The following is a 72,089-nucleotide window of genomic DNA, read 5'->3' as shown; positions in this document are numbered from 1 at the left end:
GGGAGATAATCTTAAGTCCTAGGGGTAGTAACCCTAGGTTATGAAAAATCTTAGCTACGGTTAGACAACGAAGTCCTGGTCCGGGGGACTGGATAAAGTCTTGGCAGATCGAGCACTTTGGACGAAATCCTAGAGTCGAGGACTTTAGGTGATAAATCTAGTGGTCACGGACTAAGTAGAAGTCTGGACGGGTCGTGGAGCGAACGTTCAGCATGAAATCCTAGAACAAAAGTCCAAACGGTCTGGAGAGCCGGTCTGACAAAAGGTAATTTCTTTTGAGAGGAGTAGGTGAGGACGCGTTCCCCGAAGAAGGAACAGTAGGCGTCGGTTCGACCTAGGGTTTCTGGAAAATCTGAAAGTCAGAATCGGACAGTCCGGAGACTGTCAAAAGTTAAATTTCATATTATTTGTTATTATTTTAACTTTGTTTTGCAGGACGACTAACATTTTTGCATAATCAGAGTTTGCCTTGATTGGTCGATCGAGCGTCCGGATCGGTCAATCAAACCTCTAAGCAAACAGATTAGATTTTCAGCAAGTTGATCGGGTTCGACCAAGGGATCGGTCAACCGAACCGTGGGTTCAGTCGACCGAACAGTGGATAGGTTTCGACGTAGTCAGGTTGGGTTGATCGGACCAGATAAGTCAGCGAGGAAACCGAGATCGGTCGATCGAACGAAAGCTCTATCTGAAGCGGCAGAATCTGGACGGGAAGCTGGGCAGGTGCAGAAGGTTCGGTCGACCGAACACTTGGATTGGTTGACCGATCAGCGTCGAATCAAACCCTGATCCAAAGATCAATGGATTTAGATCAGGTCTAGCTCGACTGTAAAAGGGAGTCTCGACCAGCACTTCGACAATCAATCTTCTGACAAACTTTCTTACGCGTTGCTCCAAAGATGTTTCTGCGACTCCGTGACACGACTCCGACAACCAAAAGCGCAACTCTTCGGATTCTTACATTGTTGGTATATTTTACTTAATGCAAAGTTGCAATTCAGTATTCTTGTAAAGATTTTCCGAATTGATAGTGGATTGCCCAACGAAAGCGATCAACAATCGCGGACTTTAGAGTAAGAGTCGTGACATGATCTAAACTAAATAATCAAAAGTGTTAGCGCTTGCTTTATTTGTTTACTTATTTCCGCTGCGTTTATCTCCGATTGTTTTCCAAAAAGTGAAAAAGCCACGAGTAATATTTGTTGGGGCAATTTCCCTAGGTCATGTTTGACCAGTTTAACTAAACTTGAGTTGAGTCAAGCTTGAGTCGGGGTTTAAGTTTTGATGTTTGACAATATATGGAGATTGCTAGGGCAATCGTCCGGTTATGGAGATGGTCAAAGGGTTGACCTGGTTGATGAGAATACAAGTCAAGTAGGTCAGGGATGACAGGAGACTTGACTGTGGAAGTCCTAACTGGAGTTTAGGCAGTGGTGGAAGTCTTAACTGGAGGTTAGGCGTATGGAAGTCCTAACTGGAGGTTAGGCAAATTGGAAAGTCCAAGTGTGATTTTGGCAAAGGAGAAAGTCCTGGCAAGGAGCCAGACATTTGGGAAGTCCTAGTGAGGAGTCAGGCAACTTAAAGTCCAAGTGTGATCTTGGCAAAGGAGAAAGTCCTCGTGAGGAGCCAGACAATTGGGAAGTCCTGGTGAGAAGCCAGGTAGATGGAAAGTCCTAGTGAGTGAAGTTAGGCAGTCGAGAAAGTCCTAGTGAGTGAAGTTAGGCAGAAGTTAAAGTCCTGGTGAGTGAAGCCTGGCACGGAAAATCCAGATGGTTCAAGGATGACAGGACATCTGGTGAAAGTCCAAGTGGATCATGGAGGACCGGACACTTGGCATGAGACGGTAAATCTAAGTGGGTCACGGAGGACCATACTTGGTGATTAGAAATCCAACGAAAAGTTGGCAAAGAGAAAGTCCAGATGGATCAAAAGTTGACCGAACTCTTAGCGGTCGTAAGTCCAATAGAGAGTTGACATAGAACTAGGAAGTTCGAACGTAGTAAACTTCCGAAGGCCATAACTTTTGACTTGGATATCGGAATGAGGTGATCTTGGATGCGAAACGAAGCTAATTTCAAGCTCTACATAGTTTTCTAGGTTTCAATCGATTGGGGGGTTCAATCGATTGGTCAATTGATTGGTTAACGCGAGTTTGTGCAGAAAAGCTCTGGATCGATTGGGTAATCGATCAAAACTTCCCCAATCGATTGGATTGGGAGAGTTTCTGAGCGAACAATAAGCTTTTGAATCGATCAGTTGATCGATTGAAACTTCCAATCGATCGGCCGATCGATTGGAGCACTGGAAATCGCTCGAGAAGCCTTGAATCGATCAGGCAATCGATTCAAGGCGATTCCAGAGAGCATAGAGGCGTTGTGGATCGATCGGCCGATCGATCCAAAGCCTCCCCAATCGATTGGGAGCAATCCAATCGATTGAGATTCGACCGTTGGCGCAGATAAAGACGTTGGCAAGCGTTTTTCTCAGCACTTCTTCGATCCTCTTCGACGCACGACTGTAGCTACAGCTTAGGGCGATTTTCTCCACTCTCACCGCCAGATCTTGAAGGTTCTTGGAGGCGCGTCCAAGTCAAGAGGCGAGTTACAATAAGAAGAAGAAGCAGCTAGGGTTTCATTGTAATATTGTAAGATTCACTTGTATTTTGCTTCTTTCTTTCTTATTGTTGTATTGTGAGCTTGTAAGGATTCTCCGCCTTTGGTAGTTACCATAAAGGAGAGTTTTCATAGTGGAGGGTGTGTGAGTGTATGGATCCTTGGACTAGTCACCTCTTTTTGAGGTGGATACCAAGTAAACCCTATGTGTTAGCGTTTTGATTTTTTGTGTCTTTCTTTTCGCTGCATATCATCAAGACGAAGCAAACGACGCAAGCGCGACGAGACGCTATTCACCCCCTCTAGCGGGCACAAAGGTCCCAACAACTGATATCAGAGCGAGGTCGCTCTTCTACGGACTAACCGCCAAGAGAGCAAGAAACTAGAGGAAGAAGAAGATGGAGTCCGAAGGATTGCTCGGATGGGATATCCGAATTCCACCTCCGTAGGACAAAGAAGATTTCAATTATTGGAGGAAGCGGTTGGAGACATGGTTCCAAATGGATTGGAACCAATGTGTTGTCTTGAGTGACCCATTTGAAGCTCCTACGGACAAGAAGGGTAAACGCCTTCGACCTCGGCATTGGACCGAAGAGCAACGAGAGCAATCAGAGGCGGACAAGGAGGTAACGAGAATTTTGCATAATTTACTACCTTCTAATATTTTGTTGAGTGTAGGTGAAACCACAAATGCAAGTGATCTTTGGAAAAAGATCATTGCCTATCATGAAGACCCTACACAAATCCAAGGAGTGGAAGAGCCCAAGGAGAAGGGTGTTAGAACTTTCGAGCCACAAAAATCGCTTTTTGTATTGCGGAACCCCCGAAATTCTTAGCCACTGGATCCGTGCGAAGATAAAAATTTTTCGTGTACTTAGTTTTCTTCTCTAGATCTACTTTAGATCTACATGACAAGAGATATACCTTTGAAGCGAAGCCCTTCGCAAATCCCGCTCGTCCAAGGTTCGTCGGATCTCAAGTGTGTTCAAGTGTACACACCTCTAGAAGTGTCCACACGAACAAGAGATGGAGAGGAAACCTTAGAGTGTGCTAGCACTCCAAGGAGTCTCGGTAAGGATGAGAGGGAGAGCAAGAAAGAAGAGAGGAGGAAGAAGATGATGCCTTCAATGAAAATCAATTCATTTCATCACTAAAAGTGGTCGGTCACTTCAATGAGGTTTGTAACCTCCATGGAATCTCAAGAGTCAAAACTCTTGGTTTCCCTCATGAGGTGGCATACCATGTAGTTGCCTTGATGATGTGGCACATCATTATTGGCTGGCCCTATGCCAAGTCACAATGACATGACATTTGGTCAAGCCAAGGTCAAGTCAAACTTGACTCTTCATCTTCTCTCTCAAGTCAAGTCAAACTTAACTTAAATTCTCCCATGGTTGATCAAATCTAACCATTGATTCAAGCCAATTTGATTTAATGAATTTCTATTCATTAAACTAAATTGATTTAATGAGTGATAATCTAAATTAGACTCATTCAATACATGAATCAAATTGAGTCCAACTCAATTAGTCTAATTTAGATTACTCTTAATCCAATTTAGTTCATCATATGAACCTAATCCTCTTGGTTCATCATATGAACCTATTCTAGATCTAATTGCCCTTTGTGTGTGACCCTATAGGTTCTTGTAACGTTGGCAATGCTCCTAAACCCATTTAGAAGCATAAGTAATGAGCGATATCTAGCAACACATCATTACTACCCAAGTTATAAGAATGTTGAGATCCAACATCACCTTGTGACTATTAATTATGACCCTTCACAATATATGATAATGTCCTTCTATCCTTGACATGTAAATTGATTAAATTGAGGCATAGACCGTATTATCCTCTAATCAATCTATATCTTGAACTCTAAGTAGACTCACTCTAAACAAATGAACTTAATATCTCATATTGACTCATTTGGGCATGGTTATGCATTTAGTGGTCTCACTCTATCAAGAATGATGATGTCACTCCCGTCATATAGGAGGGATAGATCCCATCTACATCACTCACATCCCTCCGCATAATTTGTTACATACACAGTAATCGCTTTTATAGTCCACCCAGTTACGGGTGACGTTTGACGAAGTCAAAGTATGATGACTTCAGGTCCAAGGACTGATAGTCATACTAATAGTCACATGAGAAAGTATATGACACTCATATAACGATTCATGATACTTTCTCATGGCGGGTCATTCAGTATACATTCTCCAATGCATACCCATGTGTCAACTTGATATATCTATATCCAAGACTTGTGAGATCAAGTCATCGAGTTGACCTACATGCTAGTCTCGTCGCATTAACATTGTCCCTGAATGTTAATACTTGACTAGGAATAATTAAGAGTAGTGTTCTCTATATCATCTCACTATCGATTCAACCAATCGATTGATATAGATAAGAACCTTCTACTCAAGGACGCTATTATACTTAGTTATTTGACACCAATACAAGTAAGTATAATAACCATAAAAGAAATGCCTTTATAAACATATAGGAATATGATACATTGAGTCCATACAACAATCATCATATGATTGACTCTAGGGCTCTAATTAACAAAGGGCTCATTAGTCCAAGAAGAGAAGGACCAATCCGATGTTGACAAGAGGTCAACATTCGAGGAAGAAAAGGAAGAGGAGGAAGAGAAAGAGAAGGAAGAGGAGAGATCTTCCACATCCTCAAGAGATGAAGAAGTAGAAGAGTCCACATTCTCAAGTGAAGAGGAAGAAATAGAAGATGATGTTATCTCTATATTGCAAGAAAAATCAAATGGAGAATTAAGTATCATCCCTACAAGCAAAGGTATAGAAAATTCAATTGTAAATATAAAAATCATATCATTTGCTTTGAGTGTAGGGAGCATGGGCACTACAAGAGCAAGTGTCCCAAGTTGGCCAAAAAGAAGAGCCAAGTAGTACCCAAGGGCAAGGAGAAGCCCAAGGAGGCAATCCCCACAACAAAGAAGAGCAAGGAACACATTATGTGTTTCTTGTGTAATCAAAATGGACATTATCGAAGTTAATGTCCAAAGGGGAAGAGGTCGGTCAAGGTCAAAGGAGGAAGCACAAATCAAGGGGGAGCTTTTAAGAGCAAACCCAAGGTAACCTTTAATAGTGCAATTCCTCCTAGTTATGATAAAATACATGTTAGAAATAATCCTTATCATTTTAATGCAAATTATCATGAAAGTAGGAAGCATGATAGTGTTAAGGGAAAATACATTCCTCCTCATGCTAGAACTACCACACCTAAGGCTAGGAAGGTACATAATAATTTTGGAAATAACTCTAAGGATTATAGATATATGCCTAAATATAGAAATGCTCAGAAGGGTCAAGAAAAATCCAAGTTTATGGATTTAGTGACGGAAAACCAAGTCTTGAGGACAAGACTTGATAATTTAGAAAGGACTCTAGCAAGAATGGAAAACATGCTAAAGGGTCAAAATGAGCAAAATCTAGGGAGAACTAGATAAGAGCCATCCAATAACTATAGAGGTTTGGGATACAAACCTAAAGCCAAGAAGGATGTTACTTCCTTTCATAGAGTTTCATATAGCTATGGGACCAACCCTAGGTTTAGAGGTCAAGTCAAAGATACTAGGGAAAGAAACCCTAAAGGCTCTTTTGACAAGATCAATGTGAGTAAGACTTCTAAGAAGTTTAACAAAGTCACAAGGGAGACCATTCCTAGAGTAGACCTAGTAAAGGTGACTAAGGCCCCAAAAAGGCCAAATAAAGTCACAAAGAAGGTTACAAGGGAAGTTCTCCCTAGGAGTAACCTAGTAGAAGTGACCAAGACTTCTAAGAAGCCTAAAAAGGTCCTTAGGAAGATATCTAGGGAAGTCATCCCTAGTGAGTACCTAAAGTATCCAAGGAGCACCAATAGGTTTTGGGTTTCTAAGAGTATATTCTCTACACCCTAGATGGGTTTAAAGAGTGTCAATTCAAATTGGAAGGGTAGTTAACCCAACCTTGTTAAAGTTGACACTTAAGAGCATTTTCAAGGTTATTGTTAATCTTGAAAATGAAAAGGATTATGGGGGTTACTCTTTGAAAGAGTAATATATGTGCCAAAATTTGAAGAGTTGAACTGAATCTAAATTGGCACACTTAAGAAAAGTATAAGAAGAATCAAGTTAGAATTTTGATACTCTCTTAAGGAATTAAAAGAAAACTCATACTTTAATCAAATAGGATTAAGATTTGAAGAGCAAAAAGGTGTCAAGTTTTGAGGATTTGAAATTAGGTTAACATTGGCACACTTAAAGGAAAATCATAAGAGATACTAAGTTGAGATTTTGGTGTTCTCTAAATGGACTAAGGGACAATTTAAACCTTAGTAAAATTAATTACTCCTTGAAAGAGTAAGTTGTGCCAAACTTTAAGGAATCACATTTAATGTAAGTTGGTACACTTGGAAAAAGGATAAGAAATGTCTAGTTGAGATATTAACATGTTCTTAAGGGATTAAGAACAAAATTAAGTCTCAATCTAAATGTTTGATCCTTAAGAGGAGTAATATGTGTCAAGCTTTGAGTATTTGAACTTAATTTAAATTGACACATTTAGAAAAGGAAAAGAAATGTCAAGTTGGGGTTTTGACATTTTCTTAGAAGGTTAAAGGCGAATCTAAGCCTTAATTTAATTTCATTTACTCCTTGAAAGAGTAAAATGTGTCATACTTTGAGGAATTTGTTTAAATTTAAAATGACACAAATTTAGAAAGGGAGAAAGAAAGGTCAAAATTGGGTTTGACACTTTCTTGATGAAATTGGGCAATCTAGGACTTAATTGTAAGGTTTAGCTAAGAATTAAGGATACTTAGATAGATTATCTAGGTATATTTTATTTATGCTAAAATGTCATGATTGTTTGCCCATCATATATCATGACATCATATTTATTTTTGCATTCATGATTATTATGAAAAATACAAAAAATACCATGTCATGTCATACATACATCATGTAGCCATAGGAAATTTTCTTTTAAAAATTCTTTCTTTTTGATGTATGACATAACATATCATGCATTATGTTAATTTCCTTAATTAAGGACAAAAGACATTTATTAAGAATGGTAAATATCTCAACAAGTGAGATTATACCAAATGACATCCTAGGTGGATGATCATAAGTCTCATAATGCCTAGATAGATATGCATGCTCCTTTAGTTAGGGCAAAAACCAAATATACATCTCACAAAGAATCATAAGGTGACTTGTATGTGTTTTAGTACACATAAGATACAAGTGAGATGTTAGAATGGTGAACAAAACTCAAGATGTTGATTTAGTATATCTTGTTGAGTCTTAGGTTCATCAAAACACATAGTTATGTGTCTTCCAATCATTGGGAAAGCTAATGTACAAGTAATGTGCATTGAGCCCAAAGAACATGGTTGGATATTGATTTTGAAAATGATTTTAAAATGCTTTTGGAAAACCTTGGTGAAGACTATCTTTTGATAGTAATCATCATTGGAAAGTTAGTCACAAACTAGAAGAAAACATTTAAATTTTCAAGAGTTTTTAAGTTTGTGTCAATCTTTGAAAGTAAGGAGTATTTTCATAGAAAACTATTTTTCCTTGATAGTGTATACCCTAAGTAGTGTCTACATGAATTTTCGTGATTTTTCGAATTTTGTACAATTTTTTGGGAGTTTCTGAATTTCGCTGAAATTGGATTTTAGAGAAATCAGAAACCCATTCGATCAGTCGATCGATTGGATTGGATTCAATCGATTAGTCGATCGATTGGGAAGCCAATTCCTACGACCAGAAGGGTATTGAATCAATCAGTCGATCGATTGACCCAGTTTGGATTGATCAGTCGATCGATTCAGAGGGAATTTCTGCGAGCAGTAGCTTGCGGAATCGATCAATGGATCGATTGAAGTGATTTCAATCGATTGAGTCCCAACTTCAATCGATTGAGAAGTTTGATTTTGGCTGGAAAAGCCTGGTTTCAGCACTTCAAGTCACTTTGAGTCCCGTTAACAATTTCAAACCCCTTGAAATACATTTGTATATATTTAGGGGGAGTTTTCTTGATGAAAACAGGTATGGATTGGTTAAGATAAATCAAAATGAAGTTTAGGATAGGGTTAGTTTCAATTTCGAATTTTGGAACCTCAAAACTTCAAGTTTTGGTTTTCCAGGGTCATTAACCATTCCTAACCTTTTGGAATATATTTGTATACACTTAGGGGGAGTTTTCATGATGAAAACAAGCATGATTTGGTTAATGTCGACTTAGGTGAAGTTTAGGTTGAGGTTAGTTTCATTATTGAATTTTGAACCTCAAAACTTCGAATTTTGGTTTTCCTGATTATTTAGGAACCCCAAGTCATTATTGGTGTAATGATAGAAATTTGACCATTTTTTAGGGGGAGTTACTATTTGAAAATATAAAAATCTTTTCAAAGACCTTGGAAGGGGGTTAAACCTTCGTGATGAATTAATACTCATGGTCAAGTATTGGGGAGTAATGGAAGATTGGTTATCTTCATTGCTAGGATGTTAAATGCTCTCGGATGAGCATTGTGAAGAAGATTACTGCTCAAGGGGAAGTATTGGGTTAATGAAGAGGATCGAACCTTCATTGGTAAAGTGAAAAATGCTCTCGGATGAGCATTGTGAAGATAATTACTGCTCAAGGGAGAGCATTGAATACAATGAATGAGAGTTTCATTGGGAAGTTGATGCATGCTCTAGGATGAGCATTGTGAAGTGAAGTAGAGCTCAAGGGGGAGCTTTGGAGACAATGAAGAATATGAGATCTTCATTATGAGGTTGTTAACAACATATGAGGTCATAAACAATGGAGAGTTAACTCTTATGGAGAAGAGTTTATTTTCTTGGTTTGATGTGCGATAAAGGGGGAGAATGGAAGGTTAAGTTAGACCTTCATCCCAAGAAGGGGGAGTTTACCCTCAAGGAAAGGGTGAGAATGAAGGAAACCTTCATTAATGCCTTGTCATGAAAGGGTTAAGGCTATGAGATTTAGCCTTATGATAAAGAAGAGGTTAAGGCTATGAGATTTAGCCTTGGTGTAAAGAAGAGGTAAGGCTATGAGATTTAACCTTAGTGTAAAGAAGAAGTTAAGGCTATGGGATTTAGCCTAACTTAGTGGTATTGTCAAACATCAAAAAGGAGGAGATTGTTGGAGCAATTTCCCTAGGTCATGTTTGACCAGTTTAACTAAGCTTGAGTTGAGTCAAGTTTGAGTCAGGGTTTGAGTTTTGATGTTTGACAGTATATGGAGATTGCTAGGGCAATTGTCCGATTATGGAGATGGTCAAAGAGTTGACCAGGTTGATGATAATACAAGTCAAGTAGGTCAGGGATGACAGGAGACTTGATTATGGAAGTCCTAACTGGAGTTGAGGCAGTGGTCCTAACTGGAGGTTAGACGTATGGAAGTCCTAACTGGAGGTTAGGCAAACTGGAAAGTCCAAGTGTGATCTTGGCAAAGGAGAAAGTCCTGGTGAGGAGCTAGACATTTGGGAAGTCCTGGTGAGGAGCCAGACAACTGAAAGTCCAAGTGTGATCTTGGCAAAGGAGAAAGTCATGGTGAGGAGCCAGACAATTGGGAAGTCCTGGTGAGAAGTCAGGTAGATGGAAAGTCCTGGTGAGTGAAGTCAGACAGTCAGGAAAGTCCTAGTGAGTGAAGCTAGGTAGAAGTTAAAGTCCTGGTGAGTGAAACTAGGCACGAAAAATCCAGATGATTCAAGGAAGACAGGACATCTGGTAAAAGTCCAAGTGGGTCATGGAGGACCGGACACTTGGCATGAAACGGTAAATCTAAGTGGGTCACGGAGGACCATACTTGGTGATTAGAATGTTGAAGCAATCTAGGTGCCCTAGGTTTTGATGTTTGGGCAAAGGTTTAAGTTAGGTTTATTGTTGTATTTGATATGTATTGTGAGTGTGCAGGATACAGGTACAACAAGGAAAGTCCAAGTGTGATCTTGGCAAAGGAGGAAAGTCCAAGAATGAGTCTTGGCGGTGTAAGTCCAAGCATGTAGTCTTGGCAACGTAAGTCCAAGTGTGACTTGGCAATGGATGAAGTCCCAGAGGTGAGGAGCCTCTTGGCAAAGGAAGACCCGACAATATGGACAAGGCCGAAGGAAGCTCCAGAAGGCAAGACGTGAAGGATGGGGAGACATCCGAGGGACACGAGGCTGATGGAGGAGGCTAGAAGGCTAGGTCTAGGTTGGTCGGGCTAGGACGAGTGCATGAGAGATTGTACTCGGAGTAAAATCATAGTTTTAGGGTTTTATTGCAGCGTTACTGTAGCAGTTACTGTAGCGTTACTGTAGCAGTCGATTGGTGCATGGACCAGTCGACTGATGCACTATAGCAGAGAGCCGTTGAGATAGTCGTTGGGCTGGCACTAGTCGACTGGTAACGGGCAAATCAGGTTGCTGATTTGTTCCAAGCTCTATAAGAAGGAGCTTGGTATGGTCGGCCAAGGTGACGAAATTAGACTTGGTTAAAGCCTAATTAGTAGTCACCAAAGTGCTTAAGGATCTCTTGTGTCCAAGTGTTCTTGGTTGAAGTTGTGGTGAGGTTTCTCCACCCACAAGGAGCGGTTTGAGCTAGCCGGAGTTTCCGGGAACTAATCCACCGACGGATTGAGGGATCGTCCACCTTACGGACAGCCGTGGAGTAGGAGCATCATCTCCGAACCACGTTACATCGACGTGCATTGGTTTGTTTGTTCTTTTCTTTATCTTTAGCTTTCGTATTCGTAATTTGTATTGTATTATTCCGCTTGCGCACTAACGAATACGTAGGAAGCCATCGATTTGGGTGAGATGCTATTCACCCCCCCTCTAGCGGCCACCGATCCTCCAACAATTGGTATCAGAGCGAGGTCGCTCTTCTACGGACTAACCGCCAAGAGAGCAAGAAACTAGAGGAAGAAGAAGATGGAGTTCGAAGGACCGCTCGGATGGGATATCCGAATTCCACCTCCGTATGACAAAGAAGACTTCAATTATTGGAGGAAGCGGTTGGAGACATCGTTCCAAATGGATTGGAATCAATGGGTTGTCTTGAGTGACTCATTTGAAGCTCCTACGGACAAGAAGGGTAAACGCCTCCGACCTCGGCATTGGACCGAAGAGCAACGAGAGCAATCGGAGGTGGACAAGGAGGTAACGAGAATTTTGCATAATTTACTACCTTCTAGTATCATTGTGAGTGTAGGTGAATGCACAAGTGCATGTGATTTTTGGAAAAAGATCATTGCCTATCATGAAGATCCGTCACAATTCCAAGGAGTAGAGGAGTCCAAGGAGAAGGGCTCATTGGTCCAAGAAGAGAATGACCAATCCGATGTTGACATAAGGTCAACATCCGAGGAGGAGAAGGAAGATGAGGAGGTATCATCCACATCTTCAAGGGAGGAAGAAGTGGAATCATCGACATCTTCAAGTGAAGAGGAAGAAGAGCAATCCAAGGAAGAGGAGATCTTGGAAGCTCAACCCTCCACCTCAACTACTAAGAAGAGCACAAAGGACCACATCAAATGCTTTGAGTGTGGTAAGATGGGGCACTACAAGAGTAGGTGTCCTTCACTCAAGAAGGTAAAGGAGGTAAACCTTAAACTCACTAAAGTTAATTTAGAAACAAATGTGAGTTGTAGGAAGAAGACGAAGAAGGAGGAGAAGCACATTATGTGCTTTACATGTGGTGAGTGGGGTTACTACCACACAAAGTGTCCAAAGAGAGGAGAGATCAAGAAATTGGTGCACTTGAAGAAGTGGGAGAAGAAGAGAGCTTCAAGGGTAAGGGAGGTAAACCCTAACTTGAATGCTAGTTCAAATTTAAATCGTTATAATGCTATTTATCATGAAAATAGAATGCATGATAAATCTAAGGATAAATATATCCCTCCTCATGCTAGATTTATCACACCTAAGTGTAGGAAGGTAAATAACAATTTAGGCAATAACTCTAAGGATTATAGATATATGCCTAGATATAGAAATGCTCATAGGGGTCAAGAAAAATCCAAGTCTATGGATTCAATGACGGAAAACTAAGTCTTGAGGTCAAGACTTGATAATTTAGAAAGAACCCTAGCAAGAATGGAAAATATTCTTAGGGGTCAAAATGAGCATAACCTAGGAAAAGCTAGACAAGACCCATCCAATGGATATATAGGTTTGGGATACAAACCTAAAGCCAAGAAGGATGTGACTTCCTTTCATAGGGTTCTATATAGTTATGGGACCAACCCTAGGTTTAGTGATCAAGCTAAAAGTACAAGGGAAGTTGTCCCTAAGAGTACTTTTGCAAAGACCAATGTGACTAAGACTTCTAAGAAGTCTAATAATGTCATAAAGAAGGTCACAAGGGAGGTCATCCCTAGAGTTGACTTAGTAAAGGTGACTAAGGCTCCAAAAAGGCCAAACAAAGTCACAAATAAGGTTACAAGGGGAGTTAGCCCTAGAAGTGACCTAGTGGAAGTGACCAAGGCTTCCAATAAGCCTAGAAAGGTCCTTAGGAAGGTATCTAGGGAAGTCATCCCTAGTGAGTACCTAGAGCATCCAAGGAGCACCAATAGGTTTTGAATTCCTAGGAGTATATTCTCTACACCCTAGATGAGTTTAGAGAGTGTCAACTCAAATTGGAAGGGTAGTTAACCTAACCTTATTAAAGTTGACACTTGAGAGTATTTTCAAGGTTATTGTTAACATTTGAAAATGAAAAAGATGATAAGTATTTCTCTTTGAAAGAGTAAAATGTGTCAAAGTTTGAGGAGTTGAATCTAATTTAAATTGACACACTTGAGAGAAGCAAAAGTAATGCCAAATTTGGAATTCAGCATTTTATTATGGAATTAAGGGAAATGTAAACCTTAATCCAAATTATCACTCTTGGAGAGAGTAACATGTGCCAAATCTTAAGGAATTATCTTTGAATTAAATTGACACAATTTGGAGAATCATAAGAAATACCAAGTTGGGATTTTGGTATCTTCTTAATGATTTAAGAAAAATCTAGGTCCTAATGTAAAATGTTTACTCTTTGGAAGAGTAAAATGTGTCAAACGTTGAGGATTTGAACTTAATTTAAATTGACACATTTAGAAAAGGATAAGAAATGCCAAGTTGGGATTTTGGCATTTTCTTAAAAGGTTAAAGGCGAATCTAAGCTTTAATTTGATTTCATTTACTCTTTGAAAGAGTAAAATGTGTCATACTTTGAAATTTTTGTTTAAGTTAAAATGACACAAATTTAGAAAGGGAAAAGAAATGTCAAAATTGGGTTTTGACATTTTCATGAGAAATCATGGGCAATCTAGGGTTAAATTTTGAGTTAGCTAGGTTTAAGGACACTTAGATAGGTAATCTAGGTATCTTGTGTATACTAATTTGTCATGCTTTATTTGCCCATCATATGTCATGACATCATATTTATTTATTTTCATTCATCTTTATTATGAAAAACATAAAAATATCATGTCATACATACATGATGTAGTTATAACATGTTTTTCTTTTAAAAATTACTTATTTTGATGTATGCCATAAAACATCATGCATTATTTTAACTTCCTTGTAATTAAGGACAAAAGACATTTATTAAGAATGGTAAATATCCCAACAAGTGGGATTATAACAAATGACATCCTAGGTGGATGATCACAAGTTTCATAATGCCTAGATAGATATGTATGATCCCTTAGTTTAGGGCAAGACCAAATATGCATCTCACAAAGAGCTATAAGGTGACTTGTATGTGTTTTAATACATGTTAGATACAAGTGAGATGCTAAGATGGTGAACAAAATTCAAGATGTTGATCTAGTGCATCTTGTTGAGTTTTAGGTTCATCAAAACACATAGTTATGTGCCTTCCAATCATTGGGAAAGCTAATGTACAAGTCATGTGCATTGAGCCCAAAGAACGTGGTTGGATATTGGTTTTAAAAATGATTTTAAAATACTTTTGAAAAACCTTGGTGAAGACTATCTTTTGATAGTAATCATCATTGGAAAGTTAGACACAAACTAGGAGAAAACATTGAAATTCTTTAAGAGTTTTCAAATTTGTGTCAATCTTTGAAAATAGGAAATATTTTCATAGAAAACTATTTTTCCCTGATAAAGTATACCCTAAATAATGTCTACATGAGTTTTCATGATGAAAACAAGTATGTATTGGTTACAAAAAACCAAAGTGAAGTTTCGGTTGAGGTTTAGTTTTATTATTGAATTTTGAACCTCAAAACTTTGAGTTTTGGTTTTCCTAATTATTTAGAAACCCCAAGTCATTGTTGGTGCAATGATAGAAGTTTGACCATATTTTTAGGGGGGTTACTCTTTGAAAACATAAAAATCTTTTCCAAGACCAAAAGGAGGTCAAGTGTTAAGGTAGCACATGACATTGGTATGGGAGGTGTTACCAAGGATAAGGGAGAGTCATCCAAGGCCAATAAGAAGGAATATGCTAGGGTAGCATATAATTATAGCAAGGATAAGGTGTCCAAGATTAAGGACAAGAAGAAATTCCCAAAGACAAGGTATCTAAGGTTAAGAAGGTGAGTCTTGTAGGCCAAGTGTCACCTGAGGTGCACCAAAATGGCCTAGTTATAGTAAATGAGTCACCTAGGGAGGTGGATAAGATTAAGAGCTCAAGGGGGAGCTCAAAGAGTCTTTGGGACATATGGTAAATGATCTTAAGTGAACCATGATGTGCCAAAGGGATTAGAGATAGATTTGAGTCTCTACTATACTTGGTTGGCACAATTGGGTTAAGTTTTATGCATGGAAATATGAATTGGGTTCATATTGCATGAAAATTAGTTTTTGATGTATAGATGTCATATAAACCCATGCTAGGAAAGTATTGTGATTTAGTATGGGCAGATATATCAAGAGGAAGCCAAAATTAGGACTTTAGGTCAAGGTTCAATTGAACAATTTAGCTAGTTTTGAATTTTGTGTCAATCTTAGGATCTGTGATAAATATATTTTTTATATATATTTTTTCCAAGTAGACAAGGTTAAAATAGACCTCTCCACAAAATTTGAGATTTTTTTTAGGTATGTAGAATTTCTGGTGCATTTCTGAAGTTGGTTAGAAAAGGCTGATTTTTTCAGAAATAGGGTGCCAGTCGACTGGTGCAGATACCTGTCGACTGGTAACAGTGTTTTTGAGCACAGAATGTCTCTGTAAGCTCATTTTTATGAGGGCAGTCGACTGGTGTCAAGACCAGTCGACTGGTAACAGTAGATTTCGACTACAGAATGTTTCTGTAAGGTTCTGTCGAAGGGGGCAGTCGACTGACACTTAGGGCAGTCGACTGATACCAGCTTAAACGTGTTTTTCAACGTTGTTCTTGACCGTGTCAACTCGTTTAAATGTATGAGATCCATAGGAGATAAATACATGAGTTTAGGGTCAATTTGGATGACATGTTTTCAACAATTGAGATAGTGTTGGAACTCTTTTTTATGTATGGCAAAGGGGGAGAATTTTAGGTTTAAGTGGGAAACCTATACACCTTTGCAAGAAATCCTAGCTCGAGGGGGAGTATAGGTGAAGGGGGAGCGATTGTTTAGGCAAAGGAGGAGAAGTTTACCTTTGCGGGAAATCCTAGCTCAAGGGAGAGCTTAGGTGAAGGGGGAGCCTAGGGATTTAGGTTCCATTATTTATGCATGAGTTGATTTGCATATTTATTTGCATATGTATTATATTTATGTTTCCCTAACTTAAACAGGTTGCCAAACATCAAAAAGGGGGAGATTGTGGAAGCAATCTAGGTGCCATAGGTTTTGATGTTTGGGCAAAGGTTTAAGATATGTTTATTGTTGTATTTGATATGTATTGTGAGTGTGCAGGATACAGGTACAACAAGGAAAGTCCAAGTGTGATCTTGGCAAAGGAGGAAAGTCCAAGAATGAGTCTTGGCGGTGTAAGTCCAAGCATGTAGTCTTGGCAACGTAAGTCCAAGTGTGACTTGGCAATGGATGAAGTCCCAGAGGTGAGGAGCCTCTTGGCAAAGGAAGACCCGACAATATGGACAAGGCCGAAGGAAGCTCCAGAAGGCAAGACGTGAAGGATGGGGAGACATCCGAGGGACGCGAGGCTGATGGAGGAGGCTAGAAGGCTAGGTCTAGGTTGGTCGGGCGAGGACGAGTGCATGAGAGATTGTACTCGGAGTAAAATCATAGTTTTAGGGTTTTACTGCAGCGTTACTGTAGCGTTACTGTAGCAGTCGACTGGTGCATGGACCAGTCGACTGATGCACTGTAGCAGAGAGCCGTTGAGATAGCCGTTGGGCTGGCACCAGTCGACTGGTGCATGGACCAGTCGACTGGTAACGGGCAAATCAGGTTGCTGATTTGTTCCAAGCTCTATAAGAAGGAGCTTGGTATGGTCGGCCAAGGTGACGAAATTAGACTTGGTTAAAGCCTAATTAGTAGTCACCAAAGTGCTCAAGGATCTCTTGTGTCCAAGTGTTCTTGGTTGAAGTTGTGGTGAGGTTTCTCTACCCACAAGGAGCGGTTTGAGCTAGCCGGAGTTTCCGGGGACTAATCCACCGACGGATTGAGGGATCGTCCACCTTACGGACAGCCGTGGAGTAGGAGCATCATCTCCGAACCACGTTACATCGACGTGCATTGGTTTGCTTGTTCTTTTCTTTATCTTTAGCTTTCGTATTCGTAATTTGTATTGTATTATTCCGCTTGCGCACTAACGAATACGTAGGAAGCCATCGATTTGGGTGAGACGTTATTCACCCCCCCCTCTAGCGGCCACCGATCCTCCAACATAGAAGTCCAACGAAAAGTTGGCAAAGAGAAAGTCCAGATGGGTCAAAAGTTGACCGAATTCTTAGCGGTCGTAAGTCCAATAGGGAGTTGACATGGAACTAGGAAGTTCGGACGTAGTAAACTTCTGAAGGTCATAACTTTTGACTTGGATATCAGAATGAGGTGATCTCGGATGCGAAGCGAAGCTAATTTTAAGCTCTACACAGTTTTCTAGATTTCAATCGATTGGGGGGGTTCAATCGATTGGTTGACGCGAGTTTGTGCAGAAAAGCTCTGGATTGATTGGGTAATCGATCAAAACTTCCCCAATCGATTGGGAGAGTTTCTGAGCGAACAGTAAGCTTTTGAATCGATCAGTTGATCGATTGAAGCGCTGGAAATCGCTCGAGAAGTCTTGAATCGATCGGGCAATCGATTCAGAGTGATTCCAGAGAGCACAGAGGAGTTGTGGATCGATCGGTCGATCGATCCAAAGTCTCCCCAATCGATTGGGAGCAATCCAATCGATTGAGAGTTGACTGTTGGCGCAGATAAAGACGTTGGTGAGCGTTTTTCTCAGCACTTCTTCGATCCTCTTCGACACACGACTGTAGCTACAACTTAGGGCGATTTTCTCCACTCTCACCGCCAGATCTTAAAGGTTCTTGGAGGCACGTCCAAGTCAAGAGGCGAGTTACAATAAGAAGAAAAAGAAGCTAGGGTTTCATTGCAATCTTGTAAGATTCACTTGTATTTTGTTTCTTTCTTTCTTATTGTTGTATTGTGAGCTTGTAAGGCTTCTCCGCCTTTGGTAGTTACCATAAAGGAGGGTTTTCATAGTGGAGGGTGTGTGAGTGTGTGAATCCTTGGACTAGTCACCTCCTCTTGAGGTGGATACCAAGTAAACCCTAGGTGTTAGTGTTTTGGTTTGTTGTGTCTTTCTTTCCGCTGCATATCATCAAGACGAAGCAAACGACGCAAGCGTGACGAGACGCTATTCGCCCCCCTCTAGCGGGCACAAAGGTCCCAACAATATTTACCCACCCTCCCTATAACAGCATTGATCCTACAATTGGTATTAAAGCGGGGCCGCTTCGAATTGATGAAACCACCATTCAAGTAAATTTTTCGTGGTATTAGTTTTTAAATTTCTCGGAGTCGATCGGAATCGGTACAGTTGCCTCTTTCCGATCAATTTTCTCGCAATCGAATTTTCTTCTTTTTCGAAGCTGGTGCAATACCACTCGAGTTCTTTTATTTTTTAATATTTTATTTCGCATTACTAAGCCAAGACCTAGTCTTGGGATAAGTTTATATTTTTGTTGTGCAAGAGCTCTTTTCAATGGTCCACCAAGAAGGTTATAACACTGCACGCCCTCCACTATTCTCCGACGAAGACTCCGGCTACTAGAAGAGTTAATGGAGTACCACCTCAAGACTCAAGTAGAGATGTGGATGATCATCCAAACCGACCTTGCGCTTCCACTCGATAGGGCTGGAAAACCATTATTATGCGAGAACTGGGACACAAGTCTAATGAAAAAGATTGAGGTTGACGCCAAAGCAACATGTACTCTACAATCTGGACTAACCAAAGAAAAGCTGAACCGAGTCGGTCTATTTTCAAGCGCTAAAGACCTATGAGAAAAGCTAATCGAGCTGCACGAGAGCACTTCTGACACTAAAGTAAACAAACGAAACTTAATTCTTAATAAATTATATAATATAAAAATGCAGGAAGGTGAATCGACAAACCAACTTCACGCTCGAATTCAAGACCTACTCAATAACCTCGACGTAATCGGTCAGAAGGTGGAAAATCGCGATGTCATCAGGTATACATTAAATGTCTTTATGTGGAATACCTTATGGACATCCATGGTAGATGCTTACAAAGTTTTCAGGGATCTTTCCTTAATTAGACTAGATGAATTATTTTCAGAATTTGAACTTCATGAATAGACTAAAGGACTGCCAGTTGAGAAAGGTATTGCTTTGGCCGCAGGTACAGGAACCATAAGGCAAGCGCCGGATCGTACTCGAGTCCAGAGATGAATCAGACTCATAAGAAGATGAGATCACCACCGAACTAGTCAAACTAGTTCGGAAAGCACTTAAGAAGAAGAAGGTGTCTCAATTGAATATGAAGGTCAAGTCTAGAGTTATCTACTATAGCTGCAACCAGAAGGGACACTACAAGCCGGAGTGTCCAAACCAAACGTAAAGAAGAATGAGGCCTTGAAAGAAACGTGGTCCGAATCCTCGGAAGATTCCGACGAAGAACACGAGCAAACAAGCTTCCTTGCTCTACCAGTATAACCGTACGTTATTGAAATAGAGTCTGAATCTGAAGCCGGAGCCTAATTAGAAACAGAGTGCGAAAGAAGCCATGAATCCGTATTCATTTTCAAATAGCCAAATAATATTGTATGTTCTCTGATTGCTGGTATTCAAGTCGATGATTTACAAAATTTAATTTCATATCTATTAAGAAAGTTAGCTAAATCCAATATCTGGATCAAGTCACTCCAAAAAGAGGTAATAACCCTCAAGGAAATGACTAACCCAAGCTTCTTGACTGAATTTGTTCAGACTAGAATTTTAACGCAAGTCCAACAACTTGAGGAAGAAAACTCCCATATGAAAAGTCAAGTCAAGGAACTAAAGGATACATTGGAATGGTTCACCTTTGGTTTCAAGAATCTTGATATGATTCTTGGAAAATAAAGAGTCGTATACAATCGATCCGAATTTGGATATAAAGCTAAACACAAATTTAAATCGTATCTATCTTTTGTTAATCAAACAAATAGAAGAATAGTTCAAGCATGACTTTCCAAGTCTAACTTGATTAATCAGGTTGGACTTGGTCAATATTGGATCCCCAAGGATCAAATCCATTACCTTGATAGACCCTATCGAGTTTATGATCCAGTGAGAGCCAATAGAAAGATCATACCCGTTATTAGATAAATCTGCTCGATGCTTGCTTTACCGCTTTCTCTTATCCATGCTTAGATTAGGATAGATAAGGACTTAGACTTGATTCACACATGACTAGTTAGATCTAGGATTCTAAGAAAGAAAATTAAATATTCAATTTTTTTTAAAGATTTTATCTAGAAGTGGTTGATGATCTAATACCCAAGAATGTCTAGTGTCTCGTCACAGCCTAGAAGTTAATTAAATATTTAATTGACTACATGTTAAATCTTAATCTAACTCAAATGTAAATCAATTCTTAGATTTTGAATTTAAATTGAAGATAAAATTAACCATCTCATAAAACTAAAACTCATAAGGTTCCCTGATTGAAAATCTAAAAACATATGAGATGAATTTAGGTATAAATTGAGAATTAATCTAACTTAATTCGAACAAATCAAATTCAAATTTAATTAATTTTAAAATATTAATTAATTTCAAAACCTTAGTTAATTAAAAATTTTAATTAATTTCAAAATTTAATTAATTTTAAAATTTTAATTAAACTTTAAATTCAATTATTCTTTAAATTTAATTATTCAAACTTAATTATTTTCATATGTTAATTAATTTTTAAATAAGAAATTAATGTCAAATTATTTTACTTTCAAATATTAATTAATCTTAATTATTTTTAAATATTAATTAAATATTTTAAAATTTAAAATCAAATATTTTTGAAATCCAAACTTAAATATGTTAAAATTTTAAATTCAAGATTAATTAAATTTAAAATGTTAATTAATTTTAAAATCTTAATTAATTTGAAAATTTTAATTATTTTTAAAAATTTAATTAACCTTTAAATTTAATTATTCTTCAAATTTAATTATTTAAACCTAATTATTTTCATATGTTAATTAATTTTTACATTGCAAATTATTTTTACTTTCAAATATTAATTAATCTTAATTATTTTTAAATATTAATTAAATATTTTAAAATTTAAAATTAAATATTTTTTGAAATGCAAACTTAAATATTTTAAAATTTAAAATCTAAAACTTAAATATTTCTCAACTTAAATATCTTTCAAACAAAATCTAAAACTTAAATATTTTTTAAAATTCAATCTTAAATTCAAATCAAAATTCAAAAATTAAACTTAAATATTTTTAATTCTCAAACTTAAAATCAACATCAAAATTAAGAATAACTTCATCTCACACAAACTCATAAGGTTAACATATTTGATAATTTAGAAAGAGTGAGATAGAAAATCAGGAAAATAGATAATTATTTTTTTTAATGCTTGGACTCCAGGACCTTCAAATAATTTACTTTAAATTTTTTTTAAGGTATTAATAAGGTGGAGTGAAAGGAGTTAAGTTAAATATTTTTTATTAAAATTTTCTCAAAGTTAATTTTTTTTATTAATTACTAATCTTCAAAATATCAAAATTAAATATCTCTTTTAAGTTAAAGTATTTTTTTAAATTTCAAAGTTATTTGTTTAGCCAGAAAAGGGAAATTAAAGTATTTTTGAAAAAGGAAGTTAAGTTAAGGTTTAATTATTTTTGAAAAGAAAGTTTAAATAATTTTTAAAAAAATCAAGTTTAAATATTTTTTTTCAAAATCTTTTGAAGCTAAGCACTTAACTGCATGTTTCAAAATCTTTTTCAAAGCTAAGTAAATTTTTTTAAGCTAAAATTATTTAAAGTAATGAATTCAAGGGAGTTTAAATTCAAAATTTTGAAAGAGATTAAAAGTTAGATTTTTTTAAAATTATCTTTACAAATTAATTTTCTCTCTAACTTTGTATTTTTTTTTATGCATGTCAAAGGGGAAAGAAAGGTTAAAGTTAAGTTAAACATATAACTTCTTATTAAGGGAGAGCGTAAGGGAGAATTTTTTTAAATATGTCAAATTGTTTTACTTATGCTTATGCTCTAATTTCTTATATTACATTAATTTTTGTTATGTTTTACTTAACTTTGAACTAGGTTGTTATATTAAGTTGTCATAATCAAAAAGAGGGAGATTGTTGGTGCAGAGAGCACCAGACGATTGAATTTATATTTTGATTATGGAAAATTGTTCAAAGTTAAGGTTACTTGTTGTCTAACAAGTGTGATTGAGCTTGTAGGAAAGTCCTAAGTATTATTAGGCAAAAGTCCTAGTGGATTCTAGGTAGGTGGAAAACTTTAGGGGGGAGGTAACTCTAAGTTCTAGGGCTGGTAACCTTAGGTTATGGAAAGTCTTAGTTGCGGTTAGACAATGAAGTTCTGGTCCGGGAGACTAGGCGAAGTCTTGGCGGGTCGAGCACTTTGGGCAAAATCCTAGATCTAGGTGAAAATCCTGGTAGTCGTGGACTAGGTGGAAGTCTGGACGGGTCGTGGAGCGGACGTTCAGCATGAAGTCCTAGAGTTTTAGATGATGTGCAGAAGTTCAGATGGTCTAGAGGACCGGTTTGGCAAAAGGTAATTTCTCTTGAGAGGAGTAGGTGAGGACGCATTCCTCGAAGAGGGAACAGTAGGCGTTGGTTTGACCTAAGGATTTCGGGAAATCCGAAAGTCAGAACTGGACAGTCCGGAGATTGTCAAAAGTTAAATTTTATATTATCTGCTATTATTCTAACTTTGTTTTACAGGACGACTAACAGTTTTGCAGGGTCAGAGTTTGCCTTGATTGGTCGATTGAACATCTAGATCGGTCGACCGAACTTCTAAGCAAACAGATCAGATTTCCAGCAAGTTGATCGAGTTAGACCAAGGGATCAGTCGATCGAATCATGGGTTCAGTCAACCGAACAGTGGATAGGCGTCGACATGGTCAGACCGGGTTGATCAGACCAGATAAGCCAACGAGGAAAGCGTTATCGGTCAATCGAATGGTGGGATAGGTCGACTGAACGAATGCTCTATCCGAAGCGACAGAATCTGGACGGGAAGCTGGGCAGGTGCAGAAGGTTCAGTCGACCGAACACCTGGATCGGTGGATCAATTAGCGTCGAGTCAAACCCTGATCCCAAGATCAGTTTATCTGGATTAGGTCTAGCTCGACTATAAAAGGGAGTCTCGACCAACACTTCGACAATCAATCTTCTGACGAACTTTCTTACGCGTTGCTCCAAAGACGTTTCTGCGACTCCGTGACATGACTCCAACAACCGAACCGATAGTGGTACTTACGCGTTGTTGGTATATTTTACTTAATGCAAAGTTATAATTCAATATTCTTGTAAAGATTTTCCGAACCGATAGTGGATTATCCAATGAAAGCGATCAACGATCGCGAGCCTTGAAATATGACTAGTTATAAGCTCCGAATCAAGTAACTAAAAGTGTTAGCGTTTGCTTTATCTGTTTACTTAATTTCACTGTGTTTATCTCTGATTGTTTTTCGAAAAGTGAAAAATTCATGAGTACTATTTATCCCTCTAATACACATCACACATCGATCCTACCGTTTATATATGATGAGTTTCAATCATGACTAATCAAACTAAGCAATTTAGGCGTATCAAAATCATAAATAATGTAAAAAATATTAGGACAATACACTTTTCTTCTTCTTCACCTCTCTTATTTCAGGTAATAACTATATACTACATTTTTAATTGCTTAAATTGGCTATAAAATTTGATAGATCTTATATTTGGTTGCGTTAGATTTAATAAAATTTATATAAATGGTATTAGATTTGATAAAATTTGCAAATTGATAAATTTGGATCAAACTAAATCAATGCGGTATAATAAACCTAGTGTACAACTTGTTGGATTTGCCAAGTGATCAATTTAACAAAAATTAAATGGAGTATGGATTGATTGCTAGATTTTAATATGAAATCTATTTTTTTTAAAAAAAATGTTATATTTATATATTAACCGTAATAAAAATAAAAAATATTCTTACAAACAAATTTATATCCATGCTAAAAAATTAATTATTATTAACAATAAAGTTATCTATGGAATTGAACAATGTTATTTGTTCCTAGAATTTAAGCGAATACAATTATTGATTTGGTGAGATTTGGAAAGTATGTTGATAATTTATGATTAAGATGATATTTTCTAAGGTAGATAATCATTGATTTGGTGAGATTTGGAAAGTATGTTGATAATTTATGATTAAGATGATATTTTCTAAGGTAGATAATCATTAATTTGGTGAGATTTGGAAAGTATGTTGTTAATTTATGATCAAGATGATATTTTTTTAAGGTTACCCCTTACGTATGCCTTTTTAATTATTCACTACATTATGAAATAATAAAAAAAAAATACACAAAGTGGACAATATTTTGGCCAGGATAAAATTTGACATTACATGGAAAATATTTCTCTTGATCAATTTTATTTAAAATATATTAACAGGTGTAATATTTATCATATTGCTAAAACACATTTACCATATTGCCACAGATTAAAATGTCCCTTCTCTACTAATGCCCACTCACAAAAATAGTTATCTCGAGTTCGACTCATATCTTAACTTGAATTTTTACCAAACTTACATAGTTGAAAAACTTAATCTTTCGGCAATGTTTTGTAGATAAAATTTACAAGAATCTCGTCTTGAGAAAACTTTGAGGCTGTGAAAAAGCAACAAAAGTCTAGAAGTGTTAAAAGTGATGTCTAAAAAGAGGTTAAGAGAGAGAATGCAATTTTTAAAATTATTTTAAAAAAATTTGTTATATTTTGATACTTAAAAAACTTGTTGGTTTAAGAGGATTTAAATAGTCAACAGGAAAAAAAATGGTACAATAAGAAAAAGGGTATTACATTGGATATAAAATTGCCCTAAAGCAGACATCTTTGCTTGTAGCATTGTCTTTCAACTCTGTTACATAATCTTCCACCTCTTAGTGGAAAAACAAATCAGAAACTAAATCAAAATCAACAATGAGACAGAAGAGTATTTGAAATGAAATGATTTTCATATTTGGTGGATAATTCAGGAGGAATGTAACTAGATGAACTGGACAACTCAGGCATAAATTCTACTTTTATCATTACCATTCGCATTTCTTTCCCTTCTTCCAAAAATATCAACTAGAAATACAATGTTAAATAAAAAAAAAGCAAATAAGCAATAAACATCCAGTTAATGCATTTCAGCCAAAAATAAAATCTATGTAGTCATTGCACAAAACAAAGTAACCAAAATGGTGATGTTCCAAGCAGTGTACATCCTAATCTATGCATTTCAAATTATAGCATGCTAAACTGATTTTTCAGTTTGAAAGCTTTCTGCTGGATGCTTATAGACTCGGAGAGTATGAAGATAAATATCACTAGTGCATTTCATTGACTGAAAGCAGTTTGAAGAAACATACCACTAGTTGTGCATTACATTGTACTTGGAATCAGATGTTCTCAAGGACTTTAATGCCTCATGATAAATCTTTACTACAAAGAAAAGAACAAGAGCGAAACACAGCATAAGTAGCATAGCTACAGAAGTCTGGGTCCATATAATTCCATGCAATACAACAGAGTTAAACATGAAATGTCTAAATAAGATGTAACAAGCCACAAGGTTCAATAGCATTACAGAAGCACATAAGATAAAACTGTTCCAGTTCAAGGATTTCAATGGAAGTGGCTCGAGAACATTCAAATTTATAAGGGAGAAAGCAACCTAAGAAAAGCCTCAGCCAGCCATTTAAGAATTATAGTTGATATTGTGTCTCACCCTTGTTTCTGCTCCCTTTCTCGGTTCCATCGCTCAATTTTAGCTCTACGTTCCTCGCTTCCTTCCCTAACTGGACTCTTAGTGCGTCTTGGGCTTCCATGTCTCCGTCTACCTCCATCTTTTTCATGGCTTCCATGTCTGTCCCCACTCCTCCCACCATCATAATAATCACCACGATCACGATAATCACCACGAACACGATTGTCACCACGATCATAATCACGTGAACTCTTCTTATGATATGGGCTTGGACTATGACTCCGACTTCTACTTCTTCGCATGCCAGTTCTTCGGTACCGGCCAAACAACTTCCTCCGTAATTCCCTACCAATTTGTTTCACATGCATGAAATTGCAATATCCACCACGGTTGCAACTATTTTCTTCAAACTGACGGCACGTGGCTTCCCTAAAGTCTGTGACAGGAGAGAAATCGATAATTATAGGTCGTCCTGAGTAGAACCGTCCCTGTAAGGCCCTCATTGCAGCAGCTGCTTGATCCTCTTCCCTATACTGAACATAGACATTTCCAATCATATGGTCAGCAAGGTTGTCACATACGTTAAGGCTCTCGAGCTCACCGAACTTATTAAGCTCCTCAAAAATGTCCTCATAAAAATCCTCAAAGTGCTCTTGGATCTTTTCAGGATCAATTGGCTGCCCCTGAGCATCAACACCTGGAGTGATCATGTCAGGTCGGTGATACATATTGGAAAGCAGCAAGGTTGGGGATATAGTGGGGCGGTTGTGGAGCCGTGAGCACCTATCCCCATGCCGGCAAGCTCCAATCTTGAAGTAAAATGGGCAGTTCACCCTGTCCTTTTCTGTGCCAAAGATAGAAGCCAAGTGTTCCGCCATCAAATCTAAGATCCAGAAGAGCCTCTACAACTTCCAGAATACCTGCCACAACAAGATAAAAAATCTCCCTTTTTAGCACTCCCTGAAAAAAAAAACAAAATGATTCAATAGGGTGAAACTCAAGACATAAATCAATATCCGAGAAGAAGAAATTTTCTGCTGTAATAACATACCTTGGTTACTATCATCATCTAAAAGAACAGGAACTGATTTATATCTCTTACGGTATATACCCTAAAACTTCAAAATAGAAGGCCCTATACAGCTGAAACGGACATTTAAAAGAGTTAAAAACCCTAGCGTCAACATTTGCATTCACAGAAGTCTAAAATTTGACGAACGCCAACTAAAAACACATGTTTTTGCGAACAACGATCTCAATCGAAAACCCTAGCCATACAAAAGCCATCGAGCATTAAACTGCAAAGACCTAAAATCCGAAAAATCACACGCGATAAAAGATTTGAAGAAGGCGGCGAACCCGAGGAAGGCAGGCGAGCGAAGCGCAGCACAAGGGGGCGGCGGATCTCAACGCGAGCAAGCGCAAGGGTTTCCCAGCGTCGATGGTTCGAGAAGAGAGGCGATCCGTCTGCATTTGTGGTCCGCACCGCTATATATAGTAATCACGGTTCGTCATGACCCGAACCAAGTCTTGAGCCCCGTCGTGTATTAGTGATGTTGGGCCTTTTGTTTGGGCTCCTAATAATTGTGCCTGTTGTTAATTAAACCTAATCCGCAATTTTGAGGGGATTAATGCAATCTGTTCACTGACTGAGAATGTAAATTTTATTAAAGTCAATTAAAAATAAATGACAACTAATTTTTTTATCTCTTAAAATTTCCATTTTTCTCAAAATTAAAACCTCCACATCTATGGACACTTTATCATAGTTTTTATCATTTGCTTTTGGTAGAAAGATTTTTAGCAAAAAAAAAAAAATGTCCTTATTTTCATTCTAAAAAATATTAAAAGAGCATTTTATATTTCAAACTAACTTTGTCAGTCATTATTATAATAATTTTAGTCAAAATAACTCATCTAAAAATTCAAGAAAAATGACCAAAGTATAATTCATGATAATCAATCACTAATTTTAGAGATTGACTTACAGAGATAGTACACCACCGGTGGGAGACTACAATGCTAGGATCGATTTTGAGGCCAGGATCAGGATCAGATCAGATCAGATATTTAGGGTATGAGATCTTTGGGCGAAAAAAAAAATCTAGTTTAAACGTCAATAAAACAACCCAATAAAAAATATGTAGAATTGTTACAATATAAGATCATATCAATTCTACTGATCCTATTATAATTCCACAGATTCTGAACCCATGATCTTTTGATCATAAAACAATAACTTTATCATTGCACCAAAATTCCATTTCAATTTCTTAAAATACCTTAACAAGTAATTTGGCATTTCAATTTATGAAGATGCTTAAGACTTTCCATCTATATTGCTGTGGCTCGTGTTTCTACACCTTGGTTAGCATTTAACTATTTCACAATTTGCTCAAAATTTGATAAACCATTCCATGCGATAATTACCTTGATAGATACCAGTATACTACATAACATCTGGTACTCTATCCCAAGAGCACATTAATATGTCAAAATTGAAAACTATGATAATGTGGAGTTCAGGAGTTGTGATAATACATACACATAGAAACACTTTGGTTGATAGTTTTATATGCTCGTCTTATCTTGGTTTTGAACTAATTGTTTCTTGTTCTTTAGGTACGTACAACAATTACGTTTGACAGAGGTATCAGGTTCTGTCTCAGTTATATTGAAGCTGTTCCATGGACTGAGGCAGAGGAAGAGCAGTTGGAGAGGTTGTTCGCAAAGTGTAAAATTGATGAAGCAATGTAAGATGTATTATCTGGATTAGATCCACAAGATTGTAACTACTCAGATGATCTTGCACTGCGGATGATTCAGTCTGTCACAAATGCAACAAACAGTAATGCAAGAAAGGAGATGAATGTCCTCCTGTCTGAGAGCTTAATTTACCGAAACAACCCAGCTGCACTTAGCAAGGAGAGGTTATATGATATTTCCCTTTCTTGTTTAGATTCTCTGGTGAATCTCTTTAAAGACACCTACTCAAATCCTATTGCTCAACCTATAACCAGGAAAGAAACAAAGCCTATGATTGAAAGGGTCTCTAGGCAAGTTGAAAACCTTAATTGGTTGCTTGAAATTAAATTCTGATAGACAAGGAGATGGCAGAAGATTTTGTGGGTTAGATATGAGGAAGCTAGAGGAAAGTCTAGGCCAAGTTATTCTCACACTGACACTGAAGCAACAAGAAGTTTTATTCGCGGAATGGTTCGGCTGCTTTGCTAAGCATGGCACTGAATGCCCAAATTTGAGCAAGGCTTTTGCGGTATGGTGGCGAAGGTCATTTCAGGACGTCACTAGTGTTGTGGCCTGTGGGGTGTAAGTACGACTATACGATGCAGACAAACTACTGGTAGAATTGAATAATATACTCTTGTTTGAGATTGTGATATAGAAGAATTTGGAGGGAATAGATAAAGACTTAGTTGTTGTCGTATAGGATGGCTGATAATGTAGTATCTGCTTGAATTCCATCACTTGAGTTTCTAATATATATTATAACTTCAATAGAGATTGCTTATGTGATGAAATTTGACAACCTAACAAGATGAACTCATAACAAAGTGTCGTAGATTGATTTGCCTACTTAATTGGATAAGCACATGTATCAAGCACATTGTTGTAAATCAATATTTTTTTAGAAAATAAGATTGATACGGGGCATGATAGAGGGGTCGGGTAGCTGACATGGTTGGAAGTCAAGCTCATGTAGCGGTCAGAAGTCAAGACCACGGGACGGTCAAAAGTCAAGCCCACGGAGCGGTCAGAAGTCGAGCCCATGTGGAGGTCAGAAGTCAAGCCCACGTGGAGGTCAGAGGTCAAGCCCACGTGGAGGTCAGAAGTCAAGCCCACGTGGAGATCAGAAGTCAAGCGTACGTGGCAGTCAAAGGTCCAGCCTACGTGGTAGTCAAAAGTCAAGATTACAGGATGGTCAGAGTCGAGCCTATGGGACATTCAGGGGTTAGGCCTACATAGCAAGCAAGAACTCAGAAGGTAGGATGTATAGTTCAGGATAGGCGGACTAAGGCTTACAGGATAAGACATGCAGAACCGGATATACAGACCAGGACGTACAGTTCAGGATAGGCGGACTAAGGCTTACAGGTCAGGACTTACAGGATAAGATATGCAGAACAGGAGGATATGCAGACCAGGACGTACGGTTCAGGACTTACAAGATAAAATACAGAGCAAGGTCGTGCATACAGGCCGAGACTTAAGGAACAGCAAGCAAGGGTCTTGATTGGCAGGGCGGTAAGCGTAGATCTGGATTTATCGGGATTTACCGAATGACAAATGCAGGGCTGGACATACAGATCTGGATTTACGGGGCGACAAACACAGGCCAGGGAATACAGGTCTATGCCCACAGGTCAAGGTTTGTAGGTACGGGGACCTAGTCCAAGGTTAACGGACCTGGGTGGGCATGCATTATACGACAATCAAGCCAGAGAATCGTAACCACATGTCAGAGGGCCTGCCCCGGGGACTTTTTTCCTAATTCTTGGCCTTTAACGTGAGGGTGGCTTATCTGAGTGTGTGCAGAGCCTTCGCCTCATCGTCTCAGTCATCACCCCCCGTCATTCACCCATGGGAACCTTTCTTGTAGGTACCAGGTCAACAAGGCGTCTCCACGACTTTCCGTCAACATCGAGGACAACGCGGTCAACCTCTGTTCGACTCAGCTTTTGGACGGGATTAATTTGGTGTCGTCTGTGAAGATAGGAATGTAAAGGGTCATCCGAAGTAGGAGGGTCAAGCGGATTGTGAGGAGTTAGTGGTAGCTCCAATTCTTGAACACGAGCCTTCAGCGAATCGTTCTCCCACAACAGGTCTGTGGCAACTTGGGTCAACCTCAAGCCCATGGAACAAGCCTGCCTGGCATAAAAAGGAGGGCCAGAATTAAATTCAGGAAGTCATACCAAGAAAAGGAAGATTCATTGATAGTATATGATGAGAAACTAGGTTTATCCCTTCCAACGGGGAGTCTCCCCAGAATTACTCATTGGTCGACCACCAAGAGGTGGCTAGGGCTCCATGCAATTGAACTTGGCCGCGGATGGGAGAGGTATCACCAACATCTGCTGAATCTAATCCAACTACAGAGGGCAGGCTCCAGGAAATTGAAAAGTCATATTTATTCTGCCTGGGTTGTTCCCTGAGGCGAGAAACTGAGGGGGAGGTGGCGACAGGAGGAATAGAGGGAGTCGTAGAACTCCCGGGCTGGTATCCAACAGAGTGGCTGACCTGCTCGGGGACTAGGACCCGAACGGGAGTAGGCGCTGGGACTTCCGCTACAAGAGGAGACTCCCGGATGGGGGTTTTATCTGTTTTAATCCAAATCTTGAGGGTTTTGGAGGAAGTCCGCCCAAGGGGAGGAAGTGGAGAGGATGGAGCCGAAGGCGTGACCCTCTTCCGTTTGCGCTGCAGGCGCAAGCACTTATCTGGAGGAGGAGAAGGAGCTTGCTCCTCCTAGATTGGTTCCAGGGGTATAGAGCCAGTCTCAGGGATGGCTGCTTCCAGAAGAAGTTGGGTGGAGGACTTTGTCGGCTCCTCCGCTATTTCACTTGAGGGAGTTGTTGAGGGAACGACGAGGCCTTTCGTAACTTCTTCTCCCACAACCTTCAAAATATCGCTGGGCATCTTGGTCGAGTAGACCGAGTAGGCCCGAAACATAGAAGCCTCTGCAAAGCAAGAAGGAAATACCTCAGTTAGCGAAGACTAGCGGAAGGAAAAGCAAAGTCTTATCAAATGGAGCTCCTATAGCCGCAGAGATCGGGTCGAGTCCAAAAAGATGTAAAAGCCTTCTCGCAATATTACGGATAGGAGAAGGCAGACTTCATTTAGCTTCTCTGAAGCTGCATGACAGATGGGTTGGTGCCTATGATCAGGTAGTTCAAAAGGTGAAGGAAGGTTGGAGCGTCATTCGGTCGGCCAGGGCACCGACTCGGGCAGCCTAATGAAGAAGAAGCGGGATTTCCAACCCTTGTTGGAGGAGGGCATATAAGAGAAGAATTTACACTCGACCCGGGATTGTACCATGAACACGCGGGGCTCGGATCGTTTGGAAGAATAAAAGTGGTGGAAAAGCTGGACGGTTAAAGGAAGTTGGTAGACACGATAAAGGATGATCATTCCGCAGATAGCACGAAAGGCATTGGGAGCAAACTGAGGAAGTGGGATATCGAAATACTGGCTCAGTAATGAGAACAATGGGTGAATAGGAAAGCAAAGACCTCCCAAGAGTTGGTCTTTGAAAAAAGTTACAAAACCTTCGGGAGGAGAAGAAGGGTGTTCATCAGGCCTGGGAGGTCGTAGTTGGTAATGTTTGGTGAGATGTAGACTACTCTAGATCTAGAACAAGTTGCTACTGTCTAAGTCCGAAATGTAATACAAATACCAGGGTATCTCCTTACCTTCAGCCATAAAGAAACTAAGGAGGATGAAGACGAAAAGAAAAGGCACTCACAACAGGCAAGTAAGAGGGAAGACTTAACAAGGGAAAAATAAGAAGAAGGTGAAGAGTCGAAAGCACTCGAAGCGGTGAGAAGGTGACGACGGACAACCTTTAGGGTTTATAAGTCGGAATTCCTAGGAGGTATCGAAAAATGAGTCGGGTATCTTTCTAGGTAAGGTGCACGATCGTTGTCAGATCAGAAAAGGGTTACAGACATCGGGAGGGGTGCACAAAAAGGGCTTATCATGTGAAGTAAGCAATAAAGACAGGGGGTACGTGGCATTCCTCTAGGAAGTATATTAATGATGGGCATGACAAAGATATCATAAAGGGGGATATGTGTACGAAAGCGCCCCACTTCTGGAAGACCATACCTCGAAGACTGAGAAGGCCATGCGGGTATCTCGGGAAATGGCGAGAAGGACGGTGAGGAGTGCTAATTCGAATTCTACACAGCCATTTCTCATTGTCGTCTCAAAACCAGAGTGAGCTTTAAATATATCTTATTTTCTCTTATGTCTTATACGGGGCACTTTGTGATTGTAGCAAAGAGCTTCAAGATATGCATAGCAGCTCATTCCTAGGCAAGGTATCGGTGTGGATTTTTAAGAACCTTCTCGGTCAGTGTCTCAGACTCTCGACCCAGCGCGAGTTATAAGTGAGCATGCTCTCACGCCCAACGACCTTGCCGGTCGGTGTCCTAGACTCTCACTCCAGTGCGAGTTATAAGTTATTGGTGCGGGTAGCACTAACGGTCTAACCTAGGTTTTGATGAATGACAAATAGGTTAAGTTAGTTTTGTTATTATCTGACACTTTGATCGAGTGTGCAGGAGAAGTCCAGACAGGTCGACGGGCTGACCGGATGACGGGCTGACCGGATGTCTGGCACGAAGTCCAGCTAGGTCGACGGGCTGACCGGATAGCTGGCGAGAAGTCCAAGCGGGTCGACGGGCTGACCGGACGCTTGGCGAGAAGTGAGGTAAGTCACTGGAGGGGAGTGACTGCGAGGACGCGTTCCCGGGAAGGGAACATTAGGCGTCGATCCGGCTTAGATCCATTTCGGATGTCTTAGTAGAGATCGTGACTAGATTCCGGTCTCGGAAAGACGGAATCTAAGTCATACTAACTTGTGTTAATTCATACTATTATAAATGTGCTAATAATCTATGTTGCAGGGTATATATTGCCTCGGACTAACTTTGTTTTGCAGGAAAAGGGAGTTTTCTGGAACAAGGTGGTCCGGGCGCCCGGAGGTCCGGGCGCTCGGAAGGGATCCGGGCGCCCGGAAGGCAAATTATATCCAGCCGAGTCGTCGCCACGTGGAGCATCACGGTTTGTGCAGCTATGTCACATTCCAGGCGCCCGGAAGGGATCCAGGCGCCCGGAACAGCATATAAAAGAAGCCCCAGGCAGGAGCTTCAAAATAAGAAACCAATCAATCTGAGAACTCTTCTACTGCTGGTCTTGCTGCTCGACGTTCAGTGCGACACCAACAAAGTTCCGACAAAGTGCTCCTTCGGTTTCTTAATTTCCTTGTCGGTATTGCTTTATTTTCACCAGCAGTTCTTGTGTTCATTTTTGTAACTATATTCGAATTGTTAGTGATTGCCCAACGAAAGTGGTCAAGGACCACGGGCCTTCGAGTAGGAGTCAAGCTCGAGTAAAAACATTTGTGTCTATTTTACTTTTCCATTTATACTCTAAGTTTTCGAATCGATATTCACCCCTCTATTGAATCTAACGGTCCTACAAGTGGTATATCGCCTCGATTTGGTGCAACCACCAATCAGGGTGAAATTTTTTTTCGGTCTTCAGTTTTACACTCAAACTCTAAACTGGTTTATCATTTTTTATTATTTCTTTTAGAGCTAAATTGGTGCAACACCAATCTAGATTTTTCTACTATTTTCTCTTCCCACGACTACTAATCCAAGACCAAGTCTTGGGATATTTTCGGTTATTTACCTGTGTACAGAATGTCCCAACAAGAAGGATTCAGCAAATGCGACCTCCACTCTTCAACGGGACGACTTTCCGTCTTGGAAGAAGCGCATGGAGGTCTACCTCAAAGCAGACCAGTGGATGAGCATTACGAGACCCTACAAAATTCCAATGGACAACTCCGGGAAAGTGGATCTGAGACCGGACATGAAGAAAAAGCATCAACAGAAAATAAAGCGATCAACACTCTACGGTGCGGATTGAAACTGAACAGAGTCGGTCCACACAAAACGCTAAAGAGCTATGGGACAAGTTGATCGAATTGCACGAGCGGCGCTAAGGTAACAAAACGAGACCTTTTAAATAAAATTTTAATATAAAAATGCGGGAAGGAGAACAGTGAATCAACTCCACGCGAGGATCAAGGACATCCTCAACGCTTCATGCGATAGGCCACCGGATGGAGAACAGAGACTTAATAAGGTGCGCATTAAATGCCTTTCCACGTAATAGTTTGTGGGCATCAATAGTGGATGCCTATAAAATTTCTAAGAATCTTTCTAACTTAAAATTAGATGAGCTTTTACGTGAATTAGAATTACACGAACAAACTAATGTTGGAGCCGAGAAAGGTATAGCTCTATTTGCAGGTTCCTTCAAAGAAAAGAAAAGCAAGAATTTGAAGAAGAATTTGACCAAGACTCCGAAGACGAAGAACACCTCGTGAACTTGGTAAGAAAAATGTTCACCGGGAGAAAGAGGAGCCAAAAGGACCTTCAAAGATCGGCTCTCCTCAGAACAAAAGAACGTGATTTGCTACGGCTGCAATAAAAGGGACACTACAAGAACGAATGCCCAAATCGAAGTTCGACAAACCAAAGCCAACTAAAAGAAGGCACTCAAAGCAACGACTCTGACGAATCGGAGGAAGAAGAGCGAACATCGAGCCACCTCGCGATGGCCCGTGAAGAAACGAGTGGAAGATGAAGATCCAAAACAAGCCACGAGCTCAAGGCTCGAATGAGGTATATTTTAATTTAAACAAAAAGTTTTTTAGAATCATCTCCTGTTTAAATAGTAAATTAACTAAAATAGAAAATGAAAACAAATCACTTCTTGAGGAAAATCAAAACCTCAAGGAATAAATCAAAAATTCAAATCCAACTCAAGATCTAACACTTGAGGAAGAGAATCTATCATTAAAAAATGATGTTAAAAATTTAAAAGAAATGCTAGAAAAATTTACAACAAGATCAAAAAATTTAGACTTAATCCTAAATAATCAAAAAGCATGTTATAATAAAACCGGACTAGGATATAAGTCGAATTCAAATAAAACCTTCAAATCATTAATAACCCAATACAAATCAACCAATCTAGCTTGGGTTCCGAAAGCGTGTCTGACCACGCAAGTAGGACTTAATCAATATTATATACCTAAAGAAAAAATACATTATATAAAATCGAATAAACCAAACCAAAATCCAAAATACAAACCTAAATCAAATTCAAAATCTAAACAGTTTAAAAATCAACAAAATTATCACCAAGTTAACCATAACTATAAAAAGAATTGACACAAGCCTAAAATCAAAATTTATTAAAAGCTAATAATTCAGGGGGAGGCTCCAGAATAGCTGGCACCTCCAAAACAAACTAACCCGACAGGGTAATTAGAATTAGAGACCAAGTTTAACTTGAATCATGGTACTGGTGAAGTTTTTGGATGATAGTACGTTAGGGAAGCTTGGGCATCGCATGTCTAGAAAGATATGGCTTCGATCTGGTGCATTTGGCCAAGTGGAACTGACCGAAACTACCCTTAAATGGATCCTAATCAGTCAGACCAAGATTGAGTACTAAGCTCCGTGGATAGGACTATTCGGAAAATCTCGAAAGGTTGGTTACTTCTAATGACGTCCATGTGACTCACCAAGCTTAGAAATTTATCCGAAGAATGCCTATTTGTGGAGACCAAAGCTAAATCTGAATCTAACACAAGTTAAACCAAAACTCCATAAGTAAAAAATCTAATTCATCTCACAAAATCATAGGATTCCCTGATTGATAATATAGATCGGGTGAGATGAATAAGGCTTCAACTTTAATCTTAAAAACTTAAAAATTAATTTCAAAATTTTATTTTTAAACTTAAAAATTAATTTCAAAATTTTAATTTTAAACTTAAAAAATAATTTCAAAATTTTATTCAAAATTTTATTTTTAAACTTAAAAATTAATTTCAAAATTTAATTTCAAAATTTTAATTTTAAAACTTAAAAATTAATTTCAAAATTTTAATTTTAAAACTTAAAAATTTCAAAATTTTAATTTTAAACTTAAAAATTAATTTCAAAATTTTAATTTTAAACTTAAAAATTAATTTCAAAATTTTAATCTTAAAAACTTAAAAATTAATTTCAAAAACTTAAAAATTAATTTCAAAATTTTAATTTTAAAACTTAAAAAATTAATTTCAAAATTTTATTTTTAAACTTAAAAATTAACTTCAAAATTTTAATCTTAAAAACTTAAAAATTAATTTCAAAAACTTAAAAATTAATTTCAAAATTTTAATTTTAAAACTTAAAAAATTAATTTCAAAATTTTATTTTTAAACTTAAAAATTTTAATCTTAAAAACTTAAAAATTAATTTCAAAATTTTAATTTTAAACTTAAAAATTAATTTCAAAATTTTATTTTTAAACTTAAAAATTAATTTCAAAATTTTAATTTCAAAAATTTAATTTTAAAACTTAAAAATTAATTTCAAAATTTTAATCTTAAAACTTAAAAAAAAATCAATTTCAAAATTTTAATTTTAAACTTAAAAATTATTTTCAAAATTTTAATTTTAAACTTAAATATTATTTTCAAAATTTTAAATTTTAAACTTAAAAAATATTTTCAAAATTTTAAATTTTAAACTTAAAAATTAATTTCAAAATTTTAATTTTAAAAAACTTAAAAAAAATTAATGTCAAAATTTTAATTTTAAACTTAAAAATTAATTTCAAAATCTTAATTTTAAACTTAAATTAATTTTACACTTAAATAATGCATGCTCAAAAGACTAACTTTAAATCCTACTTACTGTAGGAAACCAAGTGGATTTTGGATAGTGGTTGCTCCAAACATATAAGTTCACTCAACTCACTTACAAAAGCCTAGGAACAGTTGCCTTTGGAAACAACGGCAAACTCAAGGTAATTGGTATAGGTAATATTGAATTAAAATTAGACTTTATAATTACAAATGTTTTGCTGGTTGAAAATTTTAAATATAATCTTCTAAGTATAAGTCAATTGTGTGATACTAGGTATAAGGTCAAATTTCTATCTACAGAGTGTTTAATCAAACATCTAGATAATCCTACCATAAGCCTAAAAGGTTTTAGAAAAGACAACATCTATGCCATCAACCTAACCATTTCTTCCATTAAGTGTTATTTAACACAAAAAGAAGAAACTTGGTTATGGCATAGGAGGATGTCTCACACCAACTTTAGAAATATAAGTAAACTAAATGGACTTGTAAAAGGCTTAGCAATGCTACCTAACTTAGATTCAACCATATGTAATGCTTGTCAACAAGGCAAACAAACTAAATCAATCCACAAACAAACAAATCAACCACAAACTAACTCAATCTTAGAACTTCTACATTTAGATCTTTTTGACTCCCATGAAGTCAAATCTATAAATGGAAACTTATATTGTTGAGTAATTATAGACGATTATTCTAGGTTTACTTGGGTAAAATTCTTAAAACATAAAGATGAAACGTTTGAAATTTTTACAAATTTTTGCAAACAGATTGAAAACGAAAAAGATATTAAAATTAAAAGAATTAGGAGTGACAACGGGGGAGAATTTAAAAATCACAACTTTAACAGTTTTTGTCTAGAAAACGGTTACCATCATGAGTTCTCATGCCCTAAAACCCCCCAACAAAATGGAATTGTAGAAAGAAAAAATAGAACCTTACTTGAAGCTTCTAGAACAATGTTAAATGAGTATAACCTACCTAAATACTTTTGGGCAGAAGCCGTTAGTACAGCCTGCTATGTACAGAACAACGTTTTATAATAAACAACCAAATATAAAATACTTTAAAGTATTTGGGTGCCCAGTCTTTATCTTAAATACAAGAGAACACTTAGGAAAATTCACCTCTAAAATTGAAAATGGAATTTTTGTAGGATATTCCCTAAATAGTAGAGGCTACAGAATTTACAATAAGGTTACCTTAAAAATTGAAGAAACTACTAATGTAAAATTTGAAGAAACTAAACAAGACATAGAACCTACACAAACACCTGAGTTTGTTCCAGAAACCAACCAAACTCTAAGTCATGAAGAAGAGGAACAACATCAAGAGAGTCAACCCCCTAGAACAATAAGGGTTAACCCAAATCATCCAACTGATCAAATAATCGGTGACCCAGACTTAAGAGTTCAAACCAGATCATCTTTTAGAAACCTAAGTCAAATTTCATTAATTTCAAAAATTAAACCCAAAACTGTGGATGAATCCCTACTAGACCCAGATTGGATTATAGCTATGCAAGAAGAACTAGCCCAATTTGAGCGTAATGAGGTTTGGGACCTAGTCCCACCACCTAAGAATAAGAAAATAATAGAAACAAAATGGGTATTCAGAAACAAACTAAGTGAAACTGGGGAAATTACTAGAAATAAGGCTAGGCTGGTTGCCAAGTTGAAGGACTTGACTATGATGAAACATATGCCCCAGTAGCCAGATTAGAATTCATTAGAATGTTACTAAGTTATGCAGCCCATAAGGGATTCAGACTTTACCAAATGGATGTTAAGTCTGCCTTTCTTAATGGACTAATTAAAGAAGAAGTTTATGTAGGTCAGCCTCCTGGGTTTGAAAGTCTAGAACACCCTGATTATATTTTTAAATTAAAAAAAGTACTATATGGACTTAAACAAGCACCCAGGGCATGGTATGAGAGACTAACATCTTACTTAACATCTAAAGGATTCAAACAAGGTCAAATTGACCCAACCTTGTTTGTTAAATCATTAAATACAGACATATTTATTGCATAAATATATGTAGATGATATAATATTTGGCTCAACAAATTCAGAATTTTTAGAAGAATTTATTAATCTAATGGAAAAAGAATTTGAAATGAGCTTAGTGAGAAAATTAACCTATTTCTTAGGATTACAAATCAAACAAACAAATGAAGGAAATTATATTTATCAACATAAATACACCAAAGAATTACTTAAAAAATTCGGAATGGAAAATACAAAAGAAATAAAGACACCTATGGCAGTAAACACAATCTTAGACAGTGATCCAAATGGAAAACCAATTGATTTAAAACATTATAGAAGTGCAATAGGTAGCCTACTGTACTTAACTGCAAGTCGACCTGATATCAAACTTGTGCTAAGGAATCCCATTTGACACAAGTTAAAAGAATTTTTAGATATCTTAAAGGAACAACAAATGTAGGAATATGGTATCCTAGGACAAATAATTTTGAACTAATAGGGTATTCTGACTCAGATTATGCTGGATGCAAATTAGACCGCAAAAGCACAAGTGGTGGATGCCAATTATTAGGTTCATCACTTGTTAGCTGGTTTAGTAGAAAGCAACATTGTGTTGCTCTATCTACAACTGAGTCAAAATACATAGCTATAGGCGAATGTGTTGCACAATTATTATGGATGATGCATACTCTAAAAGATTTCAACTTAAATATCACAAATGTAAAAGTATTAATTGACAATATAAGTTCAATTAACTTAACCAAGAATCCTGTGCATCATTCAAGAACCAAATATATTGAAATTAGGCACCACTTCATCAGGGATCATGTTACTAAAGGTGATATTGAACTCAAGTACATTGAGTCCAAATCAAATTTAGCTGACATTTTTACAAAACCACTCCCTGAAAGTGAATTTAGCAACTTACGGCGAAAATTAGGGATGTGCCTAATAGACTAGGATTTTTTTTAAAAACTACTTTTAAAATAATGTTTTTTCAACTTATAAGTTAAAACTGTATGTTTTCAAAACTTTCCATTTTTAGATTTTCAAAAACAGCTTTGGCCTTAGACTAGTTTTGAATCCCTAGAAAGCATGCACCCATAGGACTAGTTTTTGAGCATCTCACCAACACCTTAGGCTTACCTTGCTTGTGTTTGACAAACATAGAAAGGGGTGAGATGCATAGGCTAACTGTCTGGACTTAAGATGCGTATTTCAGTGCATCAGCATAAGTCTGGACGTTAAATACAACTCAGATATTAATCAGATTAAAGTTCATCATGACTGCTTATAATCAACTTAATCTGACTAACCAAGTGAAAGCTACTATCTTCTGATAGTTAGTTAGTACCTAATTGGTTAGACAGCTGGTTAAATTTAAGTATCAAGTTCAGGGGGAGAAATTAACTTTGTGTGTTTAAAAAATGCTTCTTAAACTAACTTATGTTTAAACATTAGTTTCAAAAATTAAATTTAACTAAGTGTTTGAAAAACTTAGAAGTTTAATCTCACCTAATTTTCAAACCATAATTTAAAAAGTTGACTATTAAAAATTAGACTTTCCGAATTTAGCTATATCAAATGAGCCGTAAATTTTTTGGCAAATTTAATCTCCCTTGTTTAATTTTTGCTGTGTTTTGAAAAATTGAAGTTGAAAATCAATTTACCCAAGTCAACTTTAAATTAAGTCAACTTTATCAACTTTAAATTTTTACTTTTCAAAAATTCAACTTTTCTCCCCCAAGTCAACTTATTTTTTTGATTTTTGTACTTTTATCCTTGAATTTTGAGCCAAACTCAGTTATTCTTCAAGATTAGGTGTTATTGTTTTCAGTAACTCTACACTAAGATTGTTTACCCTTGTTTTTTGATGAATGCCAAAGGGGGAGGGTTAGGCGGTTAAGTTAGATAAACCAAATTGAAAACACTAAAACTAACTTTAAAACCGATGTACCTGTTTTTTGCGTTCTTTCACTAACTTAACCAGGTTGTCATTCCATCAAAAAGGGGGAGATTGTTGGTGCAGGTAGCACTAACGGTCTAACCTAAGTTTTGATGAATGACAAATATGTTAAGTTAGTTTTGTTATTATCTGACACTTTGATCGAGTGTGCAGGAGAAGTCCAGACAGGTCGACGGGCTGGCCGGATGTCTGGCACGAAGTCCAGCTAGGTCGACGGGCTGACCGGATAGCTGGCGAGAAGTCCAGACGGGCTGACCGGACGTCTGGCAGGTAAGTGAGGTAAGTCACTGGAGGGGAGTGACTGCGAGGACGCGTTCCCGGGAAGGGAACATTAGGCGTCGATCCGGCTTAGATCCATTTCGGATGTCTTAGTCGAGATCGTGACTAGATTCCGGTCTCGGAAAGACGGAATCTAAGTCATACTAACTTGTGCTAATTCATACTATTATAAATGTGCTAATAATCTATGTTGCAGGGTATATATTGCCTCGGACTAACTTTGTTTTGCAGGAAAAGGGAGTTTTCTGGAACAAGGTGGTCCGGGCGCCCGGAGGTCCGGGCGCCCGGAAGGGATCCGAGCGCCTGGAAGGCAAATTATATCCAGCCGACTCGTCGCCACGTGGAGCATCACGGTTTGTACAGCTACGTCACATTCCAGGCGCCCAGAAGGGATCCAGGCGCCCGAAATAGCATATAAAAGAAGCCCCAGGCAGGAGCTTCAAAATAAGAAATCAATCACTCTGAGAACTCTTCTACTGCTGGTCTTGCTACTCGACGTTCAGTGCGACACCAACAAAGCTCCGACAAAGTGCTCCTTCGGTTTCTTAATTTCCTTGTCGGTATTGCTTTATTTTCACCAGCAGTTCTTGTGTTCATTTTTGTAACTATATTCGAATTGTTAGTGATTGCCCAACGAAAGTGGTCAAGGACCACGGGCCTTCGAGTAGGAGTCGTCACAGGCTCCGAACGAAGTAAAAAAACATTTGTGTCTATTTTACTTTTCCGCTGCATTTATACTCTAAGTTTTCGAATCGATATTCACCCCCTCGCTATCGAATCTAACGGTCCTACATAAGTGAGCATGCTCTCACGCCCAACGACCTTCCCGGTCGGTATCCCAGACTCTCGTCTCAGTGCGAGTTATAAGTGAGCATGCACTCACGCCCAACGACCTTCCTGGTCGGGTCCCAGACTCTCGCCCAGTGCGAGTTATAAGTGAGCATTCTCTCACGCCCAACGACCTTCCCGGTCGGTGTCCCAGACTCTCACCTCAATGCGAGTTACAAGTGAGTATGCTCTCACGCCCAACGACCTTCCTGGTCGGGTCACAGACTCTCGCCTCAGTGCAAGTTATAAGTGAGCATGCTCTCACGCCTAACGACCTTCCAGGTCGGTGTCCCAGACTCTCACCCCAGCACGAGTTATAAGTGAGCATGCTCTCACGCCCAACGACCATCCTGGTCGGGTCCCAGACTCTCGCCTCAGTGCGAATTATAAGTGAGCATGCTCTCACGCTCAACGACCTTCCTGGTCGGGTCCCAGACTCTCACCTCAGTGCGAGTTACAAGTGAGCATGCTCTCACGCCCAACGACCTTCCCGCTTGGTGTCCCAGACTCTCACCCCAATGCGAGTTATAAGTGAGTATGCTCTCACGCCCAACGACATTCCAAGTCGGTGTCCCAGACTTTCGCCCTAGCGCGAGTTATAAGTGAGTATGCTCTCACGCCCAACGACCTTCTTGGTCAGGTCCCAGACTCTCGCCTCGGTGCGAGTTATAAGTGAGCATGCTCTCATGCCCAACGACCTTCCGGTCAGGTTCCAGACTCTCGCCTCAGTGCGAGTTATAATTGAGCATACTCTCACGCCCAACGACCTTCCCGGTCGGTGTCCCAGACTCTCGTCCCAGTGTGAGTTATAAGTGAGCATGCTCTCACGCCCAACGACCTTCCCGGTCGGTGTCCCAGACTCTCGCCTCAGTGCGAGTTATAAGTGAGCATGCTCTCACGCCTAACGACCTTCCCGGTCGGTGTCCCAGACTCTCGCCCTAGCGCAAGTTATAAGTGAGCATGCTCTCACGTCCAACGGCCTTCCCGGTCGGTGTCCCCTACTCTCGCCTCAGTGACAGCCACAAGGGGACATGCTCTCGTGCTCAACATGTCTGTAGGTCATACTTTCACTTCAAATCTGAGCTACAAGTTCAAACATGAGCTACAAGCAAGCATGCCCATATGAGCTACGACGTCCCAACCCTTATGGTAAGCAAAAGGTTTGGTAAGTAAATTATCCTTTCTAGAAAATTTTCTTTGGGAACATGCGTCTATAGAACATAATAATAGGAGAAACAAGGAAGTACAAATCCACACCCTAATAGGCAGGTAATGCAGAGAACACTGTTTATTTAATAAGAGTTGAGGAGCATCTTTCAAAAGTCCACATTATTACAAGATTGAGATGTCTGGTCCCTCCTCGCCAGATGAGCCCGCGCTTGAGCCAGTTCCTCCTTGATACGTTGGATGCTACTTTGTAGATGGGTAATGATTTCATCTTTTATCCGGCTTTCCTCTTGCAGGAGGGCTATAGTGTTCTCGTGCTTCAGATTCAAGTAGGTAATAAAATGAGTCTGACTCTTCAGGTCTGAATAAGCCTTATGCTTTAGAGCTGCCTCGGCCCGAGTCCGGGATTTAGTCGCCAGCCAGAGTTCTTCCACTTCCCGATGGAGAGATGACTGAAGATCCCTACTCTACGTCATCTTAAGCAATGCCTCATCTTGGTGAGTTAACAACTGAGTCAAATGAGTGAGTTGGTGGCGTAGAGAAGATATCTCGTTTGATTCCATGAGCAGAGAGGAAGGTAGTCTGAAGAAAGTGAAGGCAGCAGTATACGCACCCCTTTTTTAGAGAGGGGAATGTGAAGAGTGAATCTCGGAGCGTGTGAAGATATGTGGGAAATAGTGTAGCATTTATGGAAAAGTAGCATAATCGAGGATTGGAAAATGGGCGCGCGTGCAGTAAAGTCCCACCTATCATTTACGGAGGGTGATGAATTCTGAGTGGAATATTGGGAAAAGAGCTAGCAGTCAAAGAGACACAAAGGCAAGGTCAGGTAAGAACGAGACCTGGGTCTAGTCAGTCAGACTAGAGCCTCCTTTGACTAGACTTGAGGGGGAGACTTGTGATACGGTGCATGATAGAGGAGTCGGGTAGCTGACGTGGTCGAAAGTCAAACCTACGTGGCAGTCAGAAGTCAAGACCACAGGGCGGTCAAAAGTCGAGCCCATGTGGAGGTCAGAGGTCAAGCCCACGTGGAGATCAGAGGTTAAGTCCATTTGGAGGTCAGAAGTCAAGCCTATGTGGCGGTCAAAGGTCCAGCCTACGTGATAGTCAAAAGTCAAGATTACAGGGCGGTCAATGTCGAGCCTATAGGGCATTCAGGGGTTAGGCCTACATGGCAAGCAAGAACTCAGAAGGTAGGACGTACAATTCAGGATAGGCGGACTAAGGCTTATAGGTCAGGACTTATAGGATAAGACATGCAGATCCGAATATACAAACCAGGATGTACAGTTCAGGATAGGCGGACTAAGGCTTACAGGTTAGGACTTACAGGATAAGACATGCAAAATCGGATATACATATCAGGACGTACAGTTCAGGATAGGCGGACTAAGGCTTACAGGTCAGGACTTACAGGATAAGATATGCAGAACAGGATATGCAAACCAAGATGTACGGTTCAGGACTTACAAGATAAAATACGGAGCAGGGCTATGCACACAGGCCGAGACTTAAGGAACGACAAGCAAGGGTCTCGATTGGCAGGGCGGTAAGCGTAGGTCTGGATTTACTAGGATTTACCGAATGACAAATGCAGGGCTGGACATACAAATCTGAATTTACGGGGCGACAAACACAGGCCAGAGAATGCAGGTCTGTGCCCACAGGTCAAGGTTTGTAGGTATAGGGACCTAGTCCAAGGTTAACTGACCTGGGTGGGCATGCACTATACGACAATTAAGCCAGGGAATCGTAACCATCTGTCAGAGAATAATCACCGCATGTCAGAGAATATGCTAACGGTCTAGGGCTCATGGTCCACCGATCCCTCCTCCGACCCATAGGAAGGTGTCACATGTCATTCACCGCCAGATAAATCCTGACACTTGTCAGACTCCAGAAGTACTCAATGACATATAAAAAGGGAGGCTTTCTCCCTTACGCAGGTACACTCACTCATCTTTTCACATTCGTCCTTTACTTTTCGTCCTTTCGTTTCACTATACTTTTGGGGGAAAAAGTACCTGACTTAAGCGTCGGAGGGTCTGTCCCAGGGACTTTTTCCTTAGTTCTTGGCCTCTAACATGAGGGTGGCTTGTCTGAGTGTGTGCAGAGCCTTCACTTCATCGTCTCAGTTATCACCCCCCCTGTCATTTACCCGTGGGAACCTTTTCGGTAGGTACCAAGTCAACAAAACGTCTCCACGACTTTCCGTCAACATCGAGGACAGCACGACCAACCTCTGTCCGACTCAACTTCCGGACGGGATCAAGGATTATTAAATTTCAAAATCGGCTACAAATTAATTAAGACCAAATCAAAAGTCCTATTTAAGTGGTATTTGGTTTGGAGCTTATTTAAATTAAAAATAAAAGTTTAATGAGTATTGATGTATGAGTTATTTTGGTGTGTTGATAATATATGTTTAGATAGGTGTGTGTTTGGTATTGTTATATTAGATGTGCAAATTAGTCATGCTAGTTCAACTTGGAGATCACGTATGGAGAGCTTATGGAACTCTATAGACACGAGAAATAGTGACCTGGATTAAGTGGTTGGCTTGAAGCTCATGAGTAGTTTAAAGAGATCAAGTCGTGGACTTAGAGCTTGTTGAGCTGATGGAGTGGCTATTTAGAGGATTAGACTAAGTAAAGATCGAGTTTGGAAGGAGTTACATAGACTTGAAGCAAAGAACCCACATTGATGTGTTGCTTGGATTACTCGAGGAAGAGGAGGAATAATAGATAAACTTGCAAAACATATTGTGTATTTACGTGTGTTGTAATTTTTAGATTTTATTTTTAGCATTTATTATACATTAATGTTGGCGGAGAAGAATTCATATAATCGATTACATCTAATGCAAAGACGGATCTAAGAATTAAAGGTGGACGAAACTATTTTGAATTGGCTGAGTCTGCCAAGGATGCTATAGAAGAGGTTTGAGTTCACTTTGCGAGAGCATGTTAATATCTTGCCTTTTCCTATATTTTACTAAATTTTAATTTTTTATTAAATATTTTTTTTATTTATAAAATTGTTAAGTTAATTTACCGGTGATGATATCTAATTTGTACATTGAAATTTTCGGGGTCATAGAAGAAGGTTTGACCACCGTCGTCGGCGTTAGAAAGCGTGTCATTGATAGTAAGATAGAGGTAGTCGGTCTACTAGCGTAGTGTGAGGCCATGCTCTAGCATCTCGCGTAAGACCTCAATCCACAGCTACTCGCCTCCAGCATCGACGTAAGGGTATGTAGATGTGGATGACATGTTGATCTGATCGTGGCACCCGTGGCCGAGGGTGGCCATGTTGATGACTATGCCTCCGGGAGGCGAGGGCTTGGCCATGACCGGTGACATGCAAAGGGCATAGGGACGAGTAAGCGAGGCGGAGGAGGGAGGTAATTGTTGGTGCAGTTGACACCAATGATCAAATCTAAGTTTGGATAAATGACAGGTGGATTAAACTTAGTTGTGTTGTTGATCTAACCTTGTTGCCAAGTGTGCATGGTTGACTAACTTGACGGGTTAAGAGAACCAGACACTAAGCAAGAAGTTCAGTCGGGATGTGCGATTTTTGATGGGTTGAAGTCCGGATGTACGATTCTGGTAGGAGGCTAGGATGTTCAATTCTCGATTGGGAAAGTTCAGATGTGTGATTCCGGTAGGAAGACTTGGTGGGTTAGATTGGACGTCAAGGAGGTAATTTGACATTTGGTAAGTGGAGATAAGTCACTAGAGTAGAGTGACTCAGTGAGGACACATCCGGATTGAGGGGACAGTAGACGTCGGTCCAATTTAGATCCATTTTAGAAACCTAAATTGAGACCCTGACTAGATCCTAGTATCAGAGAGACAGGATCTAATTACTGAACTGCTTATTTTTATTGTGTTAACTTTGTTTTGCAGAGTATGTTTTGTTTGTGTTGGACTAACACATTTTACAGGGCAAAAAAGCATAAAATACCTCAGGTGAACAGTACCCGAAGTGCCTTCCATACGACGGAAGGCGCCTTGAGTACTGTTCATGAAAGGCGCCTTCAGGAGCTTGGAAGGCGCATTCAATCGGATAACTCGAAGACCTTGATGACAATAAGACATTGATTTTGCGGGATAATTTTTGCTTATGCCTTCAGTGCTATGGAAGGCGCCTTCAGCACTCTTGAAAAGAGTGTCTCGACCAAGGCTTGAAGATAACTGATATACAACTCTTCTACAAGCTTTTACGTATCCGTTTGACGCTCCGATCACTCCAACTTTGTGTTGCTGCTCTGCTACGATGTTGTTGTACCGGACTACTATTGAGGAGTTGTTCAACACCAAGCTCAATCTGACCATCTTCAAAAGTGTTGGGGTAATGAACATTTGTTATTGTACTTAATTGTTGCTTAACGGAAAGTGTAACTTGTTATACTTATCCGAGTTTTTGTTGTATTCGATTCCCTCTTCCGGTGGTTCTGGAAGAAGTTATTAGTAGATTATCCATCGATAGGTCTGAGGGACCTGAATTTTCGAGTAGGAGTTTATGAAGGCTCTGAATCAAGTAAAACTGCTTGCGTACTTATGTTTTGATTTTTTTCTTTCTATATTTAATTTCGTTGCGTACTCGCTTTTCAAAACAAAGAATTAGAGTTTTCTAAAATCACATGATTCGCCCTCCTTTCACGTGTATCTCAATCTAACAGCAATATTGTTGGGGGAGGATGGGCGGAGGACGACAACTGGAGGAGCGGGGTGAGTGAGGCAGCTAAAGTTGAAGGAGAATTGGAATGTAGTCTAGGAGTCGAAGACAAGGAGGGTAGAAGTAAGAGTTAATGTTCATAGGCGGAGTTGGCTGGTAGCTAAGGAAATAACAAGTAGAAAATGTAACAACATGTAGCGAATTTAATCTGAGTGAACAAGAGAAAGAAGAGATTGAGACGAGAAAAAAAAAAAGAAGTCAATTTATATTTATAATTATAAAAAAATAAAAATTAAATAAATATATAATTGAATTAAAAATAAAATTATAAGGTAAAAAAATCTTGTCAAAATATGGAGAACGAAGGGCAGAGATACCATAAATTTGTGTGACCACGTCTCCAAAAACTTACCAGTAAATTAAAAGATTTTGAATTAATAAAAAAAAGAGAAAACACCAGCTGGCAACACCTTTTTTTTCTCGAACTTGGTGTTTACTTGCATGGTCGGGGGAATCTATTGATTGGTCTTATTTTATTTTTTTCCTCCTTGACATGGTATCAGGGATGAAGCCACTCAGGATTGAGCTACAGCCTAATACAATCCTTAAATGACTCTGTCTTTTATCTAGTGGGATACAACTTAATTATTATTATAGTAGCAATATTTATTATATATTAATGTTGTAATTCTTTAGGTAGTAGATGAAATACCAAGGTCTTTTTGATATCTGTATGGACAAATTAAGTGACTTGTAAATTGACAAAGGGGAATTTAATATATTTTAGTCAAATGAAAACAAAGATAAATTGACTAGACTAAGATCGCAAGTACTCCAGATTAGTTTTGATGTGATCAACTGAGTTATGTTAGGTCATGTGTTGTTTTGATGTCTTGTATCTAAGTATGCAGGAGTTTAGGAATACAAAAAGTCAAGCGGAAGACACGGTGAGCGAGAAGGTTAACACAGGAAATGAGTCGATGGGCTTGATGTATTTGAGAGACGAAAAATTATGAAAGAGTACATCGGCAGATGAGAAGGACGCACACGGAGTGTTCGAGAGACGAAAAGTGAGGGAGGAAGTCTGCTCGAGGAGAAGAACGAAGTTGAGTTCAAGTGAACTCAATTCTGAACGGTCAAGGCATCACCCAAAGAAGCGTGAGGAAAAGTTAACCATTTGGAGGTTAACTGGATGGGTTGAACGCGACTCCAGTTGGTTGGAAGCATCTCCAAGATGGTTGGAGGCACCTTGATGAAGGTCGGAGGTGCTCTCGTGTCTCTTGATGGAGGCGCCTTGATGGAGACTGGAGGCGCCCTTGCGCCTCTCTTGGAGCCGCCCTGGAGTTTCTATAGAGGCGTCTTCGAGAAACAGTAGCTGTTAGACTATCGTTGAAAAGAGGATAATTTTTATCCTCTTGGAGGCATCTTGGCTACCTTTAGAGGCGTCTTAGCTCAATGGTAATTTATATTAAAGTGCTATAAATAGTACCTGGAGCTAAGAGTTCAAAATCAATCATTGTATTAATTTTTCTAACATTTATGAGCTTTTAAAGATCATAAGAGACTACTCAGCCTTCACGAATTTTTTTTTTAATGGAGCTTTCAATTATCTTAAATTAACAACTATCTAAATTGTAACTAAGTAAAATTCCTTAGCGTTTTTTTACTTTTTGATATTATTTTTATGTTAGTTATTTGTTTCTTATGTCATTGTCAAATTCAAAGTCAAAGATTAAATTTTTTTTTTTTTAAGATTATTCATCTCCTTTAGGTGGTCTATCTGAACCTATAAATCTATCTACAAAGATTTTTTATACTCAATTGACTTAAAGAGTCATCAGAATTTAATAATTATTTTTGAATCAATTGACTAATTGACTAGAAGCATTCAGGTAATTGAAATTATTATTTATAACAACATATAGTGTTTAAGCACTTTAAACTCATATTTTAACATCTTAATTTTCTTGTGCTTAACTTATAAGTACAATCCAAAATTTTCAACTAAATTTTAAGACTTCACATATATCTTAATTGGCCAATTTTTTTACGTGCTAGAGTTGTTTTAAATAAAGTTATAAATTTCCTCAGCATGTGCAAAATTCAAACTAAACGATCATGAATTGAAGGTCTGGGATTTAAATCTTGATAAAGTCGAGATAAATATTTTTTTTATGTGCTAGTCATTATTCCAAATGTTAATAGTCGTCCGTGATTTACCTTCTTCATGTTGATCCTGAAACGAATTGACGGAGACACTAGGGACGAATGTATTTACTTTTTCCATTATATGCAAATTTTTTTATAAATTTGTCTTAACGACCAGAGTACTCGGCTCACATTGGAACGATTCTACATCGACGGTGAAGAATGCAGAGGTCAGTTGCTGTGACGCTTTGGTCACCTCACGAATGATAGTAAAAACGAAAAACTTGAATTATAAAATAAAATTCAAAAACTAAAGCTATTATAATAATATTAAAATAAGTTTGATTAAATTTAAAAATATTTTAATATAGTAATACTTTATTTATAATAATTTTAATAAAATAAAAGTATTTTAAAAAAAACACTGGCATGCAGTTTTGACGATAGAAGAGCGTCAGCAGAAAAATAAAATAAAATAAAATAAAATTATACAGAATAATATTTTTTAAAAAAGAATTAAGATATAAAATTAACGACTTTATAAAGCAACCTGAATTTCTCCTTAATTACAGCTTCCCATCCCGAATTACCTCATTTCTATAATTAATAATCCACCGCTTCGCTGCCGCTATCTCTCGGTAGTTGAGTCGGTCGCTTTCCTCACCGCCCAGCCACCGCGATTCCTCTCTCTCTCTTCTGTTGCTGTTTTTTTTTGTTACTTTATCCCCTCTGACCGATCACACCCCGTCGCTTCTCGTTTCTTCCAGATCGAGCAAATCAGTTACAACTTCTCGTCTTCCTCCGGCTTCCACTCAATTCCTTGATCCGGGTACATTGCTATTGTAGAAATTTTTCATCTTGTTTTTTATTTATTGGTTGCCCTAGTCTGTTTGTCATGATCTAGGACTTTCGGATCGCGATTCGATGGATTCGTCTTCCTCCAGCCAACCGGAGTTCGACTACCTGTTCAAGTTGTTGATGATCGGAGATTCAGGAGTGGGAAAGAGCAGCCTTCTGCTTAGATTTACTTCGGACTCTTTCGAGGATCTTTCTCCCACTATAGGTGTCGTATTGCTATCTTCTTCTTTTGGTGATAATTTTTGCTAAAATTAGCAGGATAAAGATACAGTGGGGACAGTTTAAAAAATTCAAGTATGTTACCAGAATCTTTATCGTGTGTCGTGAATTAGCATCTAGTTGTGCTGCCGATTTATTGTCACTTCGTTTTGTATTGAACTTATGTAATCAGTAGGATGAAATGTGCGTAGGAATCCTTTTCTGCCAACCACTGGGAGATACTAAGTTGAATTAGGTTCTGGTACTTTCTTTCACTTTCTTAGGAGAAATTATTTGCTTGTGATTCTTCTGAAGAAATTGAGGATTTTTTTTCTTCTCTTTGATAGACCATTAGTTTCAATTTTTCTATACAGGCGTGGACTTCAAAGTAAAGATGGTTACATTGGGAGGAAAGAAGCTTAAGCTTGCAATGTGGGATACAGGTATTATTTGGTATTAGTGTCTTATGCATGCAGAAAATTTGCAATTGTGTCGTTACAAATTTGAAATTACTAAGCCTAGGAAGTCTCTCTCTCTCTCTAGATTGTTGTTCCTTCACTTCCTCATCGAGAATGTTTTATGCCTGTGATCTGAATCATATGAATGAATATATAGTAAGAGAAAAAAATAAATTAGGGAATCAAAATTCCGAATCTTAACAAAAACACCTTGTATTGTATGATATTGTTGAAATAAAAACCTGCACTTTTTACTATCTATTCCGTGACAAGACAATTTTTCTTTGCTACATAGCTATCTTATGGCTGTGAATCAATAAAATGTTCTTGAATAAGCTAGGTACTTAGCTTGTTATTTCCATTGGTATGGAAAAAATTATAATAAACAAGATTGGATGTTTGTATGCTCGGCGCGTTAATATTTGTTTAAATAGAGCTTGTGTTTGCAGACTTGTCTAAGACTCTTTCATGGTGCTGTTTCTTGTATTTTTTAATTCAAATATATAAAGAATATAATACCGCTATATATTTACGATACAATTTGTGTTTATTATTTTGATATCTTACAAATTTTAAATTTCCAAATTATCTAGAACATGTTAAGTTTCATCTATTGAATATTGGGCCAAGTAATAGCTTGAGGTTGTCTCAAGCTTGATAAATTTTTTAATAAACAAGCTTGAGCATCTTTTTTAAACTCCATAAGATAAATGAATTGGCTCATTTATAATCCTGCCTATCTTAATTGAGTAGTTATTCCAACAACTAGAACCTCTGTGTTTGAGATTTCGATGTCAATTTAAGATTCAGTAAGTTCTGTGCTGTAATTTTTATGAATAGAATTAAAACATTCTATTTTTCAGCTGGACAGGAGAGGTTTAGAACTTTGACAAGTTCATACTACAGAGGAGCGCAAGGCATCATCATGGGTATGGAGCCATTGGTCATACTGTAAAAATTGTAGTCTATTATCCTTTTACATCAGATTTGTTAGGAAAAAATCACTTTCCAATTAAACTATGATATTATTTTATCTTATTTCCTTGGGTTCAGTACAATTTTCCCTAGAGGGATAGTGCAGTTTAACTTTGCCTGATGAAAAATTTTCAATTTGAGTTTAAATCTGCTAGTATTTAAACCTAAATCTCTCACTTAATCCACTTGATTGACTCAATTTAAAATAGATCCTCATCTTCTGGTTTGTAGAAGGTTTTGGTGAAGACCTCGCCCACCTTTTCTAGGTCCTTAAATTTGTTGAGTAACATCCCCAAGTAAACAGGGAATGATGGCTACAACAAAGGTAGTCTTGTCAGCTCCAAATCTGAATAGACTGATATCGGTATCCCATTCAGTTTTTCTACGGTAATAGAACAGAATCAACACTGTGTGAAGAACGTGCCTTCAGCCAACATCTCCCACTCACAATAGACAATCATCAAAGGCCAGAGTACAAGCAATGGCTGCCTCAGTGAAGAGCAAGTTGTCAAGGATGTCGCAGATGCTGATCTAGGTTGATGATTAGGGCGAAGCAGGGTCTTCAGGGTTGAGATGAGAGATCGGAAGAGAAAAGGGATTTAGCAATGTTCATGTAACGAAATTAGTCCCTTTAAACCTTCGATCCATTCTTATTACAGAAAATTGTTTGTTTTTTGCTGTCCTTAAGAAAATGGGTTAGAAATATTTAGGAAAAAACATATTTACCAATATCTCTAGTGGTTCCGTGGTAACATGACAAATATTTTTCTCCATAGGCAAACTGGGATTCCCCAATGTCTTAGGAGGAAATGTTTTACCTTTTCATTCTCCTTTGACACCATCCTATGCTGCCTTTTTTACAGTAAAGAAAACTTGTATTTCAATGTATCTTTTTGTTAGAGTTTTATGCTTGCATGGTGTATATTCCTTCAATTCGTTGAAGTGCAACACTTTCAGTGTTCAGATGAGGCTAGATTTAGATAGATCTAGACATTGGCATGAGTTGAATCACTTGTATTGGCGTTAATATTGCAAGGCTAGTATGCTTGATTTCTTGGAGCGGATACAGATATTTGGACACAAAAGTTAAGGCTTACATAATAGATCCTTTCATGCGAGCAGTACTATCATGCTAATGGCATTCATCCACTTTCCACATTCTGAACTGTCCCTTTAATTTATTTCTCTGATTTTGTTTTTGGCTCAACAGAAATAATGCTCTAGGATATTAAAAAGCTCTAGGATTATGGCTTTCTTTGTTGGCAACATAAAATGTATGGTGTTCGTTCTGTTTCCATGAGATATTTTGATCCTTTCTTTTATGTTAAATTTTTTATGAAATACCAATTTGTAAAACAAACAATTACTTGAAATATCTAAACTTTACTAGACATATTTTAACTAAGCCTTGTAATTTTGTCTTATAATTTACACTGGAAAGATACTGAACAGTTTTCTTGGGAATATAATGGCTATGCAACTATGCCATTTTAGGAATAAATTAACTGGAAATACATCTGTTCTAGACCACAGAGTATCAACACGATCTTATTGAGTCCCTGGGCCATAGGTAAAACTAAAACATATATATCTATTTTAATTTAGTTGGTAGTTGTCATTTAAAAAAAATAAAACAATTTAATTCTATAATTTTTCAATCAAACTATTTCACAAATAAAATCTAATTGATTGATTTTGCCCCTGTTTAGATTTTAAAAAGTAACCTATAAAAGTAAATGTACATTTGCCTCCTTTTCAAATTTTAAATTTCTTTTGAATTATTTTCAGTTCCTCAGTTTCATAAAATGAATATCATTCTCATTTTTAATGGGTGATTATTTAGTCAAACTATTTCAGCAAACAACTTAATTATTATTATTATCATTATTTTCTGAAAAAATAGATTTATTTATAAACTTAAATGGATGATTTTTTCCTTCATTTTGTTCACCAAATAACTTGATTGTGGTGAGACACTAGATGGTCATTTGGTCCAGAAAAAATAAAAGGGATCAGATTTGGGCATTTTGGAACATGGAGGTCTGGTTTTGGGGTTTTCCCAATATCAAGGGCTCTAGTTACTGCTCTAAGATAAATGGGAGTTAATGTTAGAGAGAGAGAGATGGCAATTGTAAATAAGAAAAAGTGACAAATATGAAGCATTTATCTTTACAATCTTCAAGTTTTCTCCTGTCTGTCTTATATTGACCAATCACTAGTTTCTGTTTCCTTATCCCCATTTGTTTTATGTACATGATTTATTGTTCGTCATTTCCAGCAAAACTTCTCTTGGAGTCGGTGCAAATTTTACCGTTTTGTTTTAACACCTTCTCACTCTCAAAGTAAAATGATTTGAAACTTATTCACCTCTTGGCATTCCTCTTTCTTAGAGTAGATTATTTATTTTACTAAAAATTCTCACAAGTTGTTATTTTCATCCTCATAGATTTCAAAATCCTGTGGCATTTTTAGTTTGTGGGGAGATTAAAGAGAAGATTATATCAAATCTTCAAAATATTATGACCAACTTCATCTTTTCAAGATCTCTTTTGATGATGCCATCAACTTTTTGGTCCAGGCCTCAACTCTTTGAATATTAATCCAGCATTCCACATCTTCAAGCGGCTACAATAGTATCATTTTACTATTTTGTTTGTGAGATCATTATTTCGTCTAATAAGTTGGATAGAGATGGTACCTTTACTCCATATGGGGAAATGTTAGAGGTATTAAGTTCATTAGGTATTTTAGTTCCAAGGTTTTACATTTGTTAGATAAATGTGATGTAGTACTTGTACTGTATTTCATTAACCACACTATATTTCTTCCCTCAATTTAGTAATGTTTCTACATTTTCTATTTTTCATTCATTGTTGTTTGTCGTCTTGTTCTTGTTATTGACATTCATGACTTTCCTTTTATCAAATGATCTTTCTGAAGTTCCATTTTTCCAATATTTTTCAGTTTACGACGTGACACGCAGGGACACCTTCACCAATCTTGCTGATGTATGGGGCAAGGAAATTGATCAACATTCAACTAATCAGGATTGCATTAAGATGCTTGTGGGGAACAAGGTTGACAAGGTGATTGTGCTTTAATGTCTCTGGAATTGTGTTTGTCCTGCGTGATCATCGTTGATGATTTTATTATATTTTGAAATTATTGAAAACATACTGCTGCAGTTTTTTTATTTCTTTGGCTAGTTAGTGATTTTTTTTTTAATTTGCAGGAAAGTGAGAGAGTTGTAAGCAAGAAAGAAGGCATTGATTTTGCAAGAGAATATGGATGTTTGTTCTTAGAGTGTAGCGCAAAGACCCGTGTTAATGTGGAACAATGCTTTGAGGAGCTTGTCTTGAAGGTTTGTTTTGGCCAACTATTAGTATTAATGTTATTTGCAGATTTCTTTATTGAGCAGCATCATCTTTCAGAGCACTTAGGTTATATGGCACTTCACCCCTACTAGTCATGCGATAACCATATCATTTCATGTCTGTTGTTCACATTGTTAACTCCTATTATCAACTTCAGCACAGAAAATAACTGAATCAAGTGCTGTACCTTAGCAATGCACCCAATGCGTAGTCAATGAAACAGAAGGCTGATCTAAGTGCCCTTCAAAGCATCATTATCTCTAATTGCCTGTTTCTCCTACTTGTTGCTTTTTTTACTTGGGTTAAGGACAGAAGGCACTTTTTCTAATGCTTTGTTTACTTAACTAGATATCAAATTTGGGAGATAAAAAAAAATAATGAAGGGAAGATAAGATGTGGAGAGGAAGAAAGAGGCAACAAAATCTCATGAATACGTGCCAAATTGGTATAGTCCCATACAAGGTTTTGAAAAGTCTATGTAGGCAGTGACGCGGTGGATTGAATTCATAGAGTATGTGGAGGCACATGTGGTAAGCATTAAAATATTTAAAATTGATTTATATTGATATCTAAAATATTTATCACCTTTAGCACATGCAAACCACATGCCATATGCAGCTAATGTCACTGCTATGCAGCCTGAGTGGGGGTTTGAATGGTTCTATGGTCCCAAATTAGATATTTGGTTATAAGATGTTATGGTGTTTCAGTAAGTGACGCGAGCATAGTTTCATCCTTGCTGATAAAATTTTCATCCTTAGTGTTCTCCTATAGAAACAAAGATGAGGAACAATTAAATAATTTCCATCGTCTAAAGGAAATGTGGTGGAAAAATTGCACATCTATCGTTAGTATCTTCTATCTTCTTCCGCCCTATTTTCTGTACTTGCTGATTTGCAAAGCCTTAGTAAAGGGATGGAGGAGATTGTGTATATTTCTCCCTTCAGATTAATGTTTGTTAATCTTGTGTGATAGTGAAGAAAAGGTGACCAAGTAATAGAACTAATATAGAATTTCTTTTTTTTCTTTGCATTATCCTTGTTTATCTGTAAGTTATTGGATGAAGGTATTTCGAGTTAAAAGAAAGTTTATTTACCTTTTTTTCTCTTATTTATTTGAAGGAAGTAGACAAGGGTAAGGAATTTAATTTCACCCACTTATTTTATTCTGCGCAAATTGGATGGAAAAGGGGCAAAAACAAGCTTAAGCATTTAGTAAGCACTAATAAGAAAGTGACATTGTTTATTTACTCTTGCTTCTATGTTAATAAACAAGATAAATGAAATAGAGTAGAAGTAAGACAACAAATTTTTTTTTTTGCTTTTTCTTCACTTAAATGGATGTTTGTGGTGGAACTCAACCTCCTACGAGGCCTTGCAATGTCAATCATCTTTTCTGGCCCTGTTATAGTTTTTTTCACCTCCAAACCAAATAAATCTCCTTAAAACATGAAAATTGGCCTTAGTTATCACAATTTGTCACTTTTGATAAAGACCGTTGCTTATTTTGGTAGCATATGTATTTACATTTTACAAGTTAAAACCATCTCCAGAGTAGTAGATAATAGAGAGGGACTCTCTCTCTCTCTCTCTCTTTGTGTGTGGTTTTCCATTGTTCTTTTTAAGTTATTTGCTTTGGGATGCGATTTGTCTTTGTTTGTCCATAAAGATATGACACAAACCGAGTCTGTCATCGTTTATGCAGATCTTGGACACTCCTAGCCTGTGTGCTGAGGGTTCGGCAGATGTTAAGAAGAATATTTTCAAGCAAAAGCCATCTGAAGCTGCTGCTTCCACAAGCAGCTGTTGTTGACAATTGGCTCCAGTCTGTCCTAATGCGACATGGTTCTCTTCTCTAACGCATGGGGAGGTTGATAGTGATACATACACCGTTTTATTTCCAAGACATTAAGTTCTGGAATGCAGGATTCTTTTAGTATAGTTGTCGTGTCTGTTGTCTTATTTATGGTCATGATGTTACTTAAGTGAAAGAAAATGAAACAAATGTCCTATTGAAAATTGCTTTAAGAAACCAGCTATATTAATTCGCTCGAGGCGGTCTACTTCAATTCATTTCCCCTCGTCAGTAGAACTCCTAGCAACTCATTTGGAGGGGTCAATTCTCTAAATTCCGTTTTACATAATCTCAAGGGGATTTATTATCAAACAAGTAACGCAAGAACTAGCAACATAAGAACTAGAGTTCATTGATAGCAGAAAGCTTTTGTTTTATTGTTTACACGCAGGAGAGGAGGAAACCAAATAATGTATAGTGAATCGTTACTCGAACAGGAAAAAACAAACTACTTGTTCCAAGCATTTGCATCTAGCAATGTGGATATTCAAATCCACGATGCAAAACCGCACACTGAATTTTTCTTATTCACGGATAATGGTTTTGACCTTCAATTTTCTTTGTACAGAAACTTTTGCATGCTAAATATTTCATGATCTTCAGTAGGCGTGATTTGGAAATGCAGATCTACTGGCACGGTTAGCTTGGGCAGCACAGGCACAGTGCACAGAGGTAAGACTAAGGCAGCCACTAATAAGGAGCGAATACCTCTCAGGACAAGTATGCAGCTCTGGAAATGAGTTGCAGACGGCTTGAACAGCAGGCGGAGTTAAGGCAGTGCACTGGCTGATATTGAGGTTCATCAGCCCACTCTGGTCACCTTTTTTGATTTTCCATGGTCCATGCTTGCTACTCACTAGACTATTGGCTAGCGAGTACATGGCTCTGTCGGTGATGTTTTGGCAGTAGTACAGGCCGAGGGACCTTAGTCGCGGGCAACCATTTGCCAATGCAACCACACTCTCATCTGAAAAGAAACAAATAGTTCACATTTTATTGCCAGTACAAGGCTCCTTAGTGGTATATATCAATTGTTAAAATGCATGAGATTTATTCATTCTCCCAAGATGAATTTGAGTAGAGTTATCAGACTGTTCAGTTCAGACGAATTACCGGTGATGAGAATACAACCACACAGATCCAAAGCTTGGAGATCAGGGCAACCTGCTGCCAAACTGATAACTCCCTTGTCACTGACGCCCTCACACCAACCAAGATTCAATGACTGTAAGCCATTGCAATTGCATGAAATAGCCTGCAGAGGGAATTTAGAAGCTTGAGGAAATTTTTTTTAAAGAAATAATATATGATAGACACAGACGAAGATACCAACATGTAGAGCTCGGTCAGATGCAGCTTTTGCACATCCACAAAGATTCAAGTATTTTAAATTTTTAAAACATCTTGCCAGATATTCAAGGGAAGCATCAGTAAAACCTGAGCATCCACTTATGTTGAGTTTTGTTAAGTGGGGACATCCATGGCCCAAAGCATACAATGAACGGTCAGTTAGTTTCTGACTTTTGCTAAGGTCTAAATCCCTTAATTCATGGCAGTGCTTGGATATAGTCTCAACATCATTGTCCTCAAGTTGAGGACTGTAATTTTGCCGAAGCGATAGAACTTGCAGCTTTGGTAACTTAGGGATAAGTGATTGCACAAGATTGTTCATGTTATTTTTGCACCTGCAATAGCAGAAAAATTGAATTTTATAAACAATATAGTCTTTGAATTCAACCAATAGCGAGTAGTTTATGAGAGAACCAACAAGTGAAAAATAAATTAAGGTCCATTCCGAAAGGCCAAAGAATTTTGATCCAAGGCTCAACTAATCGTTGGAACCAGAGGGTTGTCCACCAAGAGAACCCCAATCAACACTTGTTGAAACCATGGTTTCAATCACCCGAATCATTTGAGAAAACATGAATAAATACATCTATCCATCCATTATATGCATCATCCAGAAACAAACAAACTAGAGAGTTTTTTACAGTAATGAACTAAGCAACAGGATCTTAAAAAATATTTTTTTAAAAAAAAAGCAACTTTAATAAAAGCTGCCCTAAACGATGCCTAAGTTCTTAATTTTGTTGAAGGTACCAACAAACCCTTGTTGCCAGGGTCTTGGGTTTGACCTGCCTTCATTAAACAATGGGGGCTTAAGAGCTTCCACCAGATGCTATCTAAAAAAAAACTAATCACTTTTGTCATTACAACAACTATAAGTGTCCCATACTATATTGCATATAATACACACCCTTATCTTGCGATTGTGTTCTATAAAAGGCCATATCCGTAATATGCACTGAGATAAAAAAAACAGAGATTCTAATATGTTCTTCAAAAACAAAAGAAAAATAAAAGAAAGAAACAAGATTCTATTTGGCCACACTTTATTCTACTCGCCTTCAACTTTAATACATTCTACTAGGTAGGATTTTATTATCACATGGACATAGGAAATCAAATCTCATTGCTCAATTATTAGTTTTTTGTTTTGTTCAGACTAAATTATTAGGTTTTGGCATAGTCTTCAGTGTGCATCGTGTTACTCTTAATGGGATCTTAATATCTGTATCTTGTGCTCATAGGATATTTACCTATATCAAAGATCATTAAGCTCCTCAATTGTCTCATGCACTAATATATTCTGAAGTTTCTGCAACGACATACTCTCCTGAAGTTTCTCAGATCAAACAGTTATGTTGGCTTCGTTTTGTTGTTGTTTATGCTCAACTGATTGATTGTAGCTTAAACAATAGAGAATCCTTCTGTTTCATCATACTAAGAATACTATGTCAGCTACTTGTTCAGTGAAACTTTTATGACCCTGGTGGTAGTAGCCTTCTTCATCCTCGTCAATCAAGTAGGCTGTCATTTTGCATGAGAATGGTCATCAACAGAGCATTCACCGGGTTAATACATAAATAATTGTCTCCGTGATCAGTGAGATGTGGGGATCTAACACTTCCGCATCAACCACAGCATCATCATTGCCAACATTCCATTAACCTCCTTCATGTTTGAGTACCTCACGGCCCTTCTCTATCAACAAGGTGTTGAAGAATGGAACCATAGTTGCAGAGTCACCGCTTACTATGGCGAAACCTTCATCAATTGGGGTGCCCACATGTTCCTTGGGATCACTTGAAAGGATGATGCTGTTGAGATGGGTGGGTTTTCCAATAATTTGCTCTGAAGTGATTGTAATTGCAGAAGGTAAATAAGCAGGATCCAAGAAAAACATGCATTTTTATTACGTAATGATATTATGGTGGGAGCTTTCTCCCCCGTCCTTTAAAAGGAAAGTAATGCATACGCTTGGGGGTGGCTCCTTTTCAAGCTAAGAATCTCACTTGAGAAGATAACTAACTAGAGACCAACGCTAGGCCATCCCATTACCACACCTACCTCTCTAGCGAAATATATATGTCCTTATGTGTGTGCACAGGAAGCCGAAGAGAGCAGCAATTCGGAACAAACAAAATAGAGAAAACAAATAATGAAAGAAGAAAAAAAATTCAGCAGTACCATGCAAGCGAGAGATTTGTAAGCCCCAGGCTCAGAGCAATTCTCCACCCTTTGCAAACACCACAAGCCACAACCACAGTGCGATCATCACCCACGAGAGAGAGGATTCGAAGCAGTAGCTCCACAGGAAGATCCTTCCAACCTTGCATAACCACCATTGACCTCTCCACCTTCTCTTGGCTGCCGCCGGCAACCATAAGGCTCCTGAAGCAAACCTCCAAATTCACAGTTTCTGGATTGCCGCCTCCCATATCAGCAGTAACCCAACCTGCACGCGAACACCAATCCAAAAATCAAAAACAGCGACGGCAAAGCTCTAAATCTTACTCATCTCCCCCAAAGTTCCCAACTCAATTGAAGCTCACGAACGAATCAACAAGAAACAAACAAACACCGTAAAGCTTGTTAGGCTTCTCACTCGACAAGTATTCAAGTGCAAGCAACAAGCAGTGATGATTCAAACACTAAAAGAAGATAAGAGCAAACCTCGATTCGTCCGACTCCTGTTCGTTTCCCCACGAAGGCCAAACGAAGCGGATACTTCCAAGGGAGAGCGAGGACTTCAAATCTCCAGATCCTCAAGGAATCGAAGACGGATGGTCAAATTCGACGCCAGACGAGGAGGAGATGCCACTAGGGAAGAAGGATCGATCGATCGATGGATGGATTCGCACGGTGAGGAGCTCGAGGTCGAGGACGCTTCGCGCATTTGAACACGCGTTAGAAAGGAATGAAAAAAGAGATCCGTATGTTAACATCTAAAAACACCCCAAGCATACTCGATGAGGTGGCGTACGTTGGTTAGAGAGTATGATTGTAGGGAGGTGCGTGTAGGAACTATGAGAAGCAGGGAGCGACGTCCGAACTCGGAACGTACGGGATGCGGCATGACACGTGGCGGTAAAATGCAGCATGATACGTGACGTGAGGAGCAAGGATCAGTGGCGTGATGGATTTATTATAATTTTAAATAATTATTTGATAATTTTTTAATTGGTTGAACGGGTCAAAGTTCACCATACTTTAAACAATTATTTACTCGGGACGTTCTAGGATTACTATCACCATAAATTCTAAGATTCAAATCTTTTAAATCTCTCTCATATATTAATTATTATTTTAAAAATTAATTATCATCCATAATTTATCTTCTTTATAATAACTATGAAACGAATTGACAAAAACATTAAAAACGAACGTATTTATCTTTTATCATCACGATACCTTCAACAATTGGATGAAAAAATACATGAATTAAGTTTTGGCATGCACAGATGCATCAGGAATTTTTTTTTCCCCAATCTTTTAAGTTTTTTTAAGGGTTGATTATAAGTTAATTTTATAATTTATATTTTCCATATTATTTGGAAGGAACTCAGAGAAATGTGTGAAATATAGGTAATTATTATTTGTTGCTATAAGTATGCCTTAAACAATTAAGTCAATAGAATTTAAGTTATCTTATTATTTTATTAAAAATCTATCTCTTTTACTAATTAATTTTAATGAATCTTAAAATAAAATTATATTAACATTTTTTTTCCTTTTTTATACTAAAAATAATTTTAAGATTTATTAATAATTTTCATAAACTCATCCATCAGGGATCTAGAGTTCAAAACTTAGTTACGATATTTTATTAGCAATTTTCTCATTAATTAATCAGTGATATAGAGTTTGAGACTCAGCTGTGACGTATTATTAGAAATTTTTCTCATTAATCAATCAGAGATCTAGAGTTCAAGACTCAGCTGCGGCATATTATTAAAAATTTTTCTCATTAATCAATTAGAAATCTAGAGTTCTCTTTAGTTTCAGATCTTATAATTGGCAACACTACGAGTAAAGAAGCTTCTATAAATACCTTAGGTCGGCAATGTTAGAAAGTATAATTTGTTGGGACCGAAAATGTAACTAGAAGGGGGGGGGGGTGGAATAGCTCGGCGCGATCTCGTGCTCGTCGTTGCTTGTTTCTTCAAGATGATAGCAGCGGAAAATATAAGAAACAACACAACAACGTTAACTCTAGGGATTTACTTGGTATCCACCTCAAGAAAAGGTGACTAGTCCAAGGATCTACACACTCACGCACCCTCCACTATGTAAACACTCCTTTTCGGTAACTACCGAAGGCGGAGAAGCCTTACAAGCTCTCAGTACAAGAAGAAAGGAAAGGGAAACAAAATACAATAAGATCTTACATGTTTGCACAAGAAACCCTAACCCTAACTTCTTCCTCGCCTCTTGATTTGGGCATGCACCAGCACAAGCCTCCAAGAATCTTCAAGAACTGGCGATGAGAACTCTGTGGAGAAGCTGTGGAATCACTGGAGAAGAAAGCCGAGAGTTCTGCCGATGAAATCGCATGCCAACATCTTTATCCAGTGCCAACGGACGAATCTCAATCGATTGGATTGCTCCCAATCGATTGGGGAGGCTTTGGATCGATCGGTCGATCGATCCAGAGCGCCTCTATGCTCTCGGTAATTGCCTGGATCGATCGGTCGATCGATCCAGGGCTTATTGCGCGAAATTGCAGCTCCCAATTGATCAGCTGATCGATTGGAGGCTCTGAATCGATCGGCCGATCGATCCAGAGCTATTCTGTGCGATCGCGAGCTTCTCCCAATCGATCCACTGATCGATTGGGAGGAGGCTTGTCGCGGGGACTCACCCAATTGATCAGCCGATCGATTGGGCATGAGCCAATCGATCCGCTGATCGATCCAGCTCATGGTTTTTGCCCAAAGCTAAGTCCAAAGTCCCCTTTACCAACATCAGTCAACCATGACCTATTGGTACATCATGCTTAGTATCCGGTCACCCTCGACTTGCTAGGACTCCCTCACCAAGTGTCTGGTCAATCCCTTTGACCCACTTGGACTTTTCTCCTCGTGCCAAGTGTCTGGCCATCCTTGACCCACTTGGACTTATCTCCACCAGGTGTCCGATCAACCTTGATCCACCTGGATTTCCCTTGCCTGGCTTCACTCACCAGGACTTCCCTTCTACCTAGCTTCACTCACTAGGACTTCACATCTGCCTGACTTCACTCACCAGGACTTTCCTTCTGCCTAGCTTCACTCACTAGGACTTCACATCTGCCTAGCTTCACTCACCAGGACTTTCCTTCTGCCTAGCTTTACTCACTAGGACTTTCCTTCTGCCTAGCTTCACTCACTAGGACTTCTCATCTGTCTGGCTTAACTCACCAGGACTTTCCTTCTACCTAACCTCCCAGTTAGGACTTTCACCTGACTTCACTCACCAGGATTTTTCAATCAAGTATCCAGTCAACCTTGACCTACTTGACTCTCCTTCACATCTAAACTGGTCAACCTTGACCAAAAAAGGAATTGTACCAACAATCTCTCCACATGAACAATTGCACCTGTAATCTCCATGTATTGTCAAACATCGAAACCCAAACTTTAAGACTCGAGCTTGAACCAATTCAAGCTCAGTCAATCAGGTCAACCTTGACCTAGGGAATCTTGCACCAACAATCTCCCCCTTTTTAATGTTTGACAATACCTCCTTTAAGTTAGGCTAATCCCATAGCCTCAAACTCCTTCATGCCAATATGAATGAGGGTTACCTTCATTCTCGTCCTTTTCTAGAGGGTAAACTCCCTCTTAGGTAATGAAGGCCTAACTTAAACCCTACATTCTCCCCCTATTGGCACACATAAAAAACTCTCCCCCTAAAGAGTTATCCAACGTTGTTCACAACTTCACTCGTTGTTCACAACATAATAACGAAGGTCTCATACCCTTCATTATTCTTAATGCTCAACCTTGAGCATATACCACCTGGTATATTCATACACGATTCAAATGAAGGTCTCATACCCTTCACTTTCATCAAATGCTCATCCGTGAGCATATACCACGTGAATAATGAAGATATCCACTCTCCATTGTAGGCATTTGCCCAACCTTGAGCATTTATGCTAAGGAAGGTTAACCACCTCCCAAGGTGTATGAAAAATAAATTTTCATGTCCTTAAAGGGTAACTCCTTCTAAAGACATGCACGTAACTTCTGTCATGACACCAACAATTATTGTTGCTACTCGGAAAACCTAGAGGTTCCACTGTACAAAAATTTTGTACAAAGGTCTGAACCTTTTCCTAGCTACCATGTGTTCTTTTAAATTAAATTTTGGATCGCCTGCGGAACTTAACACGTTTGATCCAAAACTTAATCTATTCGTTCTTTTAGGTTTTGACTTGGGTCTCCTGCGGAACTTAACACGTTCGACCCAAATCACCTTAAGTTATTAATTCCATTAAATATTAATTTCCATAATTGGTTCCCAGTACTGACGTGGCGAGGCACATGACCTTCTTGGATATGGGAGCAACCACCACCGACTAGACAAAACCTTTTATGGAAAGCTAATATTTAATTTCCTAAAATAACTTTAGGTTAACCGAAAAGAACAATCAAATCACAAGGAAAAAGAACACAAAAGAACACAACATCAAAAACATATTCGAAATACTAGAATCGCATGCCTCTTGTATTTGGTATTATTTCCAAAAATAACTAGTATGATGCGGAAAGAAAAATTACTAGTTATACCTTTTAGAAAGACCTCTTGATCTTCTACCGTATTCCTCTTCTAACCTCGGACGTTGTGTGGGCAACGATCTTCCGAGATGAGAAACCACCAAAGCACCTTCTTTTCCTTTCTTCAAATTTCGGCCAAGCACAAAGCTTCCAAAAGATGAAGATCTTTTCCACCAACCAAGTTCCAAGGGATGTAAGCTTTCTCTCCTTCTTCCTCAAGCTAGATCCGGCTACCAATTAAAACTCCATGAGCATGAAGAGGTTCGGCCACAAAGAGAAGAAGAAGAGAAGAAGAAAGGGCCGGCCACACCACCAAGGAAAAGAGGGAGAAAAATAGAATAGAGTCCTTAGCCTTGAAGCCTCCTCTACCCCCTCTTTTATAATCCTTGGTCTTGGCAAATAAGGAAAATTTAATAAAAACTTCCTTAATTCTTTTGCCATTGAAAAGGAAAATTTATTTAATTAATTAAAAAATAATTTTTCTTTTCAATTTTGCAATGCCCGGCCACACCAAGAAATCTCCAAGCAAATAAAATTTTAAACACCAATTAAAACTTCCTTATTTGCTTCCGGAAATTTATAAAAATTTCTCAATAATTTTTATCCCTTCATGATTGGTTTATAAAAAGGAAATTTAATAAATTAAAATCTTTCTTTTAAACATGTGGATAAAAAGAAAGTTATCTCTATAAATTAAAATCTCTTTTAATCTACAAATAAGGAAAGATATCAAATCTTTTCTTAATCTTTTGTAGAAACTTATAAAAGAGAATATTTAATTTTAAACTCTCTTTTAAATCATGAACATGATTAAAAAGGAAAGTTTTCTTAAAATTTAAAATCCTCCTTTAATCAACAAATAAGGAAAGATTTCAAATTTTAAACTCTCTTTTAAACATATAGATGATTTACAAATAAGGAAAGTTTTTACCAAAAATTAAAACCATCCTTTTAAACTACAAATAAAGAAAGAGATTAATCTCTTCTCTTAATCTTTTGTAGAGAGCTATAAAAGGAAATTTTTAATTTTTAAACTCTCTTTTAAAATCATGATATCCACATAAGAAATAATTTTAATAAAAATCCTTTTTAATATTCTATTGGCCGGCCACCTAAGCTTGGGACCCAGGCTTTGGCCGGCCACCTACATGACTCATCCACTTGATCTTGGCTGGCCCTAGCTTGGGTTCTAAGCTAGCTTGGTCGGCCCCATTGGATGGGTAAGAAGGTGGGTATGCGGTGAGTATAAATCTCTATATACTAGAGGCTACGATAGGGACCGAGAGGAGGAATTGGTTTTGGTCTCCCGATGAAATTAAGCATCCCGTGTTCGCCCCGAACACACAACTTAATTTCATCAATAATAATTCATTCCACTAAAGAACTATTATTGAACTACCACACCAATCCCAAATTACATTTTGGGCTCCTTCTTATTATGAGTGTGTTAGTCTCCCTGTGTTTAAGATAACAAATGTCTACTAATTAAGTAAGTTACTGACAACTCACTTAATTAATATCTAGCTCCAAGAGTAGTACCACTCAACTTCATCGTCATGTCGGACTAAGTCCACCTGCAGGGTTTAACACGACAATCCTTATGAGCTCCTCTTGGGGACATTCTCAACCTAGATTACTAGGACACAGTTTCCTTCTATAATCAACAGCACACACTATAAGTGATATCATTTCCCAACTTATCGGGCTTATTGATTCATCGAACTAAATCTCACCCATTGATAAATTAAAGAAATAAATATCAAATATATGTGCTTGTTATTATATTAGGATTAAGAGCACACACTTCCATAATAATTGAGGTCTTTGTCCCTTTATAAAGTCAGTATAAAAGAAACGACCTCTAATGGTCATACTCAATACACTCTTAGTGTACTAGTGTAATTATATAGTTAAGATAAACTAACACCTAATTACACTACGACCTTCCAATGGTTTGTTCCTTTCCATCATGGTCGTGAGCTACTGTTTATAATTTATAAGGTACTGATAACATGATCTTCTGTGTGTGACACCACACACCATGTTATCTACAATATAAATTAATTGAACAACTACATTTATCACAAATGTAGACATTTGACCAATGTGATTCTTATTTCTAGATAAATGTTTATACCAAAAGCTAGGCTTTTAGTATATATTCTAACAACAATGACTTAGAATCCCTAAACATATAGGAAACCCAAATTTAGAAGTGTTTGAGGTTCAAAAATTCAATAATGAAACCAAACCTCAACCTAAACCTCTACTTAATCTTCCTTAACCAATCCATCCTTGTTTTCATCATGAAAACTCCCCCTAAAGATATACAAATGTTTTTGAGGGGTTAGGAATGACTACATAGACCAAAAATGCTGAAGATAAGCTTTCCTAGCCAAAATCAGCATTTGAATCGATTGGAGTTGGGTCCCAATCGATTGAACCCTGCTGAATCGATCCACTGATTGATTTAGACTACGTGGATCGATCGACTGATCGATCCAGCGAGCTTCTGCTCACAGGAAAACTCCTCTCAATCGATTGCCGATCGATTGAGGCACTCCAATCGATCGGGTGATCGATTGGAGCTCTGAAAAACTGAAAATTTATTTCATTGAATTTCAGAAACTCCCCTAAAATTCTACAAAAATCGAAAAAGCATGAAAATTCATGTAGACATTCCTTAGGGCATATACTATCAAGGAAAAATAGTTTTATATGAAAATACTTTCTATTTTCAAAGATTGACACAAACTTGGAAACTTGTAAAAAGTTTAGTGTTTTCTTCCAAGTTTGTGCTCAACTATTTAATGATGATTACTATCAAAAGATAGTCTTCATCAAGGTTTTCCAAAGCATATTTAAAATCATTTTCAAAACCAATATCCAACCATACTCTTTGGGCTCAATGCACATGACTTGTACATTAACTTTCCCAATAATTGGAAAACACATAACTATGTGTTTTGATGAACCTAAAACTCATAAGAATGCACTAAATCAACATCTTGAGTTTTGTTCGTCATCCTAACATCTCACTTGCATCTAATGTGTACAAAAATACATACAAGTCACATTATAGTTCTTTAGTGAGATGTAAACTTTGGTTTTACCCTAATCTAGGGATCATGCATATCTATCTAGGCATTTTGAGGTTATGAACATCCACCAAGGATGTTACTTGTTAATGTTGGTGCAATATCCCTTAGGTCAAGGTTGACTGGTTTGACCAAGCTTGAGTCTTGGTCATAGTTTCGATGTTTGACAATACATGTAGACACATGGACAATGCAGGTGCAGTTGTTCATATGGGGAGATTCTGATCAGGGACTGATCAGTGTGAATGAAGAAGAGTCAAGTAGGTATACCTGACTGGATGGAAATCCTGGTGAGTGAAGGCAGGTGAAATTCCTAGTGAGTGAAGCTAGGCAGATGGAAATCCTGGTGAGTGAAGCCAGGTGAAAGCCCTAGTGAGTGAAGCTAGGCAGTATGGAAGTCCTGGTGAGTGAAGCCAGGCAGAAGGAAAATCCTGGTGAGTGAAGCCAAGTGAAAGACCTAGTGAGTGAAGCTAGGCAGTGTGAAAGACCTAGTGAGTGAGTCTAGGCAGATTGAAAACCCTAGTGAGTGAAGCTAGGTGAAAGTCCAAGTAGGTCAAGAGAGTGACCGGATACTTGGCATGAAAGAAAAGTCCAAGTGGGTCAAAGGGATTGACCGGACACTTGGTGAGGGAGTCCTAGCAGGTCAAGGGAGTGACTAGATGCTAGGCATGACGTACCAACAGGTTAAGTTTGACCGAATGTTGGTTTGGGAGGTTTGAGACTTGGTTTTGGGCAAAAACCAAGCTCTGGATCGATCAGTGGATCAATCCAGGCTCTGGATCGGTCAGTGGATCGATCCAGACCTTTCCCAGCGAACAGAAAGCCTCTGGATCGATCAGTGGATCGATCCAGAGGTCCCAATGGATCAGTGGATCGATTGGGACGCTGCTGCTTCGCGCGATAAGCGCTGGATCGATCCGTGGATCGATCCAGGCGTTTTTCCAGAGCACAAAGGCACTTTGGATCGATCCGTGGATCGATCCAAAGCCTCCCCGATCGATTGGGAATAATCGAATCGATTGGGATCCGACCGTTGCGTCGTATTTGAGCCGCAGGCGAGCGTTGTCTTCGGCATCACTTCACCGATTCACTCCAGATACTCTCCAGGACCTCCATAGCTCTCTCCAAGCTCCAGATCGCCAGTTCTTGAAGATTCTTGGAGGCTTTTCCAAGTCAAGAGGCGGATCAAAAACAAGAAGAAGAAGTTAGGGTTAGGGTTTTTATTGCACATCTTGTAAGCTTTTGCTTATCTTGTATTTCCCTTTCTTCTTCTTGTATTGAGAGTGTTGTAGGGCTTCTCCGCCTTTGGTAGTTACCATAAAGGAGTGTTATTCATAGTGGAGGGTGCGTGAGTAGGTGTGGATCCTTGGACTAGTCACCTTTTGTGAGGTGGATACCAAGTAAACCATCCGTGTTAGCGTTGTATGCTTTTGTTTCTTATATTTCCGCTGCATATCTCTGAAGAAACAAGCAACGCCGACCACGAGCACGCGACGAGCTATTCACCCCCCTCTAGCTACTTTTCGGTCCCAACAAGTGGTATCAGAGCAAGGTCGCTCTTCACCGGAATCATCGCCGGAAGGGTCAAGCATAACAAGAAAAGCTAGAGGGTGAAGAAGTTGGAGAAAATTCTTCAAGTTCAAGATTTTATCAAGCTCAACTTCAAGATGCAATTCCAAGATGGACTTGGATTTGATACAAGGGTGGCTCCACCATACACGTCCACAAACTTCGATTCTTGGAAATCAAGAATCGAAAATTTTCTTATGATGGAGATAGAGCAATGGTTTGCTCTTATGGAAGGCTTCAAGGCTCCAACAAACTCCAAGGGCAACCTTCTCAAGAAAAGCAAATGGAGCTCGGAGCAAGTCCAAAGGTGCGAGGCCAATGACAAAGTGACTAAGCTTTTGGTAAATTTATTGCCAAGCACCATCCTTTGCAAAATTGGAGAATTTGAAGATGCAAAGGAATTATGGAGTAAATTGACCAAGCTTCATGAAGAGATCCCCTCCACTGTACAAGAGCAAGAAGTATCCAGAGAGGGTGACTCTTTGGAGCAAGACCAAAAGGAGGACTCCGAGGTTGAGAGATGCTCAACCTCCGAAGAAGAAGTCCAAGAAGAAGCTTCATCCTCAAGGGAATGCATCGAAGGGAACAAGGAGGGAGCATACTCCTTGTTTCATATTCAAGATGATGAAGCCTCCACCTCTAGGATTAAGGGGGAGCGATCCTTGGTGACGCCGGATCAAGAAGAAGGAGAAGCCTCCACATCCGGGTCAAGAGACGAAGAGGAGGAAGAAGATTCTACCTCCACAAGTCAAGAAAAATCAAATGGAGGGGAATCAAGGTCCGATCAAGAGGAAGTTTCCACCTCCGGATCCAAAGGAAAAGATGCCACCCCTACAAGCAAAGGTATAAATATTTTAATTAATAATAAAAATCATATTATATGTTTTGAATGTAGGGAACATGGGCACTACAAAAGCAAGTGCCCTAAATTGGCCAAGAAGAAGGGCCAAGTGGCACCAAAGGGCAAGGAGAAGCCAAAGGAGACCATCCCCGGAACAAAGAAGAGCAAGGAGCACATTGTGTGTTTTTCTTGCAATCAAAAGGGGCATTACCGGAGTCAATGCCCTA

At 38.2% G+C, this 72,089-nt stretch overlaps 3 protein-coding genes and 1 pseudogene across 7 annotated transcripts; 2 read left to right on the top strand and 2 right to left on the bottom strand.

Annotated features, from left to right (window-relative positions):
* Nucleotides 1-25,779: 25,779 nt before the first annotated feature.
* LOC121975226 (splicing factor U2af small subunit B-like) lies at nt 25,780-27,513 on the bottom strand. Of its 4 annotated transcripts, none has more exons than XM_042526746.1 (3): nt 27,376-27,513; nt 27,068-27,159; nt 25,780-26,976 (listed from the first exon to the last, which is right to left on the bottom strand). In XM_042526746.1, exon 3 carries the CDS (start codon nt 26,892-26,894, stop codon nt 26,034-26,036), a length of 861 nt encoding a protein of 286 aa, XP_042382680.1. In that variant the 5' UTR covers nt 26,895-26,976; nt 27,068-27,159; nt 27,376-27,513; the 3' UTR covers nt 25,780-26,033. The 4 variants fall into 4 exon arrangements, with proteins under 4 accessions (XP_042382680.1, XP_042382684.1, XP_042382682.1 ...); XM_042526750.1 differs by having other exon boundaries at nt 25,780-26,936; nt 27,376-27,467; XM_042526748.1 differs by lacking the exon at nt 27,068-27,159 and having other exon boundaries at nt 25,780-26,936; nt 27,376-27,506.
* A 1,016-nt stretch (nt 27,514-28,529) lies between these two features.
* On the top strand, nt 28,530-29,347 carry LOC121978324 (annotated as a pseudogene).
* Nucleotides 29,348-51,151: 21,804 nt separating this feature from the next.
* Nucleotides 51,152-58,467, top strand: LOC121975225 (ras-related protein RABC1-like). Of its 2 annotated transcripts, none has more exons than XM_042526745.1 (7): nt 51,152-51,361; nt 51,418-51,595; nt 51,963-52,031; nt 52,910-52,975; nt 55,986-56,107; nt 56,254-56,382; nt 58,100-58,467. In XM_042526745.1, the coding sequence occupies exons 2-7, from the start codon at nt 51,457-51,459 to the stop codon at nt 58,205-58,207; spliced, it is 633 nt and encodes a 210-aa protein (XP_042382679.1). In that variant the 5' UTR covers nt 51,152-51,361; nt 51,418-51,456; the 3' UTR covers nt 58,208-58,467. The 2 variants fall into 2 exon arrangements, with proteins under 2 accessions (XP_042382679.1, XP_042382678.1); XM_042526744.1 differs by having other exon boundaries at nt 51,153-51,361; nt 51,437-51,595.
* A 134-nt stretch (nt 58,468-58,601) lies between these two features.
* On the bottom strand, nt 58,602-62,504 carry LOC121975224 (F-box protein SKP2A-like). Its single transcript, XM_042526743.1, has 5 exons — nt 62,267-62,504; nt 61,781-62,048; nt 59,583-59,934; nt 59,363-59,504; nt 58,602-59,216 (listed from the first exon to the last, which is right to left on the bottom strand). Exons 2-5 carry the CDS (start codon nt 62,029-62,031, stop codon nt 58,849-58,851), a joined length of 1,113 nt encoding a protein of 370 aa, XP_042382677.1. The 5' UTR covers nt 62,032-62,048; nt 62,267-62,504; the 3' UTR covers nt 58,602-58,848.
* Nucleotides 62,505-72,089: the final 9,585 nt, after the last annotated feature.

Source organism: Zingiber officinale, chromosome 4B (assembly GCF_018446385.1).
Source record: "Zingiber officinale cultivar Zhangliang chromosome 4B, Zo_v1.1, whole genome shotgun sequence".
In the NCBI taxonomy this organism is placed as follows: Eukaryota; Viridiplantae; Streptophyta; class Magnoliopsida; order Zingiberales; family Zingiberaceae; genus Zingiber; species Zingiber officinale.
This window is presented reverse-complemented; position numbering and strand designations above follow the sequence as displayed.

Excerpts from the sequence above, each read along its gene's own strand:
- LOC121975226 (XM_042526746.1), bottom strand. The coding sequence starts at position 26,894 with ATGGCGGAACACTTGGCTTCTATCTTTGGCACAGAAAAGGACAGGGTG.
- LOC121975224 (XM_042526743.1), bottom strand. The coding sequence starts at position 62,031 with ATGGGAGGCGGCAATCCAGAAACTGTGAATTTGGAGGTTTGCTTCAGG. Across the intron at positions 59,935-61,780 it reads ACAAATCTCTCGCTTGCATG|GTGCAAAAATAACATGAACA; the intron begins GTACTGCTGAAT and ends CTGCTATTGCAG. Across the intron at positions 59,505-59,582 it reads CATCTGACCGAGCTCTACAT|GCTATTTCATGCAATTGCAA; the intron begins GTTGGTATCTTC and ends TTCCCTCTGCAG.
- LOC121975225 (XM_042526745.1), top strand. The coding sequence starts at position 51,457 with ATGGATTCGTCTTCCTCCAGCCAACCGGAGTTCGACTACCTGTTCAAG. Across the intron at positions 51,596-51,962 it reads GGATCTTTCTCCCACTATAG|GCGTGGACTTCAAAGTAAAG; the intron begins GTGTCGTATTGC and ends TTTTCTATACAG. Across the intron at positions 56,383-58,099 it reads TTGAGGAGCTTGTCTTGAAG|ATCTTGGACACTCCTAGCCT; the intron begins GTTTGTTTTGGC and ends TCGTTTATGCAG.